Source organism: Trachemys scripta, chromosome 9 (genome assembly GCF_013100865.1).
Source record: "Trachemys scripta elegans isolate TJP31775 chromosome 9, CAS_Tse_1.0, whole genome shotgun sequence".
NCBI lineage: Eukaryota > Metazoa > Chordata > Testudines > Emydidae > Trachemys > Trachemys scripta.
The window spans coordinates 39,412,008-39,481,219 of NC_048306.1; the positions used below are offsets into that span (position 1 = coordinate 39,412,008).

A 69,212-nucleotide genomic window follows, 5' to 3' on the forward strand; every position below is an offset into this window, starting at 1 on the left:
ATTTTTTTCTGCAATAAATTGTCTTTGCCATTATTCCAGTGAATATTTGTAGACCTGTTAACCACAACTAGATGTTAGCTCTAATTTAGAAATAGTCTGCAAATCACAACCCAGGATTTTATATTTCTCCATGATCTTCCCAGAACACAAGACCACCTTTACCTACTAGCTATGCTTCCTTTTAAAAAGGCCACTGTTTCTATTACATTATTTTTCAGATACAGTGCAGTGAGTACTTCCATAGAATGAGCCCTGAGGAAATTAGATCCACTGACCTTTATTCTCTTTCTCAGCTTCTTGGCTACCTTGACACTGGCTTATCTATTTTTGAAACTACGCACTTCCCTGTTATAACCTTGCAAAGCTAATTTACCAGCTCAGATACCAAAATATTCTTGTACCTCAATGATCATCAAAAATTAATATTTAACTTGCCTATCAAAAATTATCCATCTCAGGTGAGCAGGCAAGAAGAATATTGTGATACCATCTTTTGACCGGTTTACCCTTCCAGAAACTCTCCATTTTTTCCCTTTCTGTACTGAGCTATGTTTAGAGAGAGGCCTATTCTATTAGATATATGGTAAAATGAAAAGCAAATTCAAGATTTTGGAGACAGTCCCTCTCTTCCTTATTTTAATATTTACACTGAAATACTAGAATGCTTGAACTTCCTTACAAAGTGTGACGTGTGCAAATAACTTGTTGTATTCTCTTAACCACTTAACAGGAAACCTGGATGGGAGGGCAAATAATCAAACCAGGAGTGTAGGTTTGTATCTTAAACAGAGCCTAATTTTACCCCAGATGAATTGGGAATAAACTGCATCGTCTGCCCAGATCCTTTTCAACTGTGTCCAGTAGTTTTAAAGCTACGGATTTTCTCAATGCATGGGTGTAACTTAATCCCAAAGTATTAGCCCTGGGACCCTCTGTCTGAAGGTTAAACCATGTTGTGTCAGGCAGAGACGATCTTGCTTCAGAATATAAATAAAACCCCAGAATAACTCTATTCTCTTGCCAATTAAACATAGCACCTGTTAGATTACTAGTTTCTGCACTGTGGGTATTTGCTTACCGTGGGCATGGATGCTCCCCTGGCTTTGTTTGAGAAAGGGTCACTACCTATGGCCCTGATCCTGCACTGTTAAAGTCAATGGGAATTTTACCATTGATTTCAATAAGTGCAGGATCAAGTCCTATGTTCCTTGTGCAGTTACAGGGATATCTGTTGGAAGAGGTGGACTCAACCTTCATGTCTAAAGTGTGACTCTCCTCTGAAGAGGCTGTATAACAATGGCACCTTCATACTTGCTGCCCCCTGTGTGTGTTTGGTAATAGCAGTTCGCTTAACTACATTTTTATTCATATTTGCACTGGACAGCTAATACAGTTGTGAGGATTCCCTGGATTCACTTTCTGGCTCACATGCCAACAAGACTTGTTAACCTACTTTCAATTGCAGACTCTATTGTTGATGATCCATAAGCTAGAAAGATCCGATGGGGTGAATGTGTTGTACTGGCTGCTTAAGAGGTGGTAGAGAGAATATGCTGCAGATGGGTTGTCATTTTTAGGCAATGGGACATTATTAAAATCAAGATAATTATCAATTTGTAAGCCTGGGATGTTAGCTTTCCAGCCCTGTGGGGATCTGTCTGAGAAATGTGTAACTATGCTCACCATAAGATCCTCAGATCCTACATCCTCTAATGCTGACCTAAGGTATTCTCCTCTCCATTGGATGGAAGACTTGGCACTGTTTTCCTTCTCCAACTTGTTTAACTATGACTCATTCAGAGTTTGTAGGTTCTTTCCCCAACAAGGCAAGAGAGGCCTCCCTGCATGGATCTTAAAAGGAAGAGGGACATTATTTTTACATCTGCAGTGATCCAGATCCAGGCTGCTTGGAGTGGCTCACAGCCAGGAATGCCTACCTCAAGGCAGATACCACCAGTTTTGGGTATGTTCTATAATTAGATTTCACCCAGCCAATAACAAATGTGAACTCCAGGGTCACTGTAACAGTCTTATCATGGAGTCACAGACAGTCCCCTTAGACTCTCCAGGCTATCTTGTCACCCAGGCAAGCTGGACTTAGTGATAAATGGTCACTTAAACCAAAAATCACAAAATATTCAGGTTCCTTTCAGTCCCAAGAGACCAGTCACTTACCCCAGCCCTAGATCTTACTCCGAAGACAACAATGCCTGTAGCCAATCCTGTAAAAAACTATCTAAAGGTTTATTAACTGGGAAAAAAATAGTTATTTACAGGTTAAAGCAATCAAACATCTACCCACAAATGAGTTTTTATCTAAGTCAGTGGCTCTCAAACTTTTATACTGGTGACCCCTTTCACACAGCAAGTCTCTGAGTATGACTGCCCCCTTATACATTAAAAACACTTATATATAAATTTAACATTATTATAAATGCTGGAGGCTAAGCTGGGTTGGAGGTGGAGGGTGACAGCTCGCGACCCTCCACATAATAACCTCGTGACCCCCGGAGGAGTCCTGATCCCCAGTTTGAGAACCCCTGATCTAAGTCCTAAGAGTGACAGGGTTGTACAGATCTGTCAATTCAAAATGTCTTTCAGGGCAGGCCTTGGGGTAACTCCTGGGTATCTCTGGTCCTGTGAGAGTTCAAATAGCAAAGAGATGACAAATGTTCCTGTCTTTGTTTTTATTTCATTCATTCAGCCTCTAAGACCAGAGAATGAGCTTCCTTGCATGTAGCATTTCCAGGGTGTGATGGGGCTATTCACCAGTGCTTGGTATTGCAATGTTCCTTGATGGCCCATCTGATTTTCATAGTTTTTCTGGACGGGTGGGAGGAAACACTCTTCGCATCTGAATTCACAGGTTTAGAGCAAATTTGCTTTACAACTTACTTACATATTTCCTTATCGTATGGAATATAGACATTACAAATATTCTATAGAGTCTAAACACTAAATACATTCTCATAAGTCTAATACCTATTTTGAGCAAAACTAACACAAAAGTGAACTGGTGTGGTCTCCAGCTATGAATTTGTGAGTTCATAAAGGGCAGGGGAAGCATGCCAACCAGGAAAACTATCATTAATGGGCAGGGTAGGGCTTATCAGAATCTAATCCCTGCTCCCCAGCCCCTGACCTCTTTCATATTCAGTATCTACTCTGCATCATCGCAATGAACTTAAGGCACCCAGAAAAAGTGGAAAATCCAAAGGCTAAGAGCAGCAATATCTTTACAGTAAAGAGATTAAGTAAAGTTGCAGAAAAGTGACTTAAAGGGCATTAATATGTTGGAGATACATTTGAGAAAACATGGGTCCAATGAAGTTTAAGGCTTTACCTGTTTTATCTCTTCACCCATCCACAAAATCCTCTGGCTTCTATGAGGCTGCACTAGGGTAATTAATCCGGTTCCCCTAAACCTGGGATCCTTATGTATAGGGTGACCAGACAGCAAGTGTGAAAAATCGGGACGGGGGTGGGGGTAATAGGAGCCTATATAAGAAAAAGACCCAAAAATCGGGACTGTCCCTATAAAATCGGGACATCTGGTCACCCTACTTATGTATCACCCTCCCAAAACAGGGAAGCTTACAAACTTCGGTCAGCTAATGACAGTTTCCCCATCCCAACTGAATTATTGGAGTCCCTGTGAAATGTACCTGGAGTCCTGGAACTCTTCGTATAAGCAGTGACAATTCCTTCAAGATTCCAGGCACATTTAGCAAGGAACTCAGTGTTTATCCCAGTTCCGGGTTCCGGGGTTAAGTTACTTGAAAACTTAGCTCACAAGCTGAAAGGGATGACTTTTCCCCTTGGACTGAGTGAAAAGCTGCTAGTGCTGTCCCGCAGCTCTCTCCTGCTATCCCACTGTCCACCAGCAGCTTTCATCCCTGCTCCGCAGAGAAGGGAGCTGGTTTAATGAAGCTTCTCCAGCAGAGACTGTTTGCTCTCGCTTTTCTTCAGCAATGATACAGCAAAGTACCCAATCATGTTAAGAACCCCCCATTGGATCAGTTGTCTGTACTGCTAGAAGCTCTGAGGATTCCTTGACTGGGTGGGAGGGAGGCTTAGTGGGAAATTAGAGCGCCTGGTAGCACTCTCCAGCCCTTAGTCTTTGGAAGCTTTGGTCCAGTCTAACTGGTTCTGAGGAATCCATCAAAAGTCTCTCAAGAAAAAAAAATAAAAAATGAGCTTCCTCAGGAGTGGTATAATGAGCTTCCTCAACAGGTATAAGTTATACTGGCAAAAGCACATGTTTGTCATTATAAGCTGCTTCTATGCTAAGAGGATTGGGCGGTAAAGCTACACCAGCCAACCTTTTCTAGAGTAAACTTTATTATCAGAAAAAAGCATCCGTCATTTGATAGTCAACTTCCCATAATGGTCTGGAGGTCAAGTCCTCCAGCCCTTCTGACTTGCATACAGTGTGTTACTGTTTTTCAGGCATTCCCAAATCTGTTCTGAATCAATAGCTGCTTTTAAGTGTTTTCATAATTGTCCAACTTTCTTTTTTATTGTTAAAAATATTTTTAAAAGGTGATGTCTCAAGCACATCAGACACTTAATTTCATCCATTAATGAATCTACTTTCTAATATGCCTCTGTCAAGATGTCCTGAATGGCTCAAGAGTGTGAGTACCAATCTCAGGGCTGACTGTTAAGAACCGTGGCACAAACCCCAAATTGGTTGAGAGTTCTATACTTAAATATCACCTACCAATTATCAAGTGTAAACTCCTCATGGGCCTTAACAGCCTTAACATGGAGTCACAGACTGTCCCCCTGAGTACTCCAGTCTGTCTTGCCATCCCAGTGAGCCTGCCTCTGTGATAGATGGTCCCTTACACCACAAATCACAGCAATATCCAGGTTACTTCCAGTCCCAGAGGACCAGTCACTTAACCCCAGGTCAATTTCACCTTAGATCTCTTGCCAAAGACAATGGATGTTGCCAATCCTATAATAAACTATGTACAGATTTAGTAATAGGAAAAGGAAATGAGAGCTATTTACAAAACTAAAGCAGGTAAACATACTGTCATAACTATAAAGGGAAGGGTAACAGCTGTCCTGTGTACAGTACTATAAAATCCCTCCTGGCCAGAGACTCCAAAATCCTTTTCCCTGTAAAGGGTTAAGAAGCTCAGGTAACCTGGCTGGCATCTGACCCAAAGGACCAACAAGATACTTTCAAATCTTGGTGGGGGGAAGGCTTTTGTTTGTGCTCTTTGTTTGGGAAGTTGTTCGCTCTTGGGACTGAGAGGGACCAGACATCAATCCAGGTTCTCCACATCTTTCTAAACAAGTCTCTCCTATTTCAAACTTGTAAGTAAACAGCCAGGCAAGGTGTGTTAGTTTTCCTTTGTTTTCTCAACTTGTAAATGTACCTTTTACTAGAGTGTTTATCTTTGTTTGCTATACTTTGAACCTGAGGCTAGAGGGAGGTCCTCTGAGCTCTTTAAGTTTGATTACCCTGTAAAGTTATTTTCCATACTGATTTTACAGAGATGATTTTTACCTTTTTCTTTAATTAAAAGCCTCCTTTTAAAGAACCTGATTGCTTTTTCCTTGTTTTTAGATCCAAGGGGGTTGGATCTGTATTCACCAGGAGTTGGTGAAAGGAAGGAGGGGGAATGGTTCATTTCTCCCTGCTTTAAGATCCAAGGGGTTTGGATCTGTATTCACCAGGGAATTGGTGAAGAGTTTCTCAAGGCTTCCCAGGGAAGGGAATCCACTTGGGAATGGTGGCAGCGAACCAGAGCTAAGCTGGTAGTTAAGCTTAGAAGTTTTCATGCAGGCCCCCACATTTGTACCCTAAAGTTCAGTGTGGGGAAGCAGCCTTGACATATACATACACGAATGAGTTACAATCTTAAGTTTCAACATGTAATAGAAACTTCTATAATAAGCAAGCTCTATATGTCCTTTAGGGCTAACCCAGGCTAAGCAGCTGGGGATCCCTCACTTATATCTAGAAACCTGGCCCTGAGAGTCCAAACAGCATAGAGATCCAGTTCCTTCTTGTTAGGGATTTTTTTTCCTTCGCCCTTCTGCTTTGAGCTGCACACTCAGCTGATGGGAGGAATCCACTTGCAAGACTCATCTTCATGGGCAGGGGAGAGTAAACAACAAAGTCTTTTGTCCTCTTCCACTCTATTCCGTCTGTGTTGAAGGGTTTTCTGTGTTGTGTAGGACATAACACCTTATTTCTGAGACCAGCACTTCACACTCTCCTTTCTTGATGATTTACACAGTTATAGAGGCTTATAATGTGAATGCTCAAATATTTCCTTACCCCATGGGATAAGGATATTTTAAGTGAGATTAATGCCTGTAGCAACTTGCAAACATTCAATGAAGTCTAAACACATTCTTATAATTCTAATACCTATTTGAACAACACTAACACAGGGGAGCCCGACTGATTCCAGCTATGTGTTTGTCAGTGATCAGCTGAGGCCTGGGGACCTTCAGTGTCCCAGCCTCACATGGTAAATTTGTGAAAGTCCTTATTACCCTTAACTCTACTATGTAGCTGTGATTTTTATGCCCTTTTTCTCCTCCCATCTTTTACCCTAAATGTCTTAATTGGCTGTGTTCCTGTTTGTCTTCCCTCTTCTGTTTCCCATGCAGCTTTTCTAAACTGCCTTGAACAGTCTCTTTTATGAAGGTGGACTGACCATTTCTTCCTCCCTTGTTTGCTTGCTCTGGCAGAGGAATTGTTCTCTGTGCCTTGATATGGTGTCTCTTAGGATTCCCAGCATTGCCTTGTGCACAGGTAGATTTTCACCCTTCCACCCTTTGTCCCTTACTCACTAAATTTCATAATTTCCCCCTAACTTGCCTTCTTGAAATGTCATACTCTTAAACTGCTGTGTTCCATACAGTGCTGCCTTCAAATAATGTGTGGTTGCTGCTGTCAAGCTGTCCTGTCAAAGGTTCTCTTACCACTTCCTTCTGCTGTATCCAGTTTTAGTTTAAATTAAAACCGTCCCCACTTTGAATCCAGGCACTTGCTCTCACTTCTGCTGAAGTGAAGATTGTGTGATGGGAACAATCCCTTCCTATGGCATTCAGTGCTCTGTGAATCCCAACTCCTCTCCTCCCCCTTCACCATTGCTGCTCTTCAGTATCGGTCTTCTCCTTGTTTTCTTACATGCACTTGGCACAAGATTCCTAGCTTGGCAGAGAGAAGTGCTGAAGGAACTTGGGTGCCTTTCATTCCCTTTCGCAGCATTCCTGGTTCTTAATGTGTGACTCTAGTGGCCTTTAGCTTTTTTCCTAGGCAGTGTTCAGAGAGGCACGGAAGCTGTTTTCTAAAGACATGGTAGTTTCTCATTGTACCCTGACCTGGGGCACCTGCTGCACTCCCGAGCAGTCCACATCTCCCCATCTTATCTTGTCATTTCAATATAATATTGGCACTGGAATTGGAACAGCAGATGATCCTCAGGATTTTCTGGGGAAGTGTGGGAAGGTTGGAAAAGGGGAAGAGGCTGGGGGAGCGAAGGGTTAATGTAAATTGTTGGCCAATCAATAAGCAGCCTTCACTGCTGCTCCCATGATATTTCCATCCGGTTTTGTGGCCCAGGGAACATGGCAGTAATGGCTTAGAAAGCCTGAGTCTTGGTTAATAACTTTAAAGTTCATGAGAGGACCAGCACCCCACCCAGGAGACAAGCACCCTGCTGGGATTTCCGTCCCCTCCACCAGCAATGACAGGTTCTTATAAACCAGGGGTTCTCAAACTGGGGGTTTGTGAGGCTATTACGGGGGAGGATGGGGCACGTGCTGTCAGCCTCCACCCAAAGCCCTGCTTTGCTTCCAGGATTTATAATGGTGTTAAATAAATTAAAAAGTGTTTTTAATTGATGGGGGGGGGGGGTCGCACTCAGAGGCTTGCTATGTGAAGGGGGTCACCAGTACAAAAGTTTGAGAACCCTGCTATAAACACTCCCTGCACTTCCAAGGGATCTCCCTTCTCTGATCCCGATAAATGAGTACTGGTTGAAAACAGGAATGTGGTGACTCAGGGTGCACCCTGGGGGAAATACAGTTTTCCTGTATTTCAGAAATACAGGAAAACTGCGGCAAGAGGCTGGTTTTATTCTACGTCTCTTATTGTATGCACTAGTCAGTCCACACGAGCAGGCAGGATTCTCAGATGTCTGTTGGCACTAAGGGCTTGTCTACATGGGGTAAAAAGTTCAATAGAGCTATGCCACACTAGCTCCCCATATGGACACCCCGATTCCACACTAGGCGCCTTTGTGCAGATGAGGTTAATCCACTTTGGAAGTGTGGAAAGCGAGTGTCCATAGGGGAAGTTAATGTGAAATAGCTACTGCGGTTTAAATTTCCACTCTAGCTATTTAGCCCTAACTTCCCCATGTAGACAGACCCTTAAGAATTCAACTTCACTTGTCCAGCCACAAGGTGTTTGCCTCAGGTTGCTAGGGGACAAGGGGGTGACTTTGCAGATATTTGTGGGGTGCTTCTCCCATGCATGGCAGAGAGCATGAAGCTGTCTGTTGAAAATTTATAATCATGGGTAATCAAGACTGCGAAGAGAAGGTGGAGGGGTTGACGTCTTGATACAGAAAGAAATATGATGGTTAGGGTGAGGATAGGCCATGAAGGGCCTTCAAAGTGAAAGCAAGTTTTTGGATGTAGTGGGGAAGGGGAAGTTAGTGGAGGGATGCAAAGAGAGGGGTGATGTGGTGGAAGCCAGTAAAACCCTCTTTGCAGCAGCACTAATGCTGAATTCTGCAGCCCCCAGATCCAGGTGTGGCTGCTGGTTTCTACCCAGATCTGTTTATGGTGCCTGTATCACATTTGGAGATAAGAGCATGTTAATATTTTATTGCCCCTTGCTTGATCTGAGACACCAGTCAGGCAACAAGGCAATCAAAACTAGCTTTCCTGGTGGGGATATATTTATATGAGTCATCAAAGCAGGGCCACCGCTTAGCAGAGAAGGCTGGGCTCTGGCCCTCCTGGTCCCACTCTTTCCAGTGTGGGGGTGGCTGAAGGGCTCTCGGGAATGGAAGTGTTCCCTTTCCTTGGAAGGAAGTACAGTGAGAGTGCTGTTGCAGGGGTAGCACCTGGTGCTGGTTGCTAAAGCCTGGGGGGAGGGGTCGCTCCTGCCCTGGCCACTAACTCTGGTGCCCTCAGTGCCTTGTTCTTTCTGTTTCACTGAGTCCATTGCACTCACTGTCCTGCTTGCCTTGGCCTTTCTTCAGAGTGATTCATCCTTGGTGTGTAGTGCAGCATGGCCAGCCCTGCCAAGAAGGCTCTGAGAGCTGATGATAGACAACTTGCCCATAAAGATACAGGGCATGCTGGCAACAGCCCAGCCAGGGCCAGGTCCAGGCACCAGCTGAGCAAGCAGGTGCTTGGGGTGGCCAATGGGAAGGGGCAGCACGTCGGGCTCTTCGGCGGCAATTCAGCGGAGGGTCCCTGTCCCTCTCGGAGGGAAGGACCTGCCGCCAAATTGCCGATGAAGAAGGTGGTGGAGCTGCCGGTGATGGCGTTTTTTTTTTTTTTTTTTTCCCGCCGCTTGGGGCGGCAAAAACCCTGGCCCTGGCCCTGAGCCCAGCACAGACAGCTGCGTGGGCATGGAGACAAAACAGGCCTCTGGTCCCGAGAGAGTGTGCCCTGAATGCATAGCTGAGCTGAGTTAGCAGAGGGAGAGGGGGAAGATGGTCTACTCTTTGGGCGGCATATTAAAAGAACCCATCAATCAGGAACAATCCACTAGCATGAAATTCACATTAACATTGAGAAAACAAAGGCAGCTTGGAGAACAGGGAACTTCAGACAGTGCCACGTTTTCAACATTTCAACAGCAGTGATGCAAATCGTGATACCTCAATGGTCTTGAAAAATACTAATCTGTAGCAATATCCGCAGGCGTTCTTTCGGGTTGTAGAGTGTGGGCCCCTGGCTGTCAAATACCACAGTGCATACACCATGTCGCTGCTGCACTGGGAGAACCCCCAGTGACCTGCTTACTTGATTTAGCCTAATTGATATGTTTCCCTATCATATATTGCAATCGCGTGTAGTGAAGATTGTGACTGGGTTTACATGATCTGACCAATTTTTTTCCCCTTTTCCTGTCCTTAATCCTAGTTTAAAAGTAAACCAGCTCTTTCCAGCTCATGTTTCATAGGTCGTCTGAAGCCAGCAGCGAGATTGTTGCAACTTTCCAGGTGTGTTAAAGTTGGATGAAGGCCTGATGATGCATTTTGAAAATCCTTATGCTAATTTTCTTTTGTTGCTTCATAGCTCAAACACAGCTTGGCTTGGCCACTTCAGAGTTGGTTCCAGAGTGGCTGGGATATAGCACGCAGGACTGCTGGAGAAGGGGGCGCTTCCTTTTGAAGTTCGTTACAGGATCTTGATGAAAGGATTAATCACGTGTGAGGGACGTTTTGTGCTCTGTTGGCATGCCACCTGAGTCTTGGATTCTGGGGCTGCTGTGAAAGCTTTCCCCATGCCTGCCAGAGCCAGGCCCTGTTCGTTACTATTTGTATTACAGCAGTACCAACTGAGCTCAGGGACCCATTGTTCTGGGCACTGTACAAACACCCAGTGAGAGACAGCGCCTGCCCTGGGGAGTTTACAGTCTACATAGACAAGACAGACAAATGATGAGAGGAGAAATAGAGGCATGGAATGCAAAGGTCACATAGCAGCTCAGCGGCAGAACCAGGGTTGAAATGTAGATCTAGTGCCCTTCCCACTGCTGACTCAACTTAAAAGTGCCACTAGGCCTATGAGCTGTCCACAGTAAGTTACCAGAGTAAATCACAATAGTACCTGGCTGCTGTCTACGTTAGGGCTCTGCTCCAGCGTAGTTATGTTGATGCAAATTTCCCTGCTGCGATCAGGCCCCTAGATCTCTGGTTTACAATTGCTGCTAACTCTGGAGTTCTACTGGGAGCTCTAAGTGCTCATGGATCAATCCTAACACACTGTTTTTGAAATGAAAAAGGAAATTCCAAGGCAGCGATTCTAAGCTCCTATTGGTAATTTAAGAGAATGTTAGATTTACAAAAGCCATACGTTGTGCTAAGAAACCCTACTTTAAGGTTACACGTACTTCTTGTCTATTATGTTATCCTAAACAACCTTAATGTTGCCCCCGTAGCCCTGCAAATTGTGTGCCCAACTCTCAGACATCCTTACATCTGTTATTTTGATTATGTCAGCCACATATTCTGTTCTTCCCTCAGCCTGTCCTGTGAAGTGGGAGTGCTCTCAACCCTTAATTGTAGCTGCTGGGGTGTTGAATCTTATAACAAAAGAGCTTTACTTCTGTTTGTTTGGACATTTGCGTTAATTCGGAGTGGCTAAAATAAACCCCAGAATTTTTAATAGCCTGAATAAAGTATGCCCTTTTCTCAATCAAGTCTCCCTGAATATCGATGATATCATAAACCTACTGGTTCTCCTGTCATCCGTAGAATCTTTGAGCAGGGGCAGGACAACACTGGATAGACAAAACTTGAATTTCTAGGGCAGGGGAAAAAATTATTCAAGCCACCATTGTACATCATATGCAAAGAAGCAAGCATTTACAATTGAATAGCTTAAGTAAATGTAAATGGCACCTGGTCTACACTACAGTTAGGCCAACACATGGCAGCCTATGTCAACCTAACTATGGAAGTGTCACCACTAAAATTTCACTCTCACCGACGTAACTGCCACGCTACGCTGACGTCATAACTCCACCTCCATGAGTGGCGTAGAGTCAAGGTTGACGTAGTTAGGTCACTGACACTGTATTGCTTACATTGACTGTTACTGGCTTTCGGAAGCCATCCCACAATGCCTCCCACTGACCATACGGTTGGTACAAGCACTCCTGATGAGCACATGCACAGCCGACACAAGAAGCATAGTGTGGACGTGCAAAAGCGAGTTAATTACTGTGGTGGCTGTATGCCGACGTAACTTAAGTCAAGATAATTTTGTAGTGTAGACATGTCCTGAGTGATGAACTCACCACCTTTCCTCAAATGAAGGTGTCTTTTTGTGTGAGGAACAGTCTTTAGAAAGGACTTGCTGCATAGTAGGTGGCTAGCGCTTGGCAGAGCCCTCTGGGCTATTGCCACCTGCTGCAGTGAGTTTTCTCCTTGTCCTGTGCTCCTTCTGCTGGACCAGGACCCAAGTTCTCTCTCCTGCCCCAGGAGCAGGTTACCGCTGATACAGGGGTTGGCCAACAGATTGGTCCCACCAAACTATTTGCTCATCTGTCTCAGAGCCTTTTGGGACTTTTGATTCGTTGTGCCCTCTGTGGAAGAGATTTCAGGCTCATTGTTTTGCTCCAGAGGAAGCTGGGCCCAGAGAGGTGAAGGCCCTTCGCCTTGCAATGAGCTGCAGCCTCCCCTAACTAACATCTCCATTATCACTGGGGACAGGTCCCTGGGGTTGCTGCTGCAACAAACCTGGATGGGAGAAAGTATGAGTCATGCTATTATCAGGAGTATTAGCGCTTCAGGTAAACATGATTTCCCTAGTGCAAGGTTAATGGTGGAGGCGGTGACGTCTGAGCAATGAACCTGCTGCCCCCCTTGCCCTTGCTAATCTAAATTGCTTTATGTTGGGACGGCATGCAGGGAACTTTTAAAACTGCACCCAATGCCCCCAAGTTCATTAAAGGAATCTTGGCAAGCGAAGAGGCATTCACTGTGCATCAGATAAGGAGCAGCTGGAGGATGTTCATACTGATACTGGGCCCAGCTATGTGTGATTACTCGTTGCAGTGCACTGGCTGTGCCAGCCATGACTACAGAAGTCTGCAGGGCTCTGCGATGTAGTGCTTGGCAGTGCCACCCCAGACCTCAGCAAGGTGGGGCAGCACCATGGCAAAACCAGCTGCCCGCTAAATGATGGATGGTCCCTGCAGACTTGGCCAGTGCTCCAGTCTGACTGACTGTCCCTTATCACCTTTATCCATTGTCGCACAAGTTTGTTTCATCGCTGCATCTTCAGGCCTGGCATCCTATGCTGTTGCCACGGTGTGCTTTCCTCTAGCTTATTGCATTTGTGCAGGGCTTTTTAATTATATAACATCTAACAATGTATCCAAGGGCTCGTAGCATGTGCAGACCATATTGAGGCTGCCATATTTAATTAGTTTTTCTCATTTTTGATGGATGTCTCTAATAAAATGCAGCAGAGCCAGCATAAGCATGTCAGCAAAATCCTTCATCTCTGACCTCACTGAGTGGGTGGCAGAGTTCAGCTGAATTCACTGGAAATACGCAACTCTGTAAGGCACCCTTGTCTCCTGAGCCCAAAGGCAGTGGGGTGAGAGCGTCCCGTGGCTCATCCGGACAGGTTGGGAAATTGACCATGGTGGTGCAGAATGTGCCATGTTATTCTCCAGCAGGTTAGAGGATTTACGAGAAACCAGTTTGCTCAGCGAGAGGGTTCCTGCGCTGGGATTGCTGAGCCAGCCTGCTGCAGCATAGCATCATGGTCTGAGCACAGGAATTCCTATATTTAGACTAGCTGTACCACTGCTTTTTTGGGCAAGCTACCCTGCGCACTGGCAGTTTACCTATCTGTAAAATGAGACCAATAAAACCCACTGTGACGGGTTGGATCTCAGAAACCCCCTGGGAGGTGCCACCTGATGTGCCAAGACTACTTCTTGCCCCTGCTTTCCCTACCAGCCTGGGACCCCACCACCCTGTCTTGCTGAGCCAGACACACCCATCTGCTCCAACACAGACCCAGGGTCTGAATTACTTTCCCCAAAGCTGCAGACTTGCCTGAAAGCAGCTTACAGAAGTGTTCCTGTCCTTAACACTCAGATGCCCAACTCCTAGTGGGGTCTAAACCCAAATAAATCCATTTTACCCTGTATAAAGCTTATACAGGGTAAACTCATAAAGTGTTCGCCCTCCATAACACTGATAGAGAGAGATGCACAGCTGTGTGCCCCCCAAGTATTAATACATACTCTGGATTAATTAATAAGTAAAAAGTGATTTTATTAAATACAGAAAGTAGGATTTAAGTGGTTCCAAGTAGTAACAGACAGAACAAAGTGAATTACCAAGCAAAATAAAATAAAACACGCAAATCTAAACCCTAATACAGTAATAAACTGAATACAGATAAGATCTCACCCTCAGAGATGTTTCAATAAGTTTATTTTCTCAGACTGGACGCCTTCCTAGTCTGGGCATAGTCCTTTCCCCGATATAGCCCTTGTTCCAGCTCAGGTGGTAGCTAGGAGATTTCTCATGATGGCTCTCCCTGCTTTGTTCTGTTCCACCCATTTATATATCTTTTGCATAAGGCAGGAATCCTTTGTCTCTCTCTGGGTTTCCACCCCCCACTCACTGGAAAAGCACCAGGTTAAAGATGGATTCCAGTTCAGGTGACATAATCAAATGTCACTGTAAGACCCCAAGCCTTCATTCCTCACAGGAGGATTCCAAACCACTATTAATGGCCCACACTTCACATAATTACAATAGGAGCTCAGAGTTATATTTCATATTTCTAGTTTCAGATACAAGAGTGGTACATTTATACAAATAGGATGACGACACTCTGTAGACAATAAGCTTTGTAATGATACCTTACAAGAGACCTTTTGCATGAAGCATATTCCAGTTACATTATATTCACCAATTAGCATATTTTTATAAAATCATATAGACTGCAACATCACACCCACCTTACAGGCATTGGGGAGGATGAACTGGTGTCTGCGAGAGCTACAGAAATGCCAGAAATTACTAGCAAAGGTGGGGCTTTTAAATGTTTGGAAAGATCCTTGTTAGCCACAGTGTTTTAAAGTGACAGGCAGAGGCTATTGTGCTGCCGCCTGGCCTGGCCTGGTTTTCCCAGACTGGGCAGTGCCCTTGGCCCTCTCTGATCTTTTTCTTTCTTTAAGTGTCTCAAGGATTAAACATTCCAGCTTCTGGGTCTCTCACTCCCTAGAGAGCTTATTTAATATTCCTTCCATGGGATAAGTCTATGGCTGGCCCTGCACAGGGAAGTGCTCTGTTTATATGTGAAACAGGTACAGCCTGGGCAGTGCAAGCTGCCCCCCGGCCCAGACCCACAGGGAACTGCAGAGAGGGGGATTCTCTCCCCAAGGCCTCTCCCTTCCTGTTCCCAAGTACCAAGGGAGTGAATTGTGATTACAGTGCTTGTGTGATTACACCTGCCTGCTAATATGGCAATGACTGTGTTACTGCTGCCCCAGGGTGGATTTTCCCCCTTGTCCTGAAGGTGAAAGGCGCTATCTAAGTACCAGTCCTCTGAGCCAGATGGTCCCACACACAACCAGCTTGAAAGATACTCCTTTGCTCACCTATGGCACATTCCTGTGGAGGGTCTCAAAGCACTTGGCAAATATCAGTGCATTTAGGCCTGGCAGTTCCCCCTCTGAGGTAAGTGGCTGTTATCCCCATTTTACAGAAAGGGAAACTGAGGCATAGAGCGATGGTGTGAGTGGCTAAGGCCCCATGGCAAATCACTGGCAGCACTGGGTATAGAGTCCAGACTCCAGTTCCCTGGCCTGGCTGCTAGCCCAGAGGCTTTCCCACCTGTGGTCTGCAGAGACCTTCCTGGTCATGTAGTGCCGGCTCTCCTTATTCTGGCAGAGGACAGATTGAGTGATGGACTGAAGAGCAACAGGAGATGGTGGCACTAATTTTTAAGAACACCAAAACCTGATCACTGGCGAGAGAGAGAGAGAAACACCCCGGTTCTCGCTGTCCGTGTACACAGCTTCTGCAGGGATGTTATGCCCGTGCACGTGGAGGGGAGACGGCTCATGATTGCTGTGTATTGCCACAGCCCCTACAGATCTCAGCCAAGATCAGGGCCCCTTATGGTGTGTTGGGAGGTGGTAAGGATGGTCCTTACCCCCAGGCACTGATTTTTCCATAAGGGAATGGTCCTCACCAAGGATGAAAGTGGATTGAAACTGGAATGGGATCTCTCACTACGCCAGCCAAAGAGGAGGGGAGTTTTGCAGGAGTGGTGTTTACCCAAGCCAGAGAGAGGAGGGGGAGCTGCACTCCCCTGCTCCATCGTCCTTTGACCCCGGTCCATGTTGTGAAAACACTTGGGTTCCCTCACACTGGGAAACTGTCTCTGATCATGATGGGGTGGAGGCTGCCACAGGGTGCAAACCTGCGCCTTCTGCTTTTCCACTCACCTCCTGGACTCATCTTCAGTTGCTAGAAGTGACTGATGTATGGGAGGAGCAGACAGAGCAAAGCTGTGAGTGACAGAGCGGTGCAGAGACAGTGCAGCCAGACAGATGACAGGCCCCGAACTAGAGAAGACAGGCACCGGCCCTCAGCATGGAGAGGGAGACCAGAACCTCTGAGCCTCCTGGAGCGGGGCCTGACGAGGTAATTGCTATCCCAGGTCTGGGGAGCACTGGAGTGTTTGCCCTGGGAAAGAAGGGTGCCCCTGGCTTTGGGCTTTTATTTAGCGAGGGATAATGTGATGTTCTGATGCACAGGATTGCTCAGGGGGATGGAGTCAGTGCCCCATCTGATCTGCCAATGCCAGTCACATCAGGGATGCTCCACACCTGTGCGATTCCTTCTCACTGGGGGAGCTTTCCTGCAGACCCCGAGCAGGGATCATTTCACACGTGGGCCTGGAAAGCCTTGTTGTGTATCCTGGGTAGTGTTGCTGTGTATGGGGATGTGGGGAGGGCCGTACTACTTGAGTGACTGCTTGGGGCCCTGCATGCCTGTGGACGCATCCCCTCTCCCCCTCAGCTTGCTGTTGGAGCCTGTGGCCAGAGCAAGAGGCAACGCGCGTTCCGATTTGGGCAACATGGGGTCCTGGGCTGGCACAGCAGAAGGCTGCACATGCTTTTTGCCCTGAAGAGTAGCCAAGGCAGAGAGAGAAAGGGTTGAAGCATGGAGGGTGCTGGGGAAGAAGGGTCAGTGTCCGAGGGGAAACCAGGCAGTGTCTTCCTCAGCATCTGGAAGGGGGAATTTGCTGCCAGTGAGCACTGAAATGGTCATTGCTAGCACAGGTCTTTCGGGATGTCCAGATCAGCCACCCCCTGGAGCTGGTGTGGGAGCGTTTGTGAAGTCCCTGTGTGTTTCCATTGTAATGTGGAAACCTTCACACACACAGGACAGCAAGGCTATCACCCCCGGGGCTATGCTTCTGTTAGAACAAAGGCCAAATACTCGCCTGTTCCCCATGGCCACAGCCCCATTTCCCGTATATAAATATATAGCAAGACAATCAATCAAAGAGGCCCAACAGCAAGGAGGCCCAGCAGATGTATCCCATTACCCCTACCCCTGGAAAAGCAATCAGTCAAGGGGGCCCCAACAGATGTATCCTATATACCCCTAGAAAGGAATTTAAAAATTCCTTAGGTCAGCAGAATGTATGCACGTTAAGTCATTTGTTACTGGGTATAAAAAGGCTTGCTCTACGCTTGTAAGGTGTGTTCCTCCCTCTGGCATGAGTCGAGGGGGACACCCGCTCAGCTGACTGATCAATAAAGAACTTGAAGCCGTCTTCTAGACTCCCGTGCCTCCTTGGGGTAATTGGGCAGCTCCAGGGGGAAACGAGCCCATTTGGCTAACACTTCTAAATCCCTAGTCAGGGCCGGCTCTAGGCACCAGCAAACCAAGCACGTGCTTGGGGCAGCACATTTTCAAGGGCAGCATTCTGGCCATTTTTTTTTTGTGCTCCGGCGACAAAAGCCTAGAGCCGGCCCTGGCAGCAGCAGCACGTCGTGTGCGGGGGGTGCCCTGGGGCTGCTGCAGTTCGCACCGCGGGGGAGCAGCGCCCACACCTTGTGGCTGGGCCGGGCAAGCTTCGAGCGGGGGACACTCAGGCTGGGGGACACCCCACAGGGCACACGGAGCCACCTGCAGGTGCCGCAGGGTGGCCACCCCCCAGCACTGCAGCCGGGGCTGGGCAAAGCGGCCCAAGCCGCCCAGGGACTGTGGCAGGGCAGCCAGAAGCAGCAGCTGCAGTGGGGCCATAGAGGGCGGGGCACTGTCGGGCGGGGCCTGTGTCCCGCTCTCCAGGGCTCCGCTGCCTCTGGGACTACCCTGCCCCTGCTCCTCAGCCCTCTGCCGGGGCAGTCCCCCAGCTCTGTCCTCCCGGGTCCCGGCCGGTCCTGGAGGTGGGAGCTCTGGATGGAGGGACCCCGGGGCTGAGGTGCGGCCTGGGAGCCCCACTGCTTACCCCAACCCTGCCAGCGCCGGACCAGCTGGAGGTGAGGGGGGAGCGGGCAGAGTCATCACTTGTGGGGGGGAGCCCAGGACTGGGGCAGCAGGGGGTGCGGGTGGAGGGTGGGGAAGAGAGAGCCCAGGACTGGGGTGGCAGGAGGTGCAGGTGGGAGGGGGGAAGAGAGAGCCCAGGACTGGGGCAGCAGGGGGTGCGGGTGGGGGGTGGGGAAGAGAGAGCCCAGGACTGGGGTGGCAGGAGGTGCAGGTGGGAGGGGGGAAGAGAGAGCCCAGGGCTGGGGTGGGAGGCAGCCAAAAAATGTTTTGCTTGGGGCGGCAAAAAACCTAGAGCCGGCCCTGTCCCTAGTCTCCCTCCTGCCCCCCATCACACACACACACACACTCAGCGCTGTGTGCAGCTGCCATCCTCCACTGCTGAAGAACATGGGAAGGAGCTTTCACTGAAAGCCCTCAAGGCCCATCAGTCATCCAGCAAGGGTTGCTGCTAGGCAAGGAACGCCCTCCGCATCCCCAGCGCCTTGAGCTGGGGAATTCCAGGCTGCTCTTAGACTAGCTTTGCCTGTGGGCTCTGAATTAACAGCAGTGAGTGACGCATGGGGCGTCACACAGAGCTGTTTGCCCCCCGCGCATGCCGGGAGGGTCTCTAGTAGGCTCATGTGAGGAGGAGCCCACCAAAGTCTTTAATAACAATACTGTGTGTCTGTTGAGAGACCCTTCAGTCAAGGGTCTCCAGGCATTTACCATGGGAGGTGTTAGCCCTGTTTTACATGGAGGAACGGAGTCTTGCCGAAGGTCACTAGGCTTAAGCTCAGGCATTCCTGGCTCCACGGGCCCTGCTCCATCCACTGGACCATGCTGCCTTTCTGCTCCCTGCGAATCTCTGGCAGGACTGGTGCTGTGCTCCCAGAGGTGACAGGGTTGTGCTAATGTATCTGCTCCCCACATTGAGTTCCTGTTGCCTGTTTATCTCAGGGCCCATTTCTGCTCCCCGAAGGTCAGTGGGTATTTTCCCACTGAGTTGAGTGAGACCAGAATCGGGCCCTTCCTGAGCAGCAGCCTGTCTTCTTTTAAATCTGTTTGTTTACCCGGACCATCTGCAAGGGGCCGTGGCGTTCCCATGCCCGAGGGTCACGGCTCTTCAAAGCCAAGCACAGAAACAAGCACAGGATTGCATGGGGGGTTGGGTTTGGGGCTCCCAGTCCCCTTTGAAATATGCCTCCCAGCCTCTGCCCTCTGGTTGGGCAGCAAGTGGGCGGCTGTAATGGGCACAAGGTGGCCTGGCCCAGCGTGGGTGGGGTTCCCTGGGGGTGAGGGCAGAGCCCCTTCGGCGCAGAAGGAAAGCTAAGTCAGCTTCAGTATGACTGTAACACAGATTTATTGCAGCGCCTCATCATTCTTGACCCACGGGGCCATTCAGCAAATGTGCTGCTCCTGGAGAGCCGCTGCCTCTTCCCCTCCCCCTCCCTAAACCACTCCTAAGTACAGTAAGTGCTTCATGGCCAGTCCCAGCAAGTTCACCCCTAACTGGCCGCCCTGTCAAAAGCTCTCCCACCCTCTGTGTGACTGCACCCTTCCCATCTTCCCTGTCCTTCACCTGCAGGCGGGTGCCATTGGCAAACATGCCCCTTGTTCTGTGTCCAGTGCACATAAGCATGCAGGCCAGTGACCACTTGCGAGAGTCAGGTGCTGGGGCCGAGTTCCACAAGTCCATCTGTTGCTGTGCCGACTGAGCACTCACTGGTCTCTTGGGGACGGCCATCTGGGATGCTGCTCTTCGTCTTGGTGCAGAGGGGGGTTCCCAACGGAGAGCGCTCCCCTGGGCTTGTGTTTTGCTGCCTGCCACTTGAGGGGGCTATGGCAGAAGGCCAGAACCAGCCTAGTCCATGCGAGCTGCTGAGTGCTTTGTGGGAGCATCGGTCAGTCAGTGGAAATTGGGATTCAAGGACAAGTGTATGAGAGAGACAAGCTCAAGTGATTGGCTCAGCCTCTCCTCTTACCTCCCCCAGTCCAGTCCTTCTGAGTGGCCCCCAAGGCAGATGAGGTACCATTCAGGGTTTAGATACCGACTGCCCTGCTGCTGGGGAGTTGGCCATGCCTTGGGGCTCCTACACGTACCCCGTCAGGTTGTAGGCATTGAACTCACTCTTAGGTTTTTGAGTATGGCTGATGGACGGCCGGGGGGTCGCCAGGGCTTTGGATTGGTAGGCGCTCTGGTAGGCTGTCTCAGACTCCCGGGGCGGGCAGGACGCGGAGAGTATGCAGCCGCCAAGGAGGGTGAGCAAGGCTGAGACGATGCCCAGGTACATCGCCTCCCCCATCTCATACTTGGCACTGTCTGGGATGAGTGGGTTGTAGAAATCCCGCAGCACCACGTGGGTGTTCCACACCATGGGGATGAAGCACAGCACGCCCCCCAGGATGAAGATCACCCCCCCTGTCACTGCTACCCTGTCCTTGGCAGGGGAGCCCTGGGCGAAGATGGTGCACTTCATCCCCATCACGGAGACAATACAGGCCAGCGAGGAGATGGCGCAGGAGGTCACCATCAAAGCCTGAGAAGCCTGGATGTCGGAGGGCAGGGACAACAGGGAGTTGTAGATATCGCACTGGGTGATGCCAGTGCTATAGATGGCACACTCCATCCAAAGGCCCTTGGTGAAGCCCACCGCCGTCACGATGCTGGCGCCGATGTAGGAGCTGTTCTTCCAGTTGGGTAGGAGCGTGGTGATCACGGTGCCCAGCAATCCAAGCCCCCCCAGGATGAAGCCCACAAGCTGTAGCCCGACCGAGACCATCTTCAGTTGCTCTCCTCACCTGGCTGTGGCTGACTGCTTCTGCCTTTCCTTGCCGGCTGCCTGGCTCCTCACCACTAGCCCTTTTCCTGTCTTTCTGTTGTCCCAGCTCTTAGAGAGCAGCTCTGTGGTCTGGGCTCATCTCCTCCCCGGTCCTTGTATGCTAGGTCTGTGGGGCTGTCTATGTGGGGGCGGGAGAGAGGGGAGGAGAAACTCCCTGGAAGGAAAAAAAATCCATAGCAGATTAAATATTGACTAGAGACTCCTGAGAGATGCCAAGTGCCCTTTCACCTTCGCTATCATTCCAAACAACCTTTTGAGAGAAAAAGCCCCCCAAATAATAACTCTGCCAAGGGAGTCTAAATGTGCCTTGGTGGCAGGGGCCTGGCGAAACACCCACCCGCAGGAATGTGAGATGAATCAGAGCTTTGCTTCACATCTCCATGTTCCCTTCCAGCCCAGCTGCTGGATCAGCAGCTCGTGGCATTTGCCATTGCATTGCCTGAGCTGGGGCACCCTGCGATTAGACGCTCTCTCCCACAGACTGGCAGGGGAATCGCTAATGGCTGCCCACAGATCCTGACTTCTCCGGCCCCCGGTGTTTGAGAACACCACCTCCCCGGAGTCATCTCCGCCAGCCATCGCTAATGTCATGCACGTAGGGAAGGAGTGCGCTGTAAGTGCCAGGCCAGGGCCCAGCTCCCTGCCAGGCCAGGCCAGTTTGAGCAGTAGTGCAAAGGCAGCCTGAGGGGTAGTGCTGTCAGGATGCAAAGCCCTTCAAAATGGAGACCCTCTGTCCCTGCTCTGAGGTTCCACTCATCTGGGATGACTCCACCTCGGTCCCTAGATTCAGCAGTGACTGGGCCAGGGAGGAGGCTGTGTGTTTCCCTCCTGGAGAAGATCCCCTAGGCTCCCTCGCTGACTGCCTGATGGGAACAGCACTAGTGAGAAGGTGCAACTCCAGTATGCTGTCCCTGTGAGCCCTGCTGTGGTGTCTCAGGTGACAGCAGAGACCTGACCCTGAAGGAGCTCACCCTTCGGAGGTGAGGGGACAGCTCAGGTCTCCATGTCCATCTCATCCTGGGCTCTCTCAGACTGCTTCCCACCCTAAGCTACAAACCTGTCTCCTCTAGGGTGTGCAGCTACTCGGCCCCTGCCTGGCATTCGCTGGCCAATTCAGCACTTCTTAATGCTGTAGGAGCAGAATTCATTTCTGCTGGGGTTCCTGCCGCTCCTGGTGTATACAGCACAGCAACACATAGGCCTCTGAACACTGGGATGGAGGGAGGAAAGGTCCCTCAGCCCCCAGGCTTCCTACTCTCCAGTTATGTTCTCTGCGGTGCAGGGCTCGTTCTCCTGTTCCATGTGGTGTTTTCAGGTCCTGCCACCCCAGATGGCTTCTGCTGAGCACTGAGGGGAACCTTGCCCCCTGTCGCACTAGCTTAGAGTCCAGTAGCTAACACAATCCAGTTGGGACGCTCCCAGGGAAATGCCAGAGAGCAGCGGGACAGCCCTTGGGAGTGGATCTGATCACCCTGCTTGTCCCACTTCGGGAAAATCTTTATTTCGAATTCAGCCCCTTTCCCTCTTGAAACATCTTCTGAATAAGCCCATCCCTTTGAAATCAGTTGGCTCCCCAGTGGGTTTGGGGCTACATTTGGGGGTCACTGCAGTTCTGAGCTTGAGCCATAGCGTACGCCAGCGCCTCGTGGCTGAACCCCCCAGAACCTCAGACCGCGGGGGAGGAGAGCAGGCTGTGTTTAGGATCGCTTCCTAATCTTTCCTTGGAGGGGAAGCTGAGACATGTGAGAGAGGACAGGGGCCTGAAAAGGAATGACATCATCTTTGAATTAACTGCTGCAGAGACATGCTTTGCTTTTTGTCTTTGGTTTCGTGACCAAGCAGGGCCCCAGGCCTCCAGCAGGGGGTGCGCTATTGCCTAGTGACACCTGCAGCTCTAACCTGGATTGTCACATTAGTGGGGAGAACTTAAACTTGCTGATTGTGTTGGCCAGGTGCACTCCTTTCTCAGGCTGGGCTTTCCGGGTGCCAGGCAAACCCTGTCTGCTAACAGCCTGGGCCAGAGAGACACCTCAGTTAAGTGACTAAGACCTGGGATGTGAAGTCAGAAGAGCTGGTTTCTCTTCCTGCCTCTGCTAGTAAGTTGCTGTTGACTGTGTGCAAGTCACTTAGGCCAGATGTGGGCAGCTGGAATTAATGGGTGAGTTGAGACGCCTAGGGCCTGATTTCCCAGGGTACTTAATGCCCACGTCTCTCCTGGCTACCAATGGTGTCTCCAGCTGGCACCTAAAAAATGGAGATGCCTGAGTTGGTGGAAATGATATTTTGAAAATGTTGGTAGCCACCTGTCTATACCTCGATATTCCCATCCCCAACCCAGGGGTCTCCCTGCTCAGGAAAGTGCTTCGTAATCTGCAAAGGAAAAGCACTATCTAAGTGCAAAGTGTTTATAATAATGTCAGCCTAGGAGAGGTTCTGTAACTGTCCCAGGGCACTAGGGTGAGCCACAGCTGCTGATTTCAGGTGGAAAGAGGGATCCTTTGTTAGCAGCCCCTCACCTGGCACAAGGAGGAAACAAACTGAACATCAGTGCAGGCGCCCACTGCTTGGCAATAACAATAGCCCAGGCTGGCATTGTGAACGGTCCCTAAGGACTGCTCTTGTTCTGTACTCATGCTGCTGTTCGGTGCTCTGCGGGGTATTTCTCCAGCTGCAGCCACTCTCTTGGGCCCTCCATTGTGTCTGGCTTCTGCCAGGCCCCTCCCAGCATGGCATGACAACATGGACACGTAGCCCGCTGCATTGTGCATATGCTTCTGGAGTTTTGCAGCAAATCAATGTCTTTCCCTGTCTGTTCCAAAAATCCCCACGGGTGCATTCAGAAATGGGGGCTGGCACCCCTAAAAGACACAACCATTGCAGGCCAGCTGCCTCTTTCCCTGGGAAAGTCAGCAGCAGGCTTCGACAGTAAGGTTGCCAATTTTGGTTGGATATATTCCTGGAGGTTTCATCACGTGACATAATCTTTAATTAAAGATTAATCTTTAATTCCTGGAGACTCTGGGATGATCCTAGAGCAGTGGTTCCCAAACTTTAACAACCTGTGAACCCCTTTCACCAAAATGTCAAGTCTCGTGAACCCCCTCCTAAAAATGAATATTTCCAGGGATTTTCTCCTTCACCTGAGTATAAATTATAAAAGCAGTGATCTTGGAAATACAAAATTTGTTTTTATGACATGCTTATTACACACTATTTATTATTAATTATTATTTATCATTACAGTATTTTTATTACATTATGAAAACGGCAACACTGTTCCAAGATCTCACTTTTGTAGCTTGGATCACTTTGAATAAGCCTGTTATAAGACAAGGCTCCTATGTTTCATCAAGGAGTATCAGATGTTAAACAGCATGAAGGTATGTAAGAAGCCAACACAAAGTGTTCCTCTTATACAAGCATTCAGGTCTTGAGCAGTTCAAGCAAACAACACATGTTACAACAAAGCTTAAACTTGTTCTTCATAATACTTTTAAAAACAATACAAGCTGCCTATTTAATTTTAAAAACAGCAAAAATATCCACCTCCCTTTCCATTTCTTATAAGTCGCCTTGAAGTTTAAATCTCCTGTGTGATAGAGATGCTTGATTTGATCTGCTTAGCTCTTGGAAGTCCAGGGGCTCCGGGCTGCTGGCCCCGTGCTGCCCGGGGTCCCTAGGGACAAGCTCTGTCCGCCATTAGGGATTTTTTCCCCGAGAACCCCCTGTAACATTTCGCGAACCCCCAGGGGTTCACAAACCCCAGTTTGGGAACCATTGTCCTAGAGGATTGGCAACCCTATTTGAAAGCAATAACCCGAGAGATAATAGAACGAACCAAAAGAGCCTTTGGCCTGTCCCCTTTCCCTCAGAACTGCCTCTTGATCATTTTGTTGCAAGTTTTCCCAACATGTCTTTGTTTCCCTCCCTGTCACCAGTGCCCCCACCCTCCAGCCCAGCAGTTTGATGATATCCCTGCTGTCTACCTTTGGTATTTCTATTGAGCACATCACTCTAGTATCTTGGCACTGCCCCTGTTGGTCCCAAGGCATTTCACTGGTGCCAACTGTCTGGGTCGGATCCCAGCTCTGATGTGATCTCTGGAGATGACTGCAGCGTGGACTCCAGAAGTGGAGTAGACGTGTTTGTTCAAAGGTCTGGTTTAAGCCCTGCCAAGTGACATAGGCAGAGCTGCATCCCCTGTCCCTGAAATGCAGCCAGGAAAAGAATCATAGAATTGTAGGACTGGAAGGGACCTCAAGAAGTCATTTAGTTCAGTCCCCTGCATTCACAGCAGGACTAAGTATTAACAGGGCTGGTGCTTCCATTTAGGCGACCTATGCGGTCGCCTAGGGCACCAGGATTTGGGGGGGGCGGCAATTCGGCAGCGGGTCCTTCACTCACTCCGGGACCCGCCGCCGAAGTGTCCCGAAGACCAGGAGCGCGGAAGGACCCCCCTGCCGCAGAATTGCCAACGACGACCGGGAGCGCAGAAGGACCCCCTCCTAGGGCGCCAAAAACCCTGGCGCCGCTCCTGAGTATTAAAGAGGAGTGTTGAAAGCCGGCAGCAGCCTGTACGTATGGCTCAGTGACGCTCCTCGAGTGCATTGGGACTGGGTCAGGCCAGGCCAGGAAGTGAAGAAAGGAACGAGGGGAAATCTCATATAGACAAACTGGCACCCAGAGAAAAATGCACAGGGGCTGAAATGCTTACCAGAAATACAGGACCTGGAGGGAATGATGGAGTAGCCCAGTGGAGATTGCACAGGGGGCATGAGTATCCAAGTGCAGGAAAACCATGTCTCCTCAGGACAGGGCGAGCAGAGAGCAGGCCGGGGCCCAGGGGATAAAGGATGTCTAGTGGTTAACTGTAGCTTTGCAAAATCCATGGGCAAATCTTAGCCTGGGGTCAGAGGCTTATTCCAGATCAGAACTAAACCCTTGAGAGGATGCAAAGCATTGAGGAGCTGGGGATACCTTTTTGTTTGTCCCCTCCCCCCCCAGATTAATTAAAAATGTAAATATTTGGCAAAGGGGTTTGGGGTTTATTGCCCATGTGATTTCGTGGGGGGCGGGGTGGGGCAGGGAGGACAGAGCAAGAAGATGGTTTGGGGCAAACAACTGCAGAGCTGAAAAGTGCAATTCCCTGCAGAGTTTGGGGTGCTGATTTGGTGCAGCCTCCAATCTGTGCTAAAGTCGGAAACTGACTAGGCATGGCGTGATGCACTGGTAAGAGCTGCCCTTGGTGGTGGTGGAGAGAGGGTGGGACTCTTACTGGTGAATATAGGATTGCCCCTAAACCTACAGAGCTGATTTTAGATAGCAGCATCCCATAAGCATCCCTTTGAATTGTCTCAGCCAGTGCATGGGGAAACATCTTGAAACTGAAGGTGAATTAGACATAGTGGTGGCAAAATGTAAGAGTTCTTGAGTCAGTGCAAGTGTCGTTCTGCTACTGCTCTCGTACCTCCATCCCCACATATGCATCATTGTGCCTCCATTAGATCCTCTGGTGGCATAGCCATCAGCACATGGGTTTTCCTTGGAGAGCTGCCACCAAGGCACTGGCCAGCCACAGTCCCACTTAGCTTATGGGCTCAGATTATCAAGATCAAAGGTCACAGGGATACTGCTGCAGGCCTGGTACTTCTGTCACCAGTGTAATGGCAGATCTGCTATAGATAGGCCAGGGCTCTGCAAACTCTCAGCCCCATGGGGTGTGAGAAATCCAGACCCATCAGGCATGCGGAAAGGGGGTGTATGACCCTGTGACCTTTGTCTGACTCTGGGCCACAAACTCCGAAGTGTGCTGGGTCCAAAGGTCTGGAAAAGTGACAGCTAAGCAGAGTGTGCCAACACCTTCCCCGGCCAAGCTGTCGCCTGTGAAAAGGGCAAGAGAGACCATTTGGGAGGCTGAGGTGTGAAGTCTCCCATTTAGGCTACACTTTCCAGACTCCTGTCCACTCCGCTGATCCTATCTTTGCTGGTGCTAGTCATGAGATGGGTGAACGCTGCTACGGCGTCCTGGCAAGTGTGATCAAAGAATTGCTGCACTGACAAAGCAGCCGGTATGGCCATACATCAGCCCTGTCTAACCTCAGGCTTGGGGTTTTCCCAGGGCCTCAAACCTGCATCCAACTCGGAGGCTCTTTCGTGCAGCAGCTGTGAAAGTGACACTGAGTAGCAAGGAGGAGGGATCGAGAGAGAGCCCTGTTAGGAAGGCTGCAAAGGAGAGCGTTGGTGAGCTCTTCAGACCTGCTGTTGGTGGGAGTTGCTGAAAGTCGGGAGCTGGCGTTTTAAAGAATTCCTGTCAGTGTTTTTGCTTTGTCAAGAGAAGCTGTAGGGCCAGGGGAGTGGTCACCATCCCTAGGAAGCCAGGCGGTACATGGCGGGAATGCTCGAAGCAATTGGGCCGGATCCCATGACAGGGCAGGTTGCTATGGTGTGCAGTTGTCAGGCCCCCCTCACATGACCACAAGTTGATTTAACGAATAGTTTATAGGGTGCTTTAGAGCCCAGGTAAGGGGACAATGTCCCTGAACCAAAGAGCTTGCAAACTACAACAGCCAAGTCTAGACCAAGGGAGGTGGAGAAGGGCTGCAGTCGTGATGGCAAAGGGATTGAGCTGGGGTGTGCGCGTATGGCTTGTTTGTACCATGGTTGTTGTATAAAAGATAATTTGAGCGGGGGGGCGAGAGGCGGGCAGGTGTGGGCAGGGAGGCCAAGCTGTGGGGTGGGTGGGTAGGGGTAGAAAGCTAGCCAGGCATGTGAGGTTTGCCTGGAGTGTCAGGGGAGGGAGGTTTCCAGATGTCACAGGGTGACTGGGCCCTTGAAGAGGGAGCAGGGGCCAGTGCACCGGGGCTGCTGACCTGCTGCGCGATTGGCGTTTACAGGGAGGCACTGGGGCCTTCGTAAAGAGGAATGAGGCAGAGGGCTGCAGAGGCTCCTGTGAGGCTCCTGCAGTCTGCAGAGAGCTGCTACCCGTGGAGCCCACTCAGCCTAGAGAGGTAAGGGCTGAGAGCCAGGTGAGCAGGACTCGAAAAGACTGGAGCCAGGGAGGGCTAGGAGTGGCTTGCCAAGGCAGGGAAGTGCTGCAGAGAGCAGATCAGGAGAGAAAAGAGAAGCCCCAGGACTGAGCATTGTTGTGTGATTTAGGCCATTAAATTAGATCCTGGGAGAAGGGGTGCTCCTGGACAAAAATAAAGCCTGGGGGGAGTTAATAAGGGGTGCAAAGCGGAGGCAGACTGCTGCTGATGCACACCAGGCCAGAAAGGGGGTGCTGTGGGGCAGGCGTGCCATTCTAGAGCACCCCCTTCTGGCCTGCTGTGGCTCGGCAACGCCCTGGCTCAGCTTGTGGGTTCTCTGCCCAGGGCTAGCCTGTAGGGCCTGATTCTCCATAATGCTGGGCAGCTGTGTCTCCTGCTGACTCCAGGTGGAATTACGGGTGCTTAGCCCCTCTGATTGTCGGGGTCGAAGCTGCTGGCCGGGAATGAGCTTGGGTTTGGTACACAGGGCACGCCAGGGGGATGGAAGGCTCTGTATTAGGAGGAGCATGTGTCCCCACACCACCAAGCATTGTCCCAAGACAACATTGACAGTGGGCCAAGTCATCCAACTGGGAGAATGCGTCCATTCCTCCTGAGCAACCCTACAATAACAACTCAGGTTCCTGAACAGGACGGAGGAAAACAAGCTAAAAGGCAACAGTTGTCCATCTGGTATCAGAAACAATGGGGAGGACAAAACGGGGTCTGCGCCCACTGAAGTCGATGGCAGAGCACCTCATGCTGGCAGTGAGAGCAAGATAGTGTCCTGGGCGAGGATGCCATGGCTAAGGCTGGAGTGCTCCCACACAGAGCTCAGCAATGCCCAGGGTGTGTCAGCTCAGCGCTCGCTCGCTTTACTCCAGGGAAGGCCCATGTTTTCCTAACCGCCCTCTCACATCTGTGCACCTCACAACCTGTAATATGTTTAGTGTCCTAACACTCCTGGGAGGCAGGGAAGGACTGTTATCCCCACGTCTCCCCAGCCCTCTGGTTTGTGTGTGCAAACGGCATTTGCACGTGCAGCCTGGCTAGGCAGACCCTGATGGCTGGAGGGAGGAGCGTGAATGCACACGCAAGCTGGAGTGCCCCTAAACACAGATCCTCAGCATTGTTAACTGGAGCAGAGGGAATCCTGAAAATCTGCGCCATGGTGTCCGTCTGTCTGGTGCGTACAAATATCCCCGATGTGGTCCCCCCCAGTGTAACAAAGGCGACGGGGCACTTAGGCTAGTTCCCAGAGGCTGCAGGGCTCTCTGGAGCAGGGTAGCGGGGAGGGGAGGAGGACGGGGGATCTGGACTGACTGGATGAAATACCTCTCTCAGCAGCAGCCTTCTCCGCCCTCCCCAGGGTTTGTTATTCTAAGACTCCTGGCCCAAATGAGAAACAAATGGGGAAATGTAACAAGCCCTGCACAGGCTGCCGTGCAGGCAAAGGCCTAACCACCATCACAAATGGGGGGCAGAGGGGAGCCCCGGGGGTGACAAATTGTGTTCTCCAGAAGGGCCCAGTGCTCGTTCCCAGAGCCGGAGCATTTGGGACAGCTGGACACAGAAGGCAGAGGCTGGACGGGACCATTTGCTCTTTTCTTTCCTTCTCCCACGTTGAAGGCATCTTGGGAGAGGGGGCTGACCTGTGACCCCACTTTGCCTCCTGCCCCCATCCCCACCCTACGTGTGTTTCTAATCCGGGTCTCACCCGATGATGAGAATAGCAAATGGGGAAGAGGCAGATCATTGGAGTTGGGTCTCCTGGGATAAAGTGGGACATCCTACAGCATCATGTTTAGGTTGCTTTTATTTACCTCTTTGCACGCCCTGTATTCTACATCGGCCAGGACCCATGTGCTTCTTGGCGTGACGCTATACTGAGGCTGAGGGGATAGTTGCTGACTCTGTTTCGAAGTGAATGACAGTTAATCTGCGGTTAGAATGAGGACAGAGAATGGAGGAAGAGGGGTGGGAAGCAACTGGCATGGAGTCCCCACCAAATCAGACCCTAAAACGGAACATCCCTGGAAAGAGGGTTATTTTCCCTGCTGTATGACACCCAGCGGCAGCTCTGCACAATGGGCCTTGTTTGGAATCAGACGCATGCTGTTTCCCTGCCTGCCTGCGTCAGTTTCCCCTCGTCTCAGCTGGCAGATGCATGATGTGAAATTCCCCATAGCCCAGGCTCCCGTATGAATAGCCGCATGGCACCCCAGCCCCAGGGAATGGGGATGGGGGAGAGATCCAGCACAGAGGAGGTAACATTTCTGGCGTTACAGCACCTGAGCAAACACAGTTGGGAGGGGGAATAACCCCCATGACTCCCAGAGGCCAAGCAGCACTGATCCCCTAAATGTGCCACAAAAAGACCAGAGCACAGGCCCCTTTTGTTTGGAATCAAAGGGCACTGGAGCAGCCAGCATGATGGGGGGGGGGGGCGAGTTGGCCAGGGCTGGGGTCCCGTCCATGCACTGAATCCCCAAGTTCTTTCCCTTGATTATTTCTGTCGAACAAGCAGCGGGAGCTGGGTCGCCTCCATGGCAGGCTGCTGTGTGAATGGACAGGTGGAAGGACAGCACCAGTCCAGTGGCCACATGGGCCCAGAAAGGAGACGTCTCCTGGCCGTCAAAGCTCCCACTGACTTGCAGTGACCTTGAGCAAGTCACATAGGCTCCGATCTTCAAACAAATTTAGGCACCTAACTCCCATTGAAATCTCCTTGCCATGGGAGCTAGGTGCCTAAATACCTTTGAGGACATGGGCCTTTCCCTCCCCATGTCTGAGCTTCCTCCACTGTAAAATGGGGCTAACAACACAGCCTAGCTAATGATTTTATACTGCTGTGCTGCCCATCATCCTTGTATGTGGGCACCTTCCATATGAAATTGACAGCAATAGGGAAGTTGCTAGGGGACTTGGAATCTCTGGCCTGGCTCCTTTTGAAGTGTCTCATCTCTGCTTGGGCTACCCTTTGGTTTGGTTTATTGATCTCCCCTTTGTAAAGGGCGGGGACAGCTGCAGCTGGCGAGTTCTCTGGTAATGGTAGATACTGTTGGGGGGTAAACTTTAAATGATCCATGTTTTACAGAGCTGAGGAGTAGCTTGTACCAAGAAATCGAGTACCGAGTATTAACAATCAGACACAAGCGAGCTTCTGCACTGAAAGCAGGGGCTGCTTCATAGCTTGAGACTCTTGTGTGACCATTGGGTGTGATGCACACTTTATAGCTAAGCAGCATGCTCAGTCCTGTAGTGCTCAGCTCAGAAATACTCACGACAGGCATTTTCCGTAGTTGGATTGTCCATAGGATCCTTTCCCCAACTTCTTGTTCCAGGGCCAATGATTGCTTTGCCAGGAGCAGTGGCCAGCCCTAGGGTCAGAGCCGCCTGTTGAAGTCGGATCCCTGCTCTGTGACCAAGGACAGGAAAGAACCGGAGTGCTGGCTTCCAGACATGCAGCCTCGGAGGTGAGTGAAAAATCAGCTGCCACAGTGAGGAAGGGCCCAGCATGCGCCTGACTTGATACAGCGCCGAAGGGGGACCGTGCCCCCAACCCAGCATTAGACTGTCTCAGGGCTTGCAACGCTCTGCGATTCAGGTGCTCTTAGGTGCGCCATGTGCAAAGTCCCTCCCTGCATATTTGTCCGGGCTGTGCTGACTCAGCAGAGAAAATTACCTCCAACTCCTTCCTCCTGGCCCAAAGCTGGGGCTGGGGGAGTGGGGGCTGTGGCCCCAGCCTGGCGGTAGTGATTTCCCAGGGCTGGGTGAAGGGGAAGCTGGCCCGGCTTAGGGCGGGAGGTGGAGATGTCACTGTAGAGTCAGTGTTAATCAGAGGCCCGTAACAAATCCTATTAAAGCTTCATTAGGGCCCCTTTGGGGCTATAATTATCAAAGGCTCCCTCTGGTGCTGCAGATACTACAGCAATGCCTCCTCAAGGCCAGATGGGAGGAGTCGGGTGACGGGCAGACTGGGAAGCAGAGGGGCGTGGGGCTGTGTGAGACACGGGGCCTGGTTGGTCCCGGCCTCATGCCCTGTGCAGCATATCCCCTGTACGGAGTGGGGGTGAGCTGGTGACGTTCGGCCCTGGGCCAGTTTTGCACGCCCTTTGCACTGTCAATGAGAAGGGGTGAGGTGGGGCGGGGGGGGGGGTGAGTGGGCCCAGTGCTGGGAAGGCAGCTCTGGCAGGGGCTTAATGGAGGGTGCATAGACTGTCCACCCTGGGCAGGTGAGAGGGCTCTGCGCAGCTGGTCTGCCAGGAAATTCCAGAGTCCCACTCCCCAGGGAGCCCCTGCTAACGGCCCAGCACCTGCTGGCAATGCCCAGCTGAAAACAAGCTCATTTAGGGAGACGCACAGGGCTGCCCTTAGCAGTGGCATAGCCTCACGCCAGGCTGAGAGGGCAGAGTGCTTGGGAAAGAGAGTCCCTCCTGCAGAGCCGTGGGGCTGGGCAGTGGGAGCTGGCTCCCTGAAGGTCCTGGAATACACAGAGCTGGACAAAAGCAGGGCCTGTAATCCCCAGCTGCAATGGGGCTGCCCCATTGGTTACTCCTACTGAATTATCCATCCCTCTCTTGCCAGAGCACACAGGCCTAGGGGGATCTGGCTGCCTTGTGCTGTCCCAGAGGTACCAGCTGCCTGTTTCTCCCGCAATCATAGAATCATAGAATATCAGGGTGGAAAGGACCTCAGGAGGTCATCTAGTCCAACCCCCTGCTCAAAGCGGGAGCAATCCCCAACGAAATCATCCCAGCCAGGACTTTGTCAAGCCGGGCCTTAAAAACCTCTGAGGATGGAGATTCCACCACCTCCCTAGGTAACCCATTCCAGTGCTTCACCACCCTCCTAGTGAAATAGTGTTTCCTAATATTCAACCTAAACCTCCCCCACTGCAACTTGAGACCATTGCTCCTTGTTCTGTCATCTGGTACCACTGAGAACAGCAATCAGGGATGCAGCTCAGCCCCGGAGGAGGAGGATCCAAAGTGTAGCTTTCCCTTGCAGGGCTGCTCCCTGCGCTCCTACATCCCAGACAGCAAATCCTTTTGACTACGTGCATCTAGGGTGACCAGACAGTAAATGTGAAAAATTGGGACGGGGGTGGGGGGTAATAGGAGCCTATATAGGAAAAAGACCCCAAAATCAGGACTGTCCCTATAAAATTGGGACATCTGGTCACCCTACGTGCATCCAGCCCCGCACAGTGCTGCTGGGGCTGAATCTCTGGGCTGCCCTGGCGCTGTCCAGCCTGCAGAGCAGTGGCCTGACCTCAGTGCAATCAGAGCAGGGACTCTGAGCCCGAGGCCCGACCCTGCCCTGTGAGTGTCCCTGGCAGCCAGATGGGCCCGCAGTGAGAAATCCGCCATCAATACCAAGCCAGGCCTGCTTCCCTATTTACTGCTTTGTTACAGCCCTGAAATCTCTCGCCTCTCTCTCCTCCCCTCCTCTGTTCCTTGCCCCCCTCCCTCCCTCCTCCCTTTCTTTCCTTCTGGCCCTCTCTCCATCAGCTGTGCCATCCTGCACAGACCCATTTCCTCCCCATGTTACTGTCCCCCCGCCCCCTCCCTTAGGGTAATGGGGACAAAGCTTCTAATCACCCTCATTAATTGTCCCCTCCCCGCTCCCCCTGACCCCCTGGAGCATTTCTCACAAATGGTGTCTAACTTTTCCCTTCTGTGTTTTGTTTTTCCACTGAAGCTGACAATGTCCCCCCAGCCTCCCGCTGAGCTGCTGTTTACTCAACTAGGGCATGCTGGACACCCTGGGACCTCCTGCTCTCCCCCCTTCCCCAGCCCTGACCAGGCCGGGAGGGCTATAAAGGTCTCCTAGGACAGACCAGAGAAAGAGACCTCGCTCCTTCTTCGCCAGCTCACGTCATGGAAGCTTCTGTCCCCACTCCCCTAGGGCTGGCTGGTTGGCTCCGGGGCCCCCTGGGTGCCTGGGGCTGCGGGCGCCCTGTGCAGGGCCGAGAACAAGGCAGAAGGTAATGAGGATCTTATGGCCACAGTGCCCCTTGCCCGCTCTGTGGCTGGCGCAGCTGAGTCGGGGGAGACGGGCTGGCAGAGGGGGGAGCATGGTGCTCCGTCTCGCTGCTGTTGGCAAAGGGGCGAGGTTTTTTTTTTCATACGGAACGCGGTGCATCTGTCTGTGATTGTTAATAAGGGGTTTGTACTTCTCTCCCCTTCTGCCCTGGGGGCTCAGAAACAGGCCCCCCAATCCCCATGTCCAAACCCACCTCCCAGATGGGGAAACTGAGGCCCAGAGGGAACACCTTGAGGCCGTGCCAGAGGATCAGGATGCAGGGACTCTCCTGCTGTCACCGCTAGCCCTTAACCCCTGAGCTCTACTTTTGGGGGAATGTTAGGGTGGGGGCTGCAGTGCAGTGCTTTCCCCTGCCCTCCCATCCCTTGGCACTGCAAAGCGTAGGGCTTCCGAGGCTCATCCTGTGAAGCCGCTGGCAGTCTGGGGGCAGGGTCTGCCCACAAACAACAAATCCCCCAGAGTGGGGGAGGTGGAGAGCTGGAGACGGGCTGTGATTGTGTGTGGATGAAGGGGTGGGGGGCTGCAGGATGAGGGATCTTAGTGCTGAGAACACCCTCGCCCTGTGTGGGCATGCGGGCGCTATGGGCCTGCATTTGCCTTGGTGCTTGTGCAATGCTACGGCTCTCTCAGCTGTTACTAGCTGGTGCTTTTCAGCACAATAGCGCCACTGACTGGCCCACTCCAGCCCCCTCTCCTTGTCTCACTTCGCAGATCCCCATCTCTCTGGAGACCCTGGCTTCCCACTGCAAAGGACCTGTGCAGGCAGAACAGGGACCAGACAGAGCCGGTGAGTTTCACCCTCCCTGATCAGAGGGTATCCAGCTCGGCCCAGCCCTAGAATTCACCCGGTCCCTCTGGGGCTCAAGGTGGGTCTGAGGGTGGGGTTGGGTGCTCGCCCTTCACCTCTGCAGATCTCTGCATCACAGCTTCCCTAGGCTGAGCAGCCTCGTTCCCGAGACATTTTCCCTGGGTTCTTTTGCCGGCCCCAACCCCTGGGGATATTGCATTCAGCTCTGGGCCCCACACTGCTAGTCGCTGTCCAGCAGGGACTGATTGGGGCTCCAGGGAGCTGGCCTTGGGTGACCTCCAGCTCTGTTTCCATGAGGCCCAGGGCTTCAGCTCGCCTGACTGGAGGCACTGCAGAGCGGGAATTCAGGATGGAGCTCATGGGAAGCTGCCTGGCTGCGAGATCGGGGGACTGGGTGACTGGCTCTCAGGGGAGATCCATCCCTCACCACTTTTTTACAGCTAGGGCTGGACAGCACCTGACAGGGCCAGATCCTGTGCTGGCCCCAGGAGATGGACAGGCTGAGCTGCTGGGCCTTTTCCACCTCTAACCTGTGAGCTCCATGGGCTCGCTGGGCTGCACACAGGGACCACTCGGGGGCAGGGGCAGAAAAGGACTGAGGGGGGCGTGAGGTGGGAGCCAAGCAATGTTATTTTGAGTGCAGGTCCTGGCATCCTGATGCATGGGATCCATTCACATCCCACTGGAGGCTAGTGGACAGACCTCCCCCAGCTGGCACCTCCGGGAGGGTGGGTGGTGGGGCAGACCTCCCCAGCTGGTGCCCCCTGGAGTCTGATGGGCAGATCCCCCTCACTGGTGACCCCTGGAGGGTGGCAGGCAGACCCCCCTGGCTGGTGCCCTCTGGAGGCTAGTGGACAGAGCCCCCTGGCTGGAACCCCCTGAAGGATGGCAAGAAGCCACTCCCTATGCTGGCATCCCTGGAGGCTGGTGGGCAGACCCCCCCCCCCCCCCCGGCTGGTGCCCACTGGAGGCTGGTGAGCAGACCCCCCGGCTGGTGCACCTTGGAGGCTGGCAGGCAGCCACCTCCCCATGCTGGCACCTGGAGGCTGGCAGGCAGACCTCTCTGGAAGCCAGGGCACCTTCCCCCACCCCTCCCAGCTGGCACAGTCTCTCCTTTTGAAGGCAAGCGGCTGTGAAACAAGCCCCCTCCCTGCAGTGGGTAGTGTAGGCCAGTGCCAGGCTGGCTCCTCTGCTGGCAGGGCTGGCTCTCCCTGGGTAGCTGCTGTGGGGGGTTAGATTTCAGAGAACTCTGGGTGGTGGGAAAGGGACGCCTCTTCCCTGGCCAGGACTAGGATTCCTCAGGGGTTAGTGACACTGGGCAGGGGTTTGGCACAGGGGGAGATTACAATGGATAAAGCCCTCCCAAGGGTAGAGCCAGCTTCCTCCCTGGCCCTCTTTGCTGTGGGCACCAGGGAGTGTGTTCAGCAAGGCTGGGGTGGGCAGAGGAGGCCGGGCCACGTCCCCTCAGTGGGCTCACCTCTCAGTGTGGGTGGCAGCCAGCCAGAAGGAAAAGAAATCTGCCTTGTTGGGTGTGATCCCCCAGGAATGGGGAGTGGCCAGCATGGCCTCCGTACTCCCTGCACTGCTTATGGGCCCTGCCCCGTTGGAGAATACCAGCAGGCAAAGGAGCTACAGATCCCAGGAGAGACGACAAAGCCCCAGAAAGGCATCTGGCTCCTCATGCCAAGACTGCTGTCCCCGCCAGGCTAGAACAGGGCTCCCCACCCTCTGCTGGGAGCAGGTCCCACAGCCTCCCCCATCTCACGAGCAGGAACCTTTCCCTGCTATTCAGCCTAAATGTCCCCACTCTTCATCTCATGCCATTGCTCTTCTCCTATCCTGCCTGATCCCACAGAGAAAGCACGGGACACTCCAGAGCTGGGAAAGGACCCATATCCTCTCCCGGCCAATGCAGGCTGGTCCCTGCAGCGCATGCATCAGTGCTGGGTTTGAGTCTAACACAAGAACAAGGGGACGCTGGTGGGAGGCAAATTCAGAACTGGTTCAAGGAAATACTTTCCTTCCGGGCACCACACAGTTAGCCTGTGGCTCTCTGCCACAAAGCGTCGCGGAGGCCGAGAGTTTAGCAGGGATCATAAAAGGATTCTAACATCCTGGGGTTAGAATAGGCACCATGGCAAAATTAAATCAGCTAGAGCTTTGTAAAAGGTATGATCCCTCCATGTTTGGGCTATGAGCCCGACTCTTACTACTGGGGGTAAGGACGCCACTCTCCCTGCGGGGAGGTTAGTCCCTCACCACCTGCTTGCAGAATCTCCCTCTGCAGCAGCTGGTGCTGAACATAAGAACATAAAAGCGGCCATACTGGGTCAGACCAAAGGTCCATCTAGCCCAGTATCCTGTCTACCAACAGTGGCCAATGCCAGGTGCCCCAGAGGGAATGAACAGACCAGGTAACCATCAAGTGATCCATCCCCTGTCACCTATTCCTAGCTTCTGGCAAACAGAGGTTAGGGACACCATCCCTGCCCATCCTGGCTAATAGCCATTGATGGACCTATCCTCCATGAACTTATCTAGTTCTTTTTTGAACCCTGTTATAGTCTTGGCCTTCACAACATCCTCTGGCAAGGAGTTCTACAGGTTGGCTGTGCGTTGTATGAAGAAATACTTCCTTTTGTTTGTTTTAAATGTAGTGCCTATTAATTTCATTTGGTGACCTCTAGTTCTTGTGTTATGAGAAGGAGTAAATAACACTTTCTTATTTACTTTCTCCACACCAGTCAAGATTTTATAGACCTCTATCATATCCCCCCTTAGTCGTCTCTTTTCTAAACTGAAAACTCCCAGTCTTATTACTCTCTCCTCATACGGAAGCCATTCCATACCCCTAATAATTTTTGTTGCCCTTTTCTGAACCTTTTCCAAGTCCAATATATCTTTTTTGAGATGTGGCGACCACATCTGCATGCAGTATTCAAGATGTGGGCATACCATGGATTTATATAGAGGCAATATGATATTTTCTGTCTTATTATCTATGCCTTTCTTAATGATTGCCAACATTCTGTTAGCTTTTTTGACTGCTGGCTCCAGCCAGAGACAGGCCACATGGACCTAGCTTCTGATTTAGTCTGATGAGGTGGGTGAGGTCATATCTTTTATTGGCTCAACTTCCCTAGGTGAGAGATATTAAGATAATAGAAGACATGGCCTCACACACTTTGTCTCTCTGATCTCCTGGGGCCAACCCTGCTACAACAGCACTGCAAGTGGCCGATCTTTGATGATCTAGGCTGGTGGGTCCTGTGTGCTGGAACTGTCCCTGCTTCCCTTGAGAGATGATCCCATGGCCCAAGAGATCCACTGGCAGGCCAATCTTTCCTGCTAGTCAAACTAACTTTTCCTTTGCTTAGTTACATCCTATTCTTCCCAGCTAGAGACCCTCGGGCTCTCCCAGTGTACCTACTGCATCCCCCATCCCTGCCCCTGGAATCCCATCAGTCCCCACAGGGATCCTAACTTGCCCAATCCCCCATGCTGGGGGGAGGCTGCAGTGTAGGTGCTGAAGGCATGGATCTGAATTACTGTTCTGTGTTTCCCAAGGCCTACGGCAGTGAGATGCTGGTGGATGGTGGCTCAGGCAAGGCATCAGCACTGTTCCGGCACCCCGTCAGGTACGTGTAGCCCACAGTGCCGGTGCGCAGGCTGCTTGCTTCTGTTCGCTGGGGCGGGTAACCAGTGCTCATGGTGCTGGCTAGAGTGGAGCGTCAGCTTTGTGCACTTGGCTTGGCCAACGCCCCACTGGCCAGCCCTGGGGCACCCCCCTGCTTGGCCAGTCCCACCCTGCCTTTGCCCCATAGCTCTGCCTTTGCCCCGCAAGCCTGCCTTGCAGCCCCACTCCTGCTACTCTACCACTGGGTTCCCCATACACAGCTGTGCTGATGCCCCTCAATCCTCAGCCCCACGCAGCTGTGCCGATGCCTCTCACTCCTGACCTGCAGCCCACACCCCTGGGCTTTCCAAAGAGGAAGCGAAGGAACCTGTATTTCTCAAGTGTCTTTTTCCCCACAGACTCTTCTGGCCCCGCTCCAAGTCCTTCGATTACCTGTACAGTGAGGGGGAGAAGCTGCTGGAGAACTTCCCCGTGCAAGCCACCATCAGCCTCTATGAGGACTCTGACAGCGAGGAGGAGGAAGAGGAGGAAGGCTGGGGGGAGGAAGGGCAGGTGGAGGAGTGGGGGCAGCAGGTGGAGGAGTCTGTGTTACGGCAGGAGGCAGGCTGCCATCAGGGGCCAGCTGGGGTCAGCCAGCCAATAAAGCTCTGTCTGAAGTGACCCTCACAGTGCCCAGCTCACCTGGGCAAGACTCAGCTGTGGGGATAAACGCCACACAACCTTCCCCGGTGCTGCCGGTAAAGAAGTCTGCCAGAGACTCTACCCCAAGGTGCCAGGACCCAGGTCCTTGCCATCCTATACCAGTGTGTGTGTGTGCGGTGATGGGGGCCAGAGGGTTGTTTGGAAGCATTTTCAGGTCTCTCCATTAGGGGGCACAGTTCAAATCTGGGGGCTGCAAAACTCCAAGATGGTCCTGCTGGAGGCGAGAGGCCCCCTTGCCTGTCCCAGGTGAGCAGTCAGCACTCGGGGCGGCTGGGTAAGTGTCTGCCAGGGAAAGGACTCTCCCATTCCAGACCACGACGCCCCCTGAGCAATGCCTGCCTAGTGCTGCGGAGTGGGGCTGGGCCGAGGGCAGAGGCCAGCTTGTCCTACTGCACCAGCCCCTTTGGGAGCCGGGTGAGGGGTCTCAAAGAAGAAGCCTGCCCAGACAACGCTGCGGGAGCTGGGCTCAGAGTGAGTGTTCCAGCCTGCTCCCCATAACCCTGATGGGGTATCTGCCCCCACTGGGGGGCGCTGGTGCCCAGGTGGAGCTCAGCTGTGCCCCTGGGTTTTAGTCTGTATGTTCTGGTGGTTAATGTACAGCAGGGCATTGACGAGTGAAATAAAGTGTGTGATGCTCTAACATCAGGGTTCATGGCACTCTGGAGTCCATGGCCAGGAAACCGGCCTACCATGGGGAAGTACCATGGACACATGTGTGACTGAGGGAGAGGGCTGTGGGTGGGGGAATGACCTGGTGGGAGCAGGGCAGGGTCATGAATGTGTCCAACAGAAGGTGGGGAGGAGGGGACGAGAGGGGCCCCACAAGGCAGAGGGAAGTGCCAGATTAGCAGATACCCCCTTGCTCCAAGGTCTGACTGCTGTCCTTGGAGCTGGGCACAAGATTATGGCATCTCCGACCTGCACCTCTGTTTGCAGGGGGCAGGCGGCTGATAGCCAGTCTCTGGGTGGGGCGAGGACTATGTTGTTGGCCAGGCCAGGTGCCAATCTGTGCTCTGACCTGGGACACCCTCTCCGTTAGCACTTGGTGGCAGGTGTCATCAGGCAAGGACAGTGCAGCCCTGCAGGCTAACAGGGCTGGGGCAGGCTGCAGGGGGTGCCAATGCCCGCCACTACACCAGTGTTGCCATGCGGTCGGGCTCAGAGCAGAATCTACAGTGGCATTCAGGGACAGGAAACTCTCATTGTATGTCAAACTGCTTAAATATCCCCATCTAGTGGTCGAATGCAGCACAGCCCAGAGCCACAGAGGGGAACCACGTCTGCCCATTCTTCACTGCAAAACTAGCTGTGACTTGCTGAACTAATAGCGTGACAGCAAGGTCTAGTGGTTAAAGCTCTGCACCGGGAATCAGGAGATTCGAGTTCTAGTCATGCTGCTAGAAGATGCTGCTGAATTGACTGAGGGGTGAGCATATTTGCTGTTTGAACATCCAATCCCCCATCTCCTCAGACCCATTCCCCACTCCCACCTGCCTCTTTTTCAGGCTGGCTCTTAGGGTGAGTGAGCAGGCTCATAGAGGGGATGAGGGTCACGTCTGCTGAGGATGCCCAGCACTGGGTCCACGCATGCATTTGCAGCAGCTTAACTAAAGTGGCTGCAATGTGACCACACCAGTTCGACTGGTGCAATGTCCATGTAGACAAACCCTGGGGAAGGGTGATCTTATCCTAGAGTCAAAGTGCCTTCTTCTGAGTGTTCTTAAGTCAGGAGCAAATCAGAACAGGTGAAACAGGTGTCCATACACAGATCTACACTGAAATAACAAGAGGTGGGACGCCAAAGCCGGGTTGTGGTTTTGGTACAAGTTCAGGTGTCAGCCCTTCCCGAGTCATAGCTGCTGCCTCTGTGTACAGAAATGAGCTTTTACGGGCAGCCCTGCAGAGCCACCCTAGCTCTGAATCTGTTCTGGCTCCAGGATCTTCCATGCCATTGTCAGCTATGTTCCAGCTGCAGAATCTTTAATCCTGCTGGGGATCCATGAGCCAGGAAGAACCCAGCTTGACTCTCAGATCCCCAAGCCTCTGGCTGCCAGGAGCTGGGACTGAATGACAGGGGATGGATCACTCAATAATTGCCCTGTTCTGTTCATTCCCTCTGAAGCATTTGGCACTGGCCACTGTTGGAAGACAGGATATTGCGCTAGATGGACCATAGATCTGACCCAGTATGGCCATTCTTATGTTCTTATAGGTATTAGTATTGTTATAAGGGTCCCAGTTCTAAAACACAGCCTCCAAACAAAAACCTATGCTACTTGTAAACTGTAATGAAAACTCCAGGACCTCTAATTGATACCCATCCTAATTATTGTGCTGTCAGGCCTTTTTAAAATATTAGCAGCTACTGACACCTGGTGGACATTAGGCGTGTTGCACTTTAGTTAACATTTTACTGTAGAACTGGAGATTATGTGAAACTCTTGAACTATTTCTTGAGTTGGCAAAACCCATTCGAGTTCACAGACCTTTCCTTCTGTCATTTAAGAGCATGGATCCCCTCTCAGTTTGATTCAGGTGGGGAAAATGTTGATTTCTAGCTAATAGGCAGCTTATGCTCTCCATATAATGCACCAATCACCGATACCCTCAATTTAAACAACACTTTACTGTTCCCCTTTAAATCAATGTTTCTTAGCTACAGTTGTGTGGACCCTGCCTCCTGCACTCCCATAGTAAGGGCCTCATTTTATATGTCAAAAATTGAATCCTGCACTCTAGTCTCCACCTAAAGTCTGAGAATCAAGCTGGGTTTTATGTGACTGGTAGGGTTGGTTCCTCTGAGGTACAAAAAAACAGGACATCAGGGATGATCTTGAGGCTAAACCCATAAACCTAGACAGCTGCCAGAGCGTACTGAGCCCCTTTATAGATTCTCCCAGGACAGCTACCTCAAACAAGGGATGATCCTGGGAAAACCTGGACAAGTGGCAACCCTCAGGACTGGAAGGGACCTCCTTGGTCATCAGGTCCAGTTGCCTGCTATCGCAGGCAGCTCTTTCATATTATCCTGTTCATAAATATACCAAGCTCCATTTTAAAACTAGTTCTTATTGGGACACTATTCTGGAACCTCCCTCACGTGATGGTTAGAAGCCTTCTAATTTCCAGCCTAAGTTTATTTGTGGCCAGTTTATCCCCATTTCCTCCCTGGTGTTGTTGTAAGAGCCTTAGATGATAGACACTGTAGAAGTGCAGAGCACCATCAGTCATCATCCTTTTAGTTATTTATAAGCTGCGACATGTGGTGCTCGGACCAACTTTTGGAGCTTGGAAGTGTTTGGTTTGAGCACTTCTCTGTTGTTGTTAGCAGCAGCACCAATGCTGGGTCAGAGCTCAGCTGGCAGTGGGATGCGCTACTACCTGTCAGCAGGTGAGCCTGGCCAATCGCACCCCATGTCTTTAACTGCCCTGTCGGCACGAACTGTGAGCTCTCTGGGCAGGGCCTGTCCCTTACTATGTGTGGGTAAGTACCAGGCACAACAGGGATGGGATCTCAGCCACGGCCTATAGCAAAGAGACCCTTCCCCATGACCCTAGCAGCTCTCTGGCCAGGCAGGCCTCCGCCGGGAGCAACTTCCTTCCAAGTCTGGGGCAAGTGGAGAATAGTGGCTGAACATGAATGGTGGAGCCAGGTCCCTCTGCAGCCACACACAACAAGGCCCTGGCTTGGTGCGATCATGGGCCCAGACATTGCGGTGAGGGGCGCATCAGAGCCGCAGCGAGGGGAAACGCCTCCCACAGCTTCGTGCTCACTTGCTACAGCGTCCTGGCATGACCCAGCCATCAGGACTACAACTCCCAGAGCACCCTGCAGCGCAGAGGCCTTCAAACCCAGAAGTGGGACGGCCCTTCCTTCAAAGGCTGCCCTCTGAGTGGACACAGCAGGCGGCAACGCCCGCCTCTGCCACGCTGATCGGTCACAGTGGGAGAGGCGTCCCTCCCCTCCCATTTTATGATTGGGCAGACTAGATGGAGCGCTCACGCCTTAGCGGCTGAATGATTGGCCATAGATGTCTGCCAGCTCCTCCCCCGCTCTGTGATTGGACAGGGAGGGCGGCTCAGCCCCGCCTCGCCCCTTGTCCGCGGGTGGACACTGGTGGCTGCAGGCTTGGGCTGCGCCGGGCGGGCGGGGCGCCGGCGGCTCTGTGTGTGTACGCGCGCGGGGAGCCCGGAGCTGCGGCGGGCATGAGGTACCGAGGGGAGGGAGTGGGGTGCGGACTAGGGCAAGGCGAGGGGGTAATGGGAAGTACAAGGAGGGGGTCATGGTGAGGAGTATGGGGTGGGGGTCATCATGGCGAGGGGTGAAGGGGTGGGGAAAATGGGGACGGGAGAAGGGGTGGATGGGGAAGGAAGAAGGGGGGTGGGTAGGGGAGAAGGGGCAGGGGTAAGAGGTATGGGGTGGATGGGCAGGGGTCATGCAGAGGGGAGAAGGGGTGGGGGTTTAGGGTGCATAGGGCTGGGACAGAGGGGAGGGCCATGGGATAGGGTCATGGGGTGGGGCAAGGGGCAGAGGATGAGAGGAGAAGGGGTTTGGGGAGGGGGAGGGAGTGTAGGTTTGGGTTGGGGGGGGAGATGGAGGGGAAGGGCCAGGAGGCTAGAGGAAAGGGGGAGGAGAGGACAATGGGAGGGGGCCTGTAGGGATGGGGGGTGGATAGAGGAGTGGGTATGGGGAGGGGGCTTATACGGATGGGGGGGGTGGATAGAGGTATGGGGAAGGGGCAGGGGGGCTGGAGGAAGATGAGATGGATTTCTGGGGTGGGGGCACTGGGAAGTGGAGGGGAAGGGGGGAAGAAATGGGGCAGGAGGGGACAGGGTAGTGTGAAGTAGTATGAATTTTTAGGAGCTGGAAACAACCCAGGACTGTGGAAATTGAGGGTGCAGTAGAGACTGAGTGGGAGGCTGAGGGGTGTGCTAGAAGAGGGGTGAGGGACAGTACCGGAAGAGGGGATTGAGTGGGAGGGTGGGATTGGAGCTTTGGGGACTGGAATAGAGAGGAATGGGGTTGAGTCTGCCTTTGGGAATCAGAAGGGAGGCAGGAATGTCAGGGAAGTGGTGGGGAAGGAAAGAGGGGTTGGGATGGAGAGGGGGGAAGCGGAAGCATGATGGCAATGGAGGGAAGAGTGAAACGAATCGGTACTTGAGTGCTAAGCTCTGAGGAGCTGGGAAAGCATCTGCTAGGGTGTGTGGGTGCTGTGGACTGTGGGGGAAGGTGTGTTCACTGGCTACAGTGGGATTCGGGGGAGGTCCAGGGGGCTGAGGGTGGAAGGTGCCTGGCTGGTACATATCAGTTTACATAGCTGTTTGCGAGCATACACTCCAAACCTGGTGAGTTTTAGGATTTGTTTAGGACGAATTCTGGTTCCATTGAGGGTTTGTGGATTGGTTTGTGGGGATGGCATCCTGGCCACCATGGGGCTTTGTGGTCTCTGAGAATTGGAGCCTGTGGAGCCTTCTCCGATGTGTTGCTCTTGGCTTTGAAAACAAAAATAGTTCTTCGAACTTGCAAAGCAGTTGGCATCCTTGGCGGTATGACGCCCAGCAATCCGGCAGCCTCCCGACGTGCCACCACACGTCAGTAGTGTTATGGAATCCCGCAACCCGCTCCTGTGCTGGCAAGAGGATCAGGGGTTCTGGCTAACCTCTCTGTCTGCGTACATCCTTCCCCCAGACCGCACACCCACGCAGAGTCTGCCTGTAGTGCTAGAGGCAGAGGACACCATATTCTACCAGCACGGTTTCCACAGCATCATCGTTGGATGGAGGGAGCCCGGGGGTTGCGAGGTCTGGAAGACACGAATGTGTGACTGCATCAGCATCCCCATTGCTGTATCCCTCACGCCTCCTCACCATTGCCATGGCAACCTCCTATTGATGGTGTATTTATAGAGGAGGAAAACACTGTTCGGAGAAGGAGGGAGGGGAACCGATCGGGTGGGCGTTGAGGCTGGGCTCTGGGTTTGGGTTCCTCAGGTTTTTGTCATCCTTAGGCAGAAAAAATTAACTCTTCAGTGTCCTTTGAGGTGGAGTATTTTGAGTTCCAGACTCTGTGTTTTGTATGGGTGCCTATAATGCTGGTGTGTTTAGAAATGTGAAATTCGTGCCCAGAATGTAAATGTATTTATATATAATCTATGTCACTTGCTGCTATGATACATGCATGCCAATCATGTGTATAGTATACACATGAATATTGAAGCTCTCATCTACCAGGTTGTTTTTCCATTGGATTAAATAGCCCTACTCTTTTGTGCTAGGAATATATTCACCTTCCTCACACAACCTGCATCGCATCAGCTGGCCCCTTGCATGCATAGTTCAGATATTACCAGCCTGGCCTCAATCTTATAATTAAGCTTAAAATATCAGCTTTTCTTAAAATGATGCCCCCCTCCCCACACACTCATACCCCTATCCCCTGAAACGTGTCTTTTCTGAAGAGGGGTGTACACCGCTGCTCATCAGAGACACCGTGTGGCCTAATGAGCCAGGATTCCTGATTTCTAATCCCAGCTCTTGCCACTGACTTGTGTGAGGATAAATTAATGATTGTAGACCACCTTGTCCCTTCTAAGTATTGTTGATGAAGATGAAAACTGAACATAAGCAAAAATTAACCAGACCAAAGCAACCCCTGATTATAGTCGATGCAACTGACCACGTTATAGTCCATAGAAGATCCCATTGGATAGTTACAAGTTCTCAACCTGTGTCACATCAATGTTTTAGGGACCAAAGTTTCCTCTATTGGGCTAACCAGACCTTAGAAAAAATTTCCAGTGTTGAAAACATCTATATTGGTCCAATCTGTCTTCCTAGCCCCTGGTGCTATCTGAGATAACCTGATTTTACAGTCTGCTATCTTGCTTTCTTCCTTCATCTCCACTTTAATTCCAGCATGTATTTTGCAGTCAATATTTCACAGCCTGCTAGAGATGAATGCTTTAGGCCATTGAAATGTGCATTCCATATGGCTACAGACTTATTTTCTATGTCTAACCATTCTTGATACAACAGCTTCTAAAATCATGTAAGACATAGTTGTGGTGTTGGTGGATAGAAATGTTAGTAATAACCAAAAAGAGGTTGTGTGCAAGGTTCACTACTCCCTGCCCTGTTGGGGTGAGAAACAACTGCTCTGTGCTACTGGAAGCCTTAGATTTGTGGGTTTTGAAGAGATGTGACATTTATTTCTAGCACTGGTGAGTAAAGTAATTGGGCTTAGAAACTACTTTACTTAGAAACTGTTGCTGAGCTACTTAAGGACTGATCTAGATCTGCGTATTGTAAATCCTGGACCTCAGACTAGTGTAGCTTTTATTTCTTGTTGTTTTTTCCTCTTCTTCTCTCCTCCCTCCGCCCCCCAATAATAAAAGTAAAGTCCGGTGAGAATCTTTTTACTTCTCTGGTTTGCAGTGTCACTAGAGCCCCTGGATGGAATTGTGCCACTGTATTACATGGTCAGAATGAGGGGGATGGGTTCTGCTGTGCAGATCTGAGATGTGGGGAGAAGAGCCAGGGAATTCCTGTAATGATGCATCATGGGCTTGAGCTGGCTAGCAGAGCACAATGGGGAGGTGGTAGAATAGAGTCTGAAGGATCCACTTGTCACCGGTGAATAGGAAATGGCTCCTGTTTGTGGAGAGACACCAGACCCTTGTACACAATGTGATTTCATTGTTTACAGCAAGTTAACCTTCCAAATGTAGTATTGCCTTCCTGAGTTTGCTGACAGCTGTAGCACCACTACTGTGCTGTTAGTTTTGCCGTGCAGCATTAATGAAACTCTTCTCATTTGCACTGCTGCTATTCAGTAGGCTGAGCAGCAGTTGTCATTCTGCAGGTATGCGGGAAAGCTGTGAATAGCAGAAGCATCCACTGGAACAGTTCATGGAGGAGAAGGGCTCAAAAATAAATAAATTGGAGGCTGTTGAGGGGCTTGGGTAGAGTAGCAGTAGCCGGGAGGTGGGGGAAGGATAGAGTAGCAGGTTGCTCAAGCCCCCTAAGCAGTGCATTCCAGCACCCTCTCTTTCTAGTGGCTGGGATACTATTACTGTTACTCAACTTGTGTTGAGGTGGTGCCTTGGGCCCTGATGCATTACTGGGGCCCCTATGTGCCAGGTGCTGTACAAACTCAGAATGGATGGTCCCTGCCCCAAACAGCTTACATTCTGTGGGCAGGAGCTCTCAGTGGGGGGTAAAGGGGGTGTTTCTTCCTTCATGTGGCTGGTGTATTCACCCTAAAGCTAGCAGGTGCCAGGTGCAGTTTTCAAGCCTGTAGCACAGTATCTATGTGCTGTGGAGATCGGCTTTGATCTAGCACCTCTGGGTGAAGAAATCTTGTTTATTTCTCACCCTCTGGGTTGGCTCTGGGCTCCTGGCCATCTGGCTCATCTTTCATTTTATGGACATGGTTCTGTATGCACCCAGGTGTTCAAACTCTCTTCTTCAAGGGCCTGATTCTGTGAGGTGGTTGAGCATCCTCAATTCCTACTGCCTTAGGGAGCTGAGATCACCCCAAGCAGTCTACATGAGAGAGGCTATACTAGTAGCTATGCTAATAGAGCCACCTAGAGGAGATGTGGCATAAAGAGATCTTTAGTCCAAACGACATAAACTATGCTGGTAAAAGGACTTGTGCTGGCGTAGCAGCATCTACATGGAGGTTTTTGGCAGCCTGGCTGTGTTGGTCAGTGGTGTGGATTTTTTCACACCCCTGCCCTACATAACTATTCCAGGAAAACTTTGTGGTATAGACCTGGCCTCAGCAGGTTGCAGGATTGGGCTGTAAATTCTCAGACCAGTAAGGCTCCTAAGTGCACACTGTGGGTTTAGACTGGCTGGCAGAGCTTTCCTGGCCACGTCAGAGGCGCTGGCCTTGGGGTGAAGGGTAGTTAATGTTAGGGCAGCGGATTTTGGACGTAGCCTGGCAGTGAACTATAAAGTCTGCTGTGGTGGGGAGAGGTTGTAAAGCACTTTGCAAGCCTGCATGTTCTATGCCTCTTGTCCACCAGCCTGAGGCTAGATGATATGAAGCAGCCAGTTAATGTGTGGGGACCGGAGTGTGCTACATCTCTCCTGCATGATGTGATGGAGCAGAAGCCATGGGGGTGTTTTTACCCTCTTCTACTGAAGTGGGGCACATTTGTTCACTGAGAGACAAGGATGCCCTGAGCTGACTGACGGGAATCCCCATAGGCCTCGTGGCCTGCTTCTTGGGCACTCTGGGGTTATGCAGAGCCGCTGATATGCTCTGTCTTGAAACCGGGAGATCTTGGGGCAGATCAGATGCCGAATGGATATGTGGGGTGGGAGGGCTGAAAGCGGGTTGGATGAGCTGGCGAGGGCCAGCTGCCATTCTGTGACGTGTGGTGTGTACCAAAGGAGCCTGGAGGCAGTATTGGGTGGGTCATGGTTTCCTGTAGAGATGATGGGTATATAGAGCTCAGCTGGAACCTGCAGCAGGCTGCCCAGGCTCCAGAAAAAGCCATCTTTCCCCATGGATCAGTCCCTGCTACTCGTGTGACCAAGGGCTTGGAACCAAGGGCCTGCGACTTTGAATGCTCCATGACTCTCCCATTTTCTTCCCAACAGGTAGGTGAGAGCCCTGAGTGTCTGAGCAAGGCAGCATGGCAAGTAAGTATTTCCCAATGAGGGCCTCAAGGGCAGGGAGGGGCAAGCGTGGTCTCTCCACCCCTCCTGGAGGAAGAGGTGTGGGGGGGATGGGTCTCTTGCACGTGGTGGGGGGGAAAGGGCTGGCAGCCTCCTCTTTGAGAAGATGGTAGGAAATAGGCTGTGTTGCCTTGGATCTCAGAGGTGGGGCAGCGTCATGGCTCCTTCTAGGATCAGAGGCATGAGGCATGGCTTTATCTCTTCCTGCACATCTCTTTGCTGTGTGTTCCCTGGCTGCAGAGTCGGAGTCTGGTGTCCAGTAGAGCAGCTGGGTGAATTGCTGGTCCCTCTCGCACGCCTGTAACACACCAGGCACCCCCACCCAACTGTGCATTTTCAGTTATGCCACCAGTTGGCTCAGCCTTGCTCTCACCACCTTACCAAGCCAGAGTGGGCACAGATCGCTGGCCTAATAGCCCCAGTCGTGCATGGAGTCCTGCTCTGCCCTTCCCACAGTGTACTGGTCACTGCTTAGGCAGCCTGCCTGGTCTGCTTTCTATGCTGTGTGGCACAGGGGGCCATTTGGCTTGGGGCCTGTTACCTGTGCTGCCCAGGCGGTGGCGCTCATTTGTGCACTGTGTTCACAACAACCCACTTCTTCAGCAGCAATTTGACTTTGTTCTGCAGTCGCCAGCATGGCTCTGAGGAGGATTTCCTGGGAGCCTGGTAAGGGCAGATCTGAGAGTGCTGTGGGCATTGGTGACTACCTGGGGAGGGGAGGTGACCCAGGCCCTGCAGTCGCTATGTAAGTGAACAGCCAAGTAACCCACTGCAATGGCCGCCGCTCGGACTAGCGAGCTGTGCTGGGACAATATCGAGGGCCCGATGGTTCAGTATGATAAAGCTGGGACAATAATAGCAGGGTGGGAAAAGCATGTTTGATCTTTAAAGAGCTACACTGAATCCTTCCTGCTCGCTCTTGTGTGCAGCCTGATGTGCTGCTGCATGGCACAGAGGCTGCGTGTGGTGCTCCGCTGAGAGCTGAGGATAGCGCTGGTTCTGAAGCCAGACTGGGAGAGGCCAGGGATCTTGCTGGGGTCTCGGGATCTGCTTGGGGCATGCCTGGATCCAGACCTAACAGTGGAGACAGCGGTCGAGCTGAGCCAGCAGGAGGACCCGGGGGACGAGGGCTGCTCTGTGCCAGGTATGCAGCTCTTCGTTATATGTATTGTGCCAGTGAGGAGGCTGAGTGCAGGTGCAGGGGGAAGAGTTTTGTGGCTTCTTATGGATGCTACCATGACTGTTTTTTAAAAGGCACTTGTCACCTCTCCCCCTGCCCTCCCTGGCTCCACAGCTACCAGGCCCTTTCCCAGTAATTCCCCAGTTCTGGCCTCCCGCTCAGTAACCCTGCCCAATGCCTTTCTGGCTGTATGAGCCGTGTTTGCTGTTAGGGTGGCTTTACCCAACAGCCACTGAGCAATGCCATCTGCCTGGACTCGAAGCTGGCAAAGTAAGGGGGGAAAACAAAAATAACACAAACTGCAGCTTAAGCCTACGAAAAAGACCTCGGTGGCAGGAAGCTACCTCTTGGCTACTGTGGCCAAATGTTTGTGGCACTGCATCTGTTGGCCCCTGGGCCATGGCATCCAATTAGCATTCTGCTCTTATCTGGCCTCAGTCACATGCCGTTCTGTCTGATTAATGCATAAAAGACAGTCATTGGCATATTTTGATAGCAAAGTGATATAGATCTAACACAGGCCATGGGAGCTGCCAGGATAATTACTGCTTACCCTACCTGCTGTCAGGCACTGAATGCATTGAAAGAAATCTACCGTGGATACCAATTAACCTTAATCCTGATTCCTCTCTGTCTGTAAACCTTTCATGACGCTTGTGCTTCAGCGTACAGAGGGAGATCTTCAGGGGCACACCCTGCTGTTGAGAGTCAGTGGGGCTCACTGGTCTTAGTGCCTTTGAAAATCGGCCCCCCCCCCCCCCCCTCTTGATCCAATTTGGAGGCAATGCTTATTCCCCTTTACACTGAGAACAGGGAAGGGCAAACTATGGCCCGTGGGTTGGATCTGGCCCATCAGGGCTTTCAATCCGGCCTGTGGGATTGCCAGCCCTGTGGCACAGAGGGGCTAAGGCAGGGTCTCTGCCTGCCTTGGCCCTGCGCCGCATCCCTGCGTTCCCTGGGAGAGAGGCGGGGGTAGAGGGCTCTGTGCACTGCCCTCTCCTGCAGGCACTGCCCCCCGCAGCTCCCATTGGCTGGGAACAGGGAACCCAATGGGAGCTTTGGGGCGGGGGGTGGTACCTGCAGGCAAGGGCAGCGCACACGGCGGAGCTGCCTGCCTCACCCCACCCCCAGGAGCCACTGCCGGAGATGCTGGCCACTTCCGGGAGCGGTGCGGGGCCTTAGCCTTGCTGTATGCCGCTGCCACCCCAGAAATGCTTGAGGTAAGCGGGGCCGGAGCCTGTACCCCAAACCCCTCCTGCACCCTGCACTCCAACCCCCTCGTGCACTACACACCCTCTCCTGAACCCTGACCCTGAGCCCCCTCCCATACTCCGCGCCCCCTCCTGCACCCATCCTGTACCCCAACCCCTTGCCCTGAGCCCCTTCCTGCACACTGCACTTCCTCCCACACCCCAATCCCCAGCCCTACATTCATGGCCCTGCATACAATTTCCCCATCCAGATGTGGCCCTCGGGCCAAAAAGTTTGCCCACCCCTGCTGTAGAAGCTCACACAGCCCCTGCTTTCTCTGAGCCTGTCCCCCAGTGCCCATTCGAGTGACTCCAGGGCTAACCTGCCAGTCTCCCGCCTTGCTCTGACATCCCTTGCTTACTCTTGTTGGGACCATCGGCACAGACATGTCTCGGAGGCTCCTGTTTGCCTGATAAGTAGCCTTTGGTAGTGTGATTATACTTACTGTCAGTAGCTCCCCATCCCTTCCTTGTCCTTCGTTCTAATGATTTAGCATCTCCACCCTTCTTGTAACAGTTGTGAATTCTAAGGGGTCCTTGCAGGCTCCAGTCCAAGGAGAGCCTTTCTGGAGGCACTGGCATTCGAAATTGGGCTAGAACAAAGGCTTCCATTGTGTTCCTTGGTGATCCAAGGAATGATTGAGCTTTTGCTTCACTTATTGACGCTCTTATTTGTTTCTTTTCATTATAGAAGCCAGTACAGCACCGTGGATGTCCCAGAGCAGGGAACGGCCCAGGTTGCACAGTGGTGGAAAGGCTGGCAAACCTTAGGTCCAGGAAAAGCAGGGAACAGGCTTGTTACTTCAGGAAACACAGAGGGAGACTCAAAGGAGCTCAGAGCGAATGTTCCAGTGCAAGGAGGAGGAGGAAGTGAGATGTGCTGCCTCGACCCCTCCAGTCTTTCAGGAGGAGGCCGAGGAGCTGGTGCCAGGCTATTTCCAGCAAGATAGGAAATGACTTGAGGATAGACAGCTCCATTGTGAAACCTCCACCCAGTGTACGAAGGCTGAAGAGCAGATGGTAGCCAAAGCTGACCCAGCAACCGATCCCTGCATCATCTGCTCAGTACAACCCTGCTAAGCTGGCCAGTGCTCCTCTCGGAACAGCTCCCTCACAGCCATTCCCCATGAAACTCCTTCACAAAGATTGAAGAAATAGGAGAGCTGGGGCCCCAGCAAGATGCACTTGATGATTGTAAAATAGTCTCTCCGTTGCCATTTTTTTTTGTAAATATGTTGCTCTGGTCTAGTATTGCAGCTGGCCTGCATCTCTGTATAATAAAGTAGATTCTGGAGAAAAGTCATTGTAATTCACATCCTTCACACAGTTCTCTATTATCCATGTCGAGCGGTCTGCAGTGACTCAGGAGCCTGAGTACCAACCTCAGGGCAGACTGCTAAGAACCGTGGCACAAACCCCAAATTGCCTGTGAGTTCTATACTTAGATTTCGCCAGTCAGTTATTAAGTGTAAACTCCTCAGGCACGATAACAGCCTTAATATGGGGTCACAGACAGATTCCTGGGGTACTCCCATCTGTCTTGCCACCCAGGCGAGCCTACCTTTGTGATAAACGGTCCCTTACACCACGAATCACAGCAATATTCAGTTTACTCTAGTTCCAAAGGACCAGTCCCTTACCATACATCAGTTTCACTTTAGATCTCACACTAAAGATAACACTTGTAACCAATCCTATAATAAACTATCTAAAGATTTATTAAATAGAAAAGGAAATGAGAGTTATTTACAAGATTAAAGCAGATAAACATAAATATACAAATGAGTTACAATCTTAAGTTTCAAGAGGTAATAGAAGCTTCTATAAAAAGCAAGCTCTATATGTCATTTAGGGCTAACCCAGGCTAAGCTCTGGGAATCTTTTGCTTATGCATAGAAAATCTTGCCCCCCCAGAGTCCAAGCAGCATAGAGATCCAGTTCTTTCTTGTTAGGTGTTTTTATTCCTATCTCCCCATGCATGGGACTGGACTAGATGACCTGTCAAGGTCCCTTCCAGTCCTATGATTCTATGTGCTCTGAGTTGTGAACTCAGCTGATGGGAGGAATCCACTTGCATGACTTATCTTTGTTGGGGTGGGGGGGGGGACAGGGAGAGCAGAGCAACAAATGTCTTTTGTTCTCTTTAATGTTCTACAATAGTCCATCTGGTGTTGATGGGCCTTCCTATTGGCCAGGATGTAACACCTTCTGTTGGTGACCAGCACTTTACACTAGTTAATATCTCTCTCCTGTCTGGTGATCTACAGTGTCACAGAAGCTTACAATACAAATGCTTAAATATTACTTATAGAGTCTGTATCCCATATTGTAAGGTGAGATTAATGCATGAAGCAACTCACAAGCAATCAGTAAAGTCTAAACATGTTATTAAATTCTAATACCTATTTTAATAACACTAACACACAGGTGAGCCAGACTGCTTCCAGTTGTGTATTTTTCAGTGTTCAGTTGAGACATGGGGACCTTAGCATGAGCTGCTACCTGGTCTGCCAGTATCGCAATCCATACAACAGCAGTTCTCTCTTCCATAAACTCCCTCATTAATAAACCACAGGGAAAAAAGTAAATGCAGTTACCCATCAAGTGTATCTCATCATGACCAAAAGATGGTGGCATGTCATAGCAGTAATTGCTAATACACATCAATGCCTCTGGAGTAGTATACTCCATAAAACCACTCACCATACCAGTTGAGAATAGGAAAAATGAAGGTCACATGAAAACAAGGAGAAACCTGCCACCAACATAGCAACAAATGACTCCTACTTAAAGACAAGGTAACATTTTTAGTTAACTGCTAGCATGATTCTTCTTCCAAGTCCTGCCATTAGTTAGAAAGTGTGTGCACAGAGCCCTTGTTATCTGGCCAAATCGCAGGCTGTGCTAATGAATAACTGCTTCATGTGTAACAGTTTGGCTGTGTGTAAGTTGCTTCAAATCCTGCGGCCCTCTCACTCCACTGTGCACAGGTGATCTTGCCTTTGCTTTCACATGGATTTTGCAAAATGCATGTGATTACAGATATAATTGCTACAGTGGTCAGTGAAGTGTCACGGCTGGTAACCCACCTGGCCTTGTCTCTCAAATGTGCACTGTCCTGGGTACAGGTCTCTGGGTTTGTGCCATCTGAGAATGGTTTAATAAACTGAGGCACTGGTTGGTCTGCAGGGTGAGCCTGAATTGCTGTGGGGATGGAGACCCCATCAGTGCCTGTGCCATTCAGTGAGAGTAGGGTTCACCTGGAAGAGTCCAGAGTGTTTGACCATTCTGCTATGTGCTCTGAGCACTCTAGGGATGTTTGCATGATCTTCCTGTGAACCCCAGTGAGTAGGACCCCTTCCTATGAGCACATTCTGACTTGTTGGGACAGAGCACACAATAGGTGCATAGGTTCCATTGATTGGAGCCAACCTGGTTATTTAAATCCATGAATTCTCTCTGCTACCTTGGCTGCTCTGATCTGAGCACATGTGACTGCATGGAATGCCATGCCATTGCGAGAGTCTGAAACAAGTACCTGCAGGAGACTTCCCAGCCCCAAACTGGGACCCAAGGGATAAATAACTGTCCTGGGTGGATAGCTTCCACAGGGCAGTTACCACTCTTCTGCAGGGTGATTGGCTGTCTCCTCCTTGTGGGCTGGTGCTTCTGCATTGGGGCTAGTCCCACACCCACTGCACTGAAAAGTGTCCTTCCTTAGTATGAAGTTATGCAGCTGCTTGCTGCTCCTCACAGGTCCTGAACCACTTGGTGTTCCCAGTCTGTGACATGGTGTGGACTCAAAGTGGGATTTCATCTGCAGAGTGTCATCCTTGCATACTGCACAGATCCAGCCATGGGTGGGGTAGGGGCATGAGCATTGCAGCTGAAGCTGCGTGAGTGCTGGTATTGGTCTCTGGCTCTTCACAGGTGCTGTTGGGGCTCTCCTGTACCTCGTAGCAGCTGTTGGATGCACCTCAGGACGGCTTCTCCAAAGCTCCAGCTGGAATCATTCCTGAGCTGAGCGTTTGTCCTGGCCCATTTGAGAAAGGGAATCGGAAATAATGCCAACTCCTGGGGAACTATGGGAGTTTGGCCTCATCTCCGACAATCCCTCTGGGGTCACAGAAGGCCTTTTAGAATCTCCCACCCTGCAGTGGTGTGCTGGGAACGTGGGATTGGTAATGCAGCATAAGGTGGGAGGGCAGAGCACAGCTAGCATAGGTGCATTGGCTGGTTGGTACTTAGACTGGCATCATCCCCTGCTGCAGCTACCGCGGTTCAGCGCTGGTGCAGATGCCGCCTAATCTGCTGGCCTATAATGTGCAGCATGGGCTGAGGTGACAATGTAGAGAAGGGCTGCAAAAGCCCCACTCTCTTTCCCTCAGACTGTGGCGCCTCTTAACAAAGAGTCCCTGCTCATTACTGATTCTGGCAGCAAATAGACGCATGATGCTTTGGTTCTTCTGAACAGAAGTGGTATTGCCGGCAACGCAGCCTGCCAGTGGAGGGCGCAGACCCTGTTCCTGTTCCTCCATCCATGCCTCTTCCCTGTGCCCTGGGGCTGCCTCCTCCTATTGTAGCCATAAAAGGGGCGGTGCCATAGCGGTACCAGTTGTGCTCTGGTCCCCTGTCGCAGTGGGTGCTTTGCCTGTAATCCATCTGATGGTTCCCAGCCTATTGAATTGAGTGCACATGTTATTATAAGGAACCAGGGCAGGCGATACAGGATGGCTGCATCAGCCTAGATTGGGTGTTGCGCAGGTTTCCGGTGCTGTTAGACAGGAGACTGCAGGTGGGTGATATTGCAACAGGACACCCTCAGCTGCATTCAGGGAGCAGGACCAAAGGCCAGGGTTTTAACATGAACAACATACCCCAGGCATGACTAAAATCCCCCTGGAGTTTGGCTGATACTTTTAGTGGATGGTGGCCCAGAGCTGCATTGTGTGGGTTGGTTGCGGGCTGGGTTCTGATCTCCTCCCCCCCTGCATCCCAACAGCACTGGCTTTCTCTTGGGAAGAGGGGTGGGATGGACAATAGCACCGAGGGCCTGAAGTTACAACCAGCCCAGTGTAGGACTCACAAGTTTCCCCCTCAATCTAGTCCTGCACGCTCTTTGAAGCATTCAGACTGTTGAGAGAGGGGGATGGGCTGTGATATGGCAGTGCCGAGGTCATTGTGTTCTGCTGGTAGGGGACTATTAAAGCTCTACTTGTGAATCTCTCTTGCCATTGTCCTCCCTCAGCCCAGCGCACAGTTCCCGTCTGGCTCCATCACGCTAGCACTGGCCAGCTTGGTCCTAGGCAGTGGGAGAGCCTGTAAGGGCTGCTCAGCTCCTGCTCTACCCTCTCTCTGGTAGGACGTTGTGCCTTCTTAGCTAGCGGGACTGGGTGGGCGGACTTTAGCACTGGGTTGTGTAGCATAGCCGATGGGCACCTGTGCTGCTGGGTACCCGAAGCTGCCATCTGTGTAGTAGCCTGTGCCCTGTGGCAGTGAAAGGCCACTGGTTGGATCATTGTGGGGCTGGCTGTGCGGGAGTCCTCAGCGCCTCTCTGTGTTGTGTGTTGCAGTGTTCCTGGGGGCCAAGAACGCCCACTCAATTCTCAAACGCTTCCCCCGGGCCAACAGCTTCCTGGAGGAGTTCCGCCAGGGCACCATCGAGCGGGAGTGCATCGAGGAGATCTGCAGCTATGAGGAGGTCAAGGAGGTGTTTGAGAACAAGGAGAAAACGGTACACGGGGGGCGAGATCTGTGGGGACTAGAGCCTGAGGAGATGGAATAACTCGAGCCCTGAGGGGGGTGGTGAAGGAGATGGAGGGGAGAGAGAATGGATTGCCCTGCCTATGAGGTGGTTTGTTCCCTGGTGTCATCAGGAAACCTGAGCTCAGTGTTCTGTTACCCACCTCTCCCACGCAAGGCCATCTCCCTGCCAGGTGTCCTTTCACTGCGAGTCATGGTGTTGGCAAGGCATTGCTGGCACTGCCACTATGTGCTTGTGGCACACTCCCTGTCCCCCAGTCTAACCAGGGCAGGGGGTGGTGCTAGCACAGGCGCCCTCGGCCTCTCATTGGGCCACTTGCTGCTGTCAGGGCGAGAGCCCAGAAACCTGTGCACTGGTTCCCATGATGTCTCAGGTACTGGCTCCCTGGTTTGTGCTCCATTGGAGGGGAACCAGTAGGAGGTGGCGGAACAGTTCTGCCTCAGCTACAGAGTGGAAGTCAGACATGTAAGCGAGCAGCCCCTTGCGGCTGCCCTCTTCCTTTGGCTCCCAAGCTGAGGGGCGCTGCTCTGACACAAATGCCTGTGACTGGTGCTGGTTTGTTCCCCTCTGCAGATGGAGTTCTGGAAAGGATACACCAACTCCATATACTCCGTCAAGGACCCCGGGCAGGGCACGGAGCGCTCAGATGCCATGTATGTGGTGGTGCCTCTCCTGGGAGTGGCTCTGCTCATAGTCATTGCCCTGTTCATCATCTGGAGGTGTCAGCTACAGAAGGCCACGCGTCACCGTCCCTCATACGCCCAGAACCGCTACTTGGCCAGCCGAGCGGGCCGCAGCCTCCCCAGGGTCATGGTGTACCGAGAGACCTCTCACAGCCAGGGGGAAGGCCAGTCCCAGCGCGAACCAGGCACCAGGGTGCCTGCTGATGGCAGAGCAGGAGGCACTCTTTATCCTCCGGAGCACTCCTTCTCCATCCTCTCCAGACTGTCTAGCGCCACCCCTCCCCCTTCCTATGAGGAGGTGACCGGTCACCCGGAGAGCAGCAGTGGTGAGGAAACCTGCATCTCCTACAACGACCCACCGCCCAAATACGAAGAGATAGTGGGTGTGGCCCCTGCCTTGGGCAAATAGCGGTGCTAGCTCCCTGCGCCTGGACCCTCCTTTTGGTGTGATTCTCTCTCTCACTTTTACTAGACGATGCCATCACGGAAAAGCCTTACCTTCTTCGCTCACCAAAAATAACCGTCTCTAACGGGGAGGTGGCACCAGAGTCCAGGCTGGGGTGCAGCGGAGAGCAGCCACCGATGCAAGAAGGCACAAGCCCTGGAAATCCTCTCTCTCCTGCAGCCACAAGCCAGCTCGCACAGGCTCTGCATGGAGAGAGACCAGCCCCCGAGAGGCACCCTGGCAGGTTATGTTAGGTTCCTTGGTGCCCATGATCACTGGGGTGAAGGGATCTCATAGCAGTGGAGTTCCTCTCCCTGTATCCCAGCAAAGCCCCATTTCTTTTTGTAGTGGGAAGAGCAGAGCAGCATGAACAAAACCTTCCCGAGGGGCAAGAGGTGCTTCCTGCCCACCCCAAACAGCTCTGCCCGTGTGACATGGCACTCACAGAAGCGGGGAGGGGTGCTCTGTGGAGCTCCAGGCTGCGAGAAGGGAGAATGGCCTTGCCAGCCCTTTCCCATAAGTGCCGTAACAGCAGGAGATGAGTGGCAGATTGTCGCTGGCCCTGTGGGGTTCTCGTCGGTGTGTTCAATCCAAAAAATAGGTGTAGTGTCGTCCTGTGTTTGAAACAGCTGCACTGCTGCCTCGGCATCCACCTCAGCCCCACTGCGTATGCACACGCTGTCCCCGGCACCCATGACGCTGAGACGCCCGTAGACATGGGACCAGCAGTCAGACAGACAGGACCTTTTCAATGTTTCTTGCAACATCCATCAATGGAGCCGATGATGGTATGTGCCTCAGCAATCCTGTTGTTCCTACATCTGGACGAGGTCCTGTTTTCCCTGCATCTGGACTGTGGGATCTTTGTTCTGGGAGAGGGTAGGGGATGGTCCTGGCTATTTCACTGCTCACTTGTTTAGCACTAATATTTTATTTTGCCTTTGGAAGATTTACTTTTCCTTGGTTTCTTGCCAGGGGTGTGTGTGTGTGTGAAAGTCAAACACTTGAGATCCCTGCACAGCTTTGCACAAGGGGTGAAACAAATCCACTCTCTAGCTCTGTTACCTGGAACAGTGAGACAGATGCAGTTTATATCGGCCTCCTCCCTCTTCTCTGCTCATTCTGCCCACCTGCATCGTTGTGATCTTCTGTGGGATGCGGCTGCAACCAGGGAGACGTTTTGTGATCCTGTATCTTATTTCCAAAGGGGAATATCCCAGGGGCTAACGCCTGTGTAGAGAATGTCTCTAGAGGTGGGGACTGGGGTTTGTGTCTCAATGATCACTGCTTTTCATAACATCTGTTCTAGTGAGCGGTGCTTCTGTAGCAATTGGGGATGAGGGCATTGAGCTGGGATTGTCCTCTTGTGCCTCCTGTCTCTGTGTATGGCTGAAGCTGGCGGGCAGTGGTCTGTCCTTTTGCCTTGCATGACGCCAAATCAAAGATTGGTCCTGGCAGATTTTTAAGGTTCTTCCCTTTCTTTACATTTGGGGATGCCTCTTCTTCCTCAACCCTTCCCCATTCCTCCTCCCAGTCCACTGCCAGGGCTCTCCCACAAATTGGATGCAGTTAAAGAGGATGTCTTTCCATCCCTTTCCCCATCCCACCATGCTCTAGTTTCCTCTACCAGTGCAGTCTGTGAACTATCTGCAGAAAGGGATGCATTGAACTACATGCTCACCAGGCTGGAGGCAGATGCAGTGCAGCATCCCGGCCATCCTCCACCCCAGACATGCTTCCCCAGGTCCATTTGTCCTGCCTGCAGCTTTGCTTCTGTGGGACCGTCAGCTCTGCAAGGTGAGGATGTGAGACCGGTCTCCAAGGCGCACAGCGTGATCTTGTGCTGAGGCTACTGTACAGAACCTGCCAAGGCAGAGGGGAATCCCTGGGGCTTTGTGAGGTCAGGGCGCTCTGACTTGGGACCGTAGGGCCTGGTGCACCTGCCAGGGTCAGGCAAGCATGGCTTGCTTCAGTGTCTTGTGCTGCCCCTTGCCGCCTTCTGGGGCTCACACAGCTGGCAGGGCAGAGCTAGAGGAAGCAGGAGGCACAGATGAGGGAGAGCAGAGGAACGAGGGAGAGGGGAATTGTGGGTGAACATGCTCTTGTGAAGTAAAGTGGGGGAAAGAGGAACTCAGTGCTGTCCAGCCCATAACTCAAAATCCCTAGACACTCAGACGCTCTGATTAGCCAACTGTACCGTGCTGCCATCAACTCAGGTGCTTTGCAGTGTTTCTGTTCAGCAGGAAGTGCTGTGCAGGGAGTTGTCGGGGCTGGTGGACTCTTACCCTCTCCCCCCACAATGTTTCCAGAGGCTGGGGCTGGCCATATGGGTAGGAGGCATTTTCTGCATGGTGCGTGTTTGATACAAGCCATTACCAAGCTTCACAAATGTGACTCTCTGTTGAAGATCCCATGTTCACAGCACTGTGCTTTATATGCAACCAGGAGGTCAAATCTCCACTCTTTCCTATGACTTCTGGTCACCTGTAACTGTAAAGAGATCTATGAAACATCACAAACATACAAAGGCTGCATATTGTTGGACAGATTGTGGTTAAGGCATAGGACTGGGAGTTAGAAGGTCTGGGTTCTGTTCCTGGCCCTGTCACTGAGGCACTGTGTGACCTTGGGACAGTCACTTACCCTATCTGTGCTTCAGTTTCCTCCTCCGGAGGGACAGTATCTTGTGGGGGTGTTGTGAGGCTAAATTCATCGCATGTAAAGTGCCTTGAGATCCTTGGATCAAGGTACAAAGGATCCAGCACAGGATAAATGGGCAGAGCTTAGGAAAGTTCCCTATAAGATTATCCAGGTTCTTTTGAGCTTCCTCTGTCTGCAGAGGACTCTTCTCCTTATGGGTTTAAGAGTGCTTTGGTGCGTGGACATGGATTGGATTATCTGTGGGGTTTCCCTAGGGTCTGTGTTGAACTTCAGGCTCTAGGGCTACCAGTTTAAAACCAGAATGCGCTGTCAGACCTTCTAGAGTTGCAGTGCACACTCCCTGTCCCAGCTTCCATCAGCAATAGTGGACCTCATGCTCCCATGCTGCTCCCTCGTATCTGTTCTTGGGCCCATTTCAGAATGCCTGGAATGTGGAGAAATTGAGAGTGTGGGCTGGTTTGGCTAAGGCCTGGATCTCACAGAATTTTGCCAGCATTTTTTTTTTTTTTAAAGAAACAGTGTCAGATGCACTGATCATGTTTGGTTTTCTAAATATCTTTTTTGCAAAATCTGTGTTTTAGTCACTGGCTTTTTATTGGGGTCGGAGCATTGAGAACTGAACATCATGAGTAGTTATAGAGAGCAACTTAATTAAACAGTGGACCAAAGTCCCTGCTCTTATGAGGGCACAACTCCATTGTCATACACCAGCAGTGAATTTGGCTGTCTGACTGACATCACCTTTGTTATTGTTTCCCGGTGGCCTTTTGCCTTACTCCAAATTTTTTCCTTCTCTTCCCCCGTCTTCAGAAAACAGAAGCACAATGAGGACAGTAAAATCAAAGAGAAACCCCAGCAAAAGGTTTAATGAAATCAACAAAAACTGTGTGCCCCAAACTCTTTAAACCTCTTCTGCAGCCCTGTGAATCTAAAAGCTGCAATATTGTGGTAAGGCAGAGGAGCCAGACAGTAAAACTGACAGTGATCAGAAAGTGACCCAGCGCAGCGGGCCGTGAAGTGCACCCAGTACACAAATGGCATAAAGTGAACTCTGTTTGCTTTTAGGAACCCAAAGTGTTGCTAATAACACTGGAAGGCCAATTCTGTCTTGCAGGGTCTGATATTTAACATGAAGGTGTCCCCTTTGGAAAAGTAGCTGATTACTGCTTACTGGATCCGAACAATGGTTCAGCTCTGTTACTTTCTTGAGGAGAAATGGATTATTGGTGATGTTTGTGTAGTGCTCCTGAGTTGCACAGTGCACTTATGCCCTGATTGGTACAAGGACCCACAGCTCACACTTAGGATAAGCGTGAAAGGAATTGCTGAGGGAATGAAATTGCCCGTACTCCTGTTGCATGCCATCTTGGAAAGCAATCCAGTTGCTTCTCCGAGTTGCACCTCCAACTGGCCCCTTTACAACCCTGCTGGTGAGTTCCTCATTGCAAGGATCTCTGCTTAGCAAGGGGGGCTCCTGCTCTCTCCCTCATGCCCCCCCCCCTTGTTGGCATCCCCCCACTGTGGTGGTCTCACTGCTAGTCCAGCACTGCCATCCCTGTAATGTTACCGAGCACAAATCTCCCCCCACGAGCACCTGAAAGGACATTTCAGCTAGGTGGAAACTCCCGTCACTACATATACCACTCAACTGTCCAAGGTTTGCCTCTGGCCCAAGCACATCCTGTGTTCTCACTCATTCATTCTGGAAAATGTCTGATAGTAGAAAGGTGGACTCAGGAAACAGGGAAAATGTTATTTCTGTTCCAGGCACCGCGCTTGCATTGTTTGCAGATGTCTGCACTCCTGTTTGTTGTGTCTCTCTCCTTCCGGGTCTGTGTTCCACACGTGGGCCTTAGCGGGCTGAGAGGTATATATGGTCTATATATATGATCAGGATCCACTGGAGCCTGAAAAGGAACAGAGGGAGATAGATGGGAATTTCTTGCCCTCTCTCTCTGTAATATTCACAGTAATTAACCCTCCAGTTTGTATTCTGTAAAACTTGGTATATTTCTGTGCCAAAATATTATTTATTAAAAAAAAACAACAAACAAACACTGTCAAACTTGTTTAGTGTGACTTTTCTTTTAACTGGACTAACTTCTTGGCTCCAGGTTACTCTGGGAGGTCAGCTCCTATTTAGGATGGAGGATTTTTCTGTGGGCCCAGTTCAGCCTTGCTTCTTGTGCAGTCATTTACATCCGTGCAAAGTGAAGCACTACGAAATCACAAGGGTACCATTTTTCATAGCTACAAGGGTTCTGGATGAACTGGACCCTGTGTGCCTTTTATGGACTAGATTTCTAACTTGGATGAAGGAGACCAGTAAACTCAGCTTGAAATAGGGTGACCAGACAGCAAATGTGAAAAATCGGGACAGGGGCTGGGGGGGGGAGAGGGGGTAATAGGAGCCTATATAAGAAAAAGACCCAAAAATCGGAACCGTCCCTGTAAAATTGGGACATCTGGTCACCCTAGCTTGAAAGGAAGGACTAAAGAACACTGCATGCAGGGCCAGAGCTGGCATTATGCTTATTGAGAGAGAAAGAATGGCATGAAATTCATCTTTGAAACTGTACCTGCAGCTCATAGAACGCTGTGCTGGAAACACAGGGAATGTGGTCTCCAGGTTACAGCCCAGCACTGGCTAGAGTCTGTTCTGGACCATGGTGCTGACTTGCACACGGACCTCTGTCACTCTGTAAAGTGGGAGTAATGCTTACTTCACAGGCACATTGCGAAGATTAGCCCATGCTGTGATATTTATAGCGCAGCTTGAGAGCCTTGTTTGGAAGGCAATATGCACAGTTCTAGTTTCTGCCTGCCCCACGATTGGCTGGCTGGCTGGCTGACCATCCCTGACAGCCTCCCCAGTGCCAATGCACCAGGAATGAAAACCAGAGGGAAAGGTGTTGTTTGCTTATGGCCTGTTCAGCGCAGGGAATGAAATGCAGTCCTGGCCCCGCAGAGCTGACATTTATGGAGAGAATACTGCTAACAAGCAGGGCCCAAGGGATTTCTTGGGTAATATTGATTGGCTGCAGTTATAGCCCTGACGTGAACAGCTGCCATGAGCTTTCAAGCAGCGTCCCAGGCTAAGATTGATTAAATGTATGCAGTGGTGAAATTTCCACAGGGACCTATAAAGCATTCAGGAGCATTAAGTCCCATTGACTTTTGGTGGGACTTACGCTCCCAAGTTGCTTAGGCATCTTTGAGAATCTCCCCCATAAACAGCAGGACAGAGGCAGCTTGGGGTTTATCTTAAGCCCTTTTGTGACCAGACTCTATGGCCAGGAATTGAATCTCAAGCCCATGGCTCCAGGAAGGTGATTCAGAACTCCTTAAAACTAGCTGGACTTTTCCATTGTCTCATACCACTTAGCAGGCAGTAACCCTCGACAGGTTGATGTGGTGCTGATGGTGGGTCCTTCTTTTTGTTTTCTTACCTTTATAAAACCTGCACCCATTGCTGAGGCTCTCTGAGGGCATTTACAGGTAAGAGATTGTTCCAGGGACTCCGTCAGACCAGCTTAGGCCTGGCATGTGGGTTTTTGTTTGGATTTAAACTTTTCCCTGCTATGTCTGCAGCCCACATAAGGGCATGCCCCTGCTGGAGCTTCTGAAAGTAAAATTGACCAGAGATGCACCACTGAACCCGACCAGCGTACACTGTCCAGAGTAAGAGATGCAAAAAGTAAACAACCACAATAAATGGGGCAAAGGAAATTAGAGGGTAACGTTCTTCAGTTTCCACGCTCTAGCATGCCATTGAGCCTAGGTGCTCAGCAGCTCAGAAAGCCCAATCTTGTTTTTAAAAATATATATTTTAAGCTGACCATGTCACATTTTTAATAACAAAATCACAGTGTTGCTGAGAAGGATTTTCATTGAATGGCAGATAGTTTGTGGAGTGGAGGATGGTGGGAGATTAACAGCCAGGCTCCCGAGTAATAGGGCTGTGATACAGTACAGAGCTGAGACACCAGCCCCGTCACATCACCAGAAAGCATGTTTCTCTTACACTGCTGCCCCTCTAGCAAATGCATGGTCCCAATCTATTTGGGGACTGAGTTCCAGAGTTGAGAGCCCTCCACTGCTGTTGTCCCACTTCCAGACCCCCAGAGTGCAAATCTAGTGACTGTCAGCAGGAACACCCGGCTGCAAGGGTGGAGCAGCCTCATGGGTAGCCAGGGTGTTGTAGAGGGAAAGCACCTTAAAATGTCACACAGGGGATTGTAACTTCAGATGGGGAAAACACAGTAGGAGCAGAGGAATTGTTCATAGTAATACTTAGATCGGAAGCTCTCTATTCTGTTTGTACAGTATCCAGCACAATGGAGTCCTAATCCAGGACTAGAGCTTTTAAGCACTATGGCAATACAACTAATAATTCCCTTACAAAGAACTGAAAGCAATCTCCTAGGAATGACATTGTTTTAGGGCCCTTATGGGAGGGAGAACAGTCTAGTGGTTAAAGCGTGAGACTTTTACTTCTATTCCTGGCTCTGCCTTGGTGAAATGATCTTAGACCAGTCACGTCACCAAGTCTGCCAGATGGTAGCTACTTACCTCTCCCTGACAGGATGAAGTCATTAGTGTTTGTAAAATGCTTGGAGATCCTCAGAAGCAAAGTCGTGTAGAAAAGCAGTGTCACACGGCCACGAAGAGTTAGCTCTTTGCCGTGTCAGGAACTAGTGCTGTATGAAACTCTCCAGACAGGAGGCAGGAGGAAAAATGCTGAACATATTGTGTGCGCAACAAGGTAAGTGGATTTCTAACTCCCACAGACAAGAAGACAGGTGCTAATTAGCCACCTGTCATGTCTCATTAACCGGTCCTTCTGTCTCTTTAAAAGAATGAAGGACAGCTGTACCATTCAGCCAATCCCACAGCTTTACAGGAGCCTACACTGCCAAAATGGGAGGGATCAGGAATTCTGGGGTTGACATCACCATCCAGCTGATTGCAAGGGGCCGGAAGAAAAGTTGTTTACAGGTTAGTAAGTTTCATTAACAAACTGGAAATAACACAAAAATACCATGAAACTAGTGAGCTGAAAGGGGGACAAAGCTGGCTAGAGCAAAGGTGGGGTGGGGTGTGTGGCTTTAGAGAGGGTACACAATGTAGGAAAGCTTTAATTTCCTTTCTGGAGCAATTCACTCTGGGCTTGTCTGGGCTAACTATACGTACGATTCCAGCTTCTCCCTCTTCCCCGCCGCGGCCTGACAAAGACATCAGGCTCCTGGCTTAGCTTGCTTGACTTTACCTGGGCAGGTATGTATGTCTGTGACTTGCAGGGAGAAGTGTGTTTACAGGGCTGCCCTATGTTCCAGGGACAGGATCAGGACGGGGGGGGGGGGGGACTGGAGAGAATGGAGCATGGGCGATTGGCTGCCACCTAAGGTGAGCTGAAAACAAATCTCTCTCCTGACTGGAGTTCTGCCTCTTGATTTCAGCACAAGTCTGGTGCAGTTTACCTTTGGCTGTTTCCTACCAGCTGGGGCTGTATTGTTTTCTGTAGGGAAAATTAAACACGTATTCTTCAAACAGGGCAAAGCCAGCTCTCCTGTTCCTCATGGCTGGAGCTTAGCTCTTGCTGTTTGTGATATTACAAGGTCCTCTCTTGTCCCCTCCTTCTCTACTCTGCTTCCCCTGCTATTGCTGTATGTGTCGCTCACTTCCTTGCACAGAGAGTCCACCTGCCTTTCCGTCCTTGGCCTGATGCTATGCTGCAAGCCAGGCTGCTCCCAGAAGCCTTTGGCACCAAGGGCAGAGCTTGATACCTTAAGCAGGACAATGCACTTGTTTCCGATAGCATCTCTGCTACTTGAGGTGTCCCGGAATGCTTTCTGCAGGGACGGGTTACCTGTGGGAATGTAGTGACTGTACAGACAAATATAGCAGTCACTGGATCAAATTCCAATCTGGTGTAGGCAGTTGTCAGGAGAGTTACTTCTACCCCCGCCGGCTCAGAATGTGGCCTGTTAAGCAATCAATAATAGCTCCTACCCAACTGCCACAGTTCATGGGGGTTTAATGAGACTGAGCACAAAACCCTGGTCATCCTTTACTCTCAGTGTCAAGCACATGACATCTTCCCAGTACAGGGAGCCCGAAGTGAGCTTGATTTAACATCTGATCTAAAGAATGGATTCGTTAGCAATGCATTGTCCCCTTGCCAGTGCCTAGAAAGGTTAGTGTTTGGGTCAAAGCTTGGTGGGGGAGAGGGGGAGATCTGAAATACTCCTCAGTGCTTCCTGTCCCCCAGCTCTGTCAATGCACCTCTAGCCTAAATCTGAGATTAATGCCTCCTGCTGTCCCCCTGCTAGGCACTCTTCGCTTCATTCATGCACCTTAGCCCTCCCTGCCATGCCATGCCATGCCATGCCAGTCCTGTCCTGCCCACCCACTCGCTCTGCCTATCCATTTCAATCCCAAACCTCCAGCACCTCTTGTTCATCCCTGGGCTCTCCACACAGCTCTGCTAGTGCCCCTTTTCCCTTGCCCTGCAGCACCCTGCATTCCAGTAATAGATGTTGCTTCAGTGTTCTGGTCCTCTCTTTACAGTAAGATTGATGTCCATCTGCTAAGGACAAAGTTGAGGCCGATGAAGTCACTTCCATGTGTGACTCGAATAGGATTAGACCTTATATCTTCAGAGGAGAAGGGCAGATATTCCACAGGGTCTTTAACGCACAGCCCATTTAAACCCCCATCCAGCACTTGTGGGGTCACATTACCTGGCGAAGTTTTTCATGCAATAGGGGCAGGTGGTTCCCTCCAGACAAGGGGCTCCTGAGTGCCCCCCTCAGGAAGGGTTGTCTGAGTCAAAACCGCTCTCTGACTTTTGATGCTTAAAATGTAGAGAATCAGCCTGAAAGCCACTCCTGTTCTGCTGATGTGATGGGATTGCTCTGTGGCTGCAAGAAAAGCCCTGAAGAAAGTGTGTTTTTTTTTTTTTTTTTTTTTTTTAAAGCAGGAAATCCATCTGCTTGAGTGCTTCATTCTCATGTATTTTGACAGCTAAATTTTGAGTCTTAATAGTCTGACTCTCCTTGGGGCCTACGTCCTCATTCCCCTCTGGTCCCTGAGCTCTTTGGCAGCTGTGATATTTCCATTGGTGATTAGAAAATGAACAGATTTTCCACTGTGCATGAATCCAGCATGGCCTTATTTTAATGTCGGTTTTCTAACTACCCACATTGCTTTATAACACAGCGAAAATCTGAAGGAAAATACCATAGATGGCATACATTACAGTTGTGATCAGTGAGCTAGGGGTCTAGAGAAAGGGTCTCTGTGACTCTGGCATTTACTTAGCCTTTTGGCCTACAAGGGCCTAGATCTATTGATCTCCAAGGCTCGCTGCAAGAGATGTCTATTTTTTTTCAGGATTTTGGGGGCTGGGAGAGATGAGAGGACAGAGCTAGCTTAAGGATGTGCTCTGCAGGCCATTAGGGGATAGCAGTGTTGGGTACGTGCTGTTATAGGTTGTAACAGATTTTTAGAAGTGCCTGTCACTGCTTTAGCATCTGCATTCAGGCCCCGATTCAACACAGCAGCTAAAAACTAGTCTAGTGGATTGGGACTCAGAAGATGTGGCTTCTATTCCTGTCTCTGCCACTGGTTTGCTGGATTATCCTGCGCATATCACTTCCCCTCACCATGCCTCAGTTTCTCCCCCCACACCTTGCGTAATATCTTTATATTGTAAGGTCTCTTGGTCTTTGTTAGGCCAAAAAGGACCATTTATCATCCTCTGTTATGCAGGAGGTCAGAATAATCTATGAATGGACTTAATCATATGCATAAAGTTAAGCAGCAGCTGTATTGCTTTTCTGGAGTGCCCTGATGCCACTATGTAAATCCATGGTACACCCACTCTGTGTGCAGATTTGGTTGTCCCTTCTCCAAAAAGATATAGAATTGGAAAAGGTACAGAGAAGGGCAACAAAAATGATTAGGCACATTAGGAACAGCTTCCACAGGGAGAGATTAAAAGGATTGGGACTTCTCAGGTTGGAAAAGAGATGACTATGGGGGGGGGGGGGGGGGGGAAGATATGATAGTCTATAAAAATGTGACCGGGGTGAAAGAAAGTAAATAAGGAAGTGTTATTTACCCCTTCACGTAACACAAGAACCAGGGGTCACCCAATGACACTAATAGGCAGCAGGTTTAAAACAAACATAAGGAAGTATTTCTTCACCCAATACACACTCAACCTGTGGAAT

At 51.2% G+C, this 69,212-nt stretch overlaps 4 protein-coding genes across 11 annotated transcripts in view; 3 read left to right on the forward strand and 1 right to left on the reverse strand.

Annotated features, from left to right (window-relative positions):
- Positions 1–16,101: 16,101 nt before the first annotated feature.
- RIPPLY1 (ripply transcriptional repressor 1) lies at positions 16,102–39,931 on the forward strand. Of its 2 annotated transcripts, none has more exons than XM_034782539.1 (6): positions 16,102–16,406; positions 31,452–31,583; positions 33,811–34,096; positions 34,867–34,942; positions 38,531–38,601; positions 38,999–39,931. In XM_034782539.1, exons 3-6 carry the CDS (start codon positions 33,990–33,992, stop codon positions 39,258–39,260), a joined length of 516 nt encoding a protein of 171 aa, XP_034638430.1. In that variant the 5' UTR covers positions 16,102–16,406; positions 31,452–31,583; positions 33,811–33,989; the 3' UTR covers positions 39,261–39,931. The 2 variants fall into 2 exon arrangements, with proteins under 2 accessions (XP_034638430.1, XP_034638431.1); XM_034782540.1 differs by lacking the exon at positions 16,102–16,406 and adding an exon at positions 18,075–18,256.
- On the reverse strand, positions 19,586–21,209 carry CLDN2 (claudin 2). Its single transcript, XM_034782538.1, has one exon. The coding sequence runs from the start codon at positions 21,020–21,022 to the stop codon at positions 20,333–20,335; it is 690 nt and encodes a 229-aa protein (XP_034638429.1). The 5' UTR covers positions 21,023–21,209; the 3' UTR covers positions 19,586–20,332.
- Positions 39,932–43,403: 3,472 nt separating the features above from the next.
- Positions 43,404–59,263, forward strand: PRRG3 (proline rich and Gla domain 3). 7 transcript variants are annotated; one of them, XR_004647012.1, is made up of 4 exons: positions 43,404–43,513; positions 48,915–48,956; positions 49,922–50,136; positions 52,114–52,716. XR_004647012.1 is itself a non-coding variant. In XM_034780648.1 (4 exons), the coding sequence occupies exons 2-4, from the start codon at positions 48,950–48,952 to the stop codon at positions 58,276–58,278; spliced, it is 687 nt and encodes a 228-aa protein (XP_034636539.1). In that variant the 5' UTR covers positions 43,404–43,513; positions 48,915–48,949; the 3' UTR covers positions 58,279–59,263. The 7 variants fall into 7 exon arrangements, 5 of the variants coding, with proteins under 5 accessions (XP_034636539.1, XP_034636541.1, XP_034636537.1 ...); XM_034780648.1 differs by lacking the exons at positions 49,922–50,136; positions 52,114–52,716 and adding exons at positions 56,996–57,156; positions 57,760–59,263; XM_034780650.1 differs by lacking the exons at positions 43,404–43,513; positions 49,922–50,136; positions 52,114–52,716 and adding exons at positions 44,381–45,104; positions 56,996–57,156; positions 57,760–59,263.
- A 6,632-nt stretch (positions 59,264–65,895) lies between these two features.
- The window catches only part of LOC117882434 (mitochondrial fission factor homolog A-like), a 21,820-nt gene continuing 18,503 nt past the window's right edge, over positions 65,896–69,212 (forward strand). The window contains 2 exon segments of the mRNA XM_034780645.1: positions 65,896–65,941; positions 65,944–65,973. Of these exon segments, the coding sequence (XP_034636536.1) occupies positions 65,896–65,941; positions 65,944–65,973 (76 nt within the window).

Coding starts and splice junctions, on each gene's coding strand:
- CLDN2 (XM_034782538.1), bottom strand. CDS start 21,022: ATGGTCTCGGTCGGGCTACAGCTTGTGGGCTTCATCCTGGGGGGGCTT.
- RIPPLY1 (XM_034782539.1), top strand. CDS start 33,990: ATGGAAGCTTCTGTCCCCACTCCCCTAGGGCTGGCTGGTTGGCTCCGG. Junction 34,097..34,866: donor GGCCGAGAACAAGGCAGAAG/GTAATGAGGATC, acceptor CTCACTTCGCAG/ATCCCCATCTCTCTGGAGAC. Junction 38,602..38,998: donor CTGTTCCGGCACCCCGTCAG/GTACGTGTAGCC, acceptor TTTTCCCCACAG/ACTCTTCTGGCCCCGCTCCA.
- PRRG3 (XM_034780646.1), top strand. CDS start 44,907: ATGGAATCCCGCAACCCGCTCCTGTGCTGGCAAGAGGATCAGGGGTTC. Junction 45,105..48,914: donor GGGAGCCCGGGGGTTGCGAG/GTCTGGAAGACA, acceptor TCTTCCCAACAG/GTAGGTGAGAGCCCTGAGTG. Junction 48,957..49,921: donor TGAGCAAGGCAGCATGGCAA/GTAAGTATTTCC, acceptor TCTTGTGTGCAG/CCTGATGTGCTGCTGCATGG.